Raw genomic sequence first — 64,021 nt, 5'->3', positions numbered from 1 at the left:
GTTCTGAGATCTTTCTTCAATGTACAGGGGGATTCAGCAGCTCTGAGTGAAAAAGGGAACTCATTGTACCACACTGGAGTCAGACCAGGAAACCTCAGTGCTTTTGATTTTGGATCTTTCCTTTATAGGACCAGCGTGCAGTCAGAGCTGGAGGAGTGTCTGATCAGTTCTTGTAGATACCGCGGAGAAGATCCGTTGATGGTTTCGTAGGCCGTAACCAGAGCGTTGAATTTAATCCAGGCAGCTATAGGAGAGAGTCAACGGAGAGAGGCGAGGCAGGTGATACATGGGAACACTTCGAAAGGCCAAACACAACTTGTACCATGGTATTCTACATCAGCTGAATAAATCTGATGGCAGACACCAGAAGGCCAAACAGAAGAGTGTTGCAGGGGCAATGTTACCATGTCTTGGAGCAGGAGTTGGATAGGGTCTGCTGTGAGATAGGGGCGGATCCTGGGCAGACCGGGTCGTGGGTTCGATATGTTGAAATAAAGACCGACTTGAGTGAATCGCTGGGGGGGGGGGGGTGGTCACAGCTGGTTAGAGCTGCTGTTAGGTTCGAATTCCACCTCCTTTTAAGAACCCTTCAGCAAGTTCCTCACCCTGAACCATTACAGTAAAAATGACCCAGCTGTATAATGGTAAATCAGTGTAAAAGTGGCTCAACAGTGGCTTTGTAAGTGGCTTTGGGGAAAAGCATTGAAGAAATAATAAAAATAAACTGTTGCATGAAGGGCTGTGTCACGTGTGTGGAGAAGATGTTTGCTGGACTGTGCACCTGCCAGTTGAACCCAGCACCAGAGCCAGGCAGAAGACGCCAGGTGAAGTTGTGCTGATACAGCTGAGACTGGGATGTGGGGAGTCGGGCTGTGTGGGGTAGGGGGGTGCTGCCCAAAGTGATTCCTGGATGATTTTCCTTTGCGTGTGAAATGTGGCTATAAATAACTTTTATTAGGTTTAGCTGGATTTACTGGAGATATTTGTTGTCAGCACAGCTATCATACATAGAGACAGGAACAGGGGCTCCAGATGAACCTGTGATGACCCTCAGTGAGCGGCAGTGCCATCCAGGCCTTTTATCTGCAGTAGTTCTTCTTCTTCTTCTTATTATTATTATTTATTAATAAGTTGTATTTAGCCTGCATCTTTGCCTAGGACCACCTACAATTCACAGCACCAAACCCCATGCAGTACGGTACAGTATACCTCTTGTGAAACAGCTGGAGGAATGGGGAGAACATGCAAAGTCCACACAGACTGATCCACGTTGGAACCCGCGAGGCTCCGGTGCTACCCGCTGTGCCGCCGCGCCGCATAAGTTCGGCGCCAAAGGCTCCGACGGGCCTTATTGATTTTCAAAGTGATTGGCAAGAGAGCTTGTGACAGTTAAATAAATGTTCACTGTAATCACACAGAAACAGAACTGATAATGAAGAGAGATATTTTATATCACTTATTATTATTATGGGTATTAACAGTCGCATATAACAACATCGGTGACGGTGGTGCAAGTGCACTGTGGCCTGTGGGCGAGCGCAACGTTTAACACACCGGTCTGAAAGTGCCTCCAGTGAGAAAATGTAAACGTTTATTGCAGTTTGTCCATTTCACATCTCTGCTAATTTATGGAAAAATAAAATAAAATAAAATAAAATAAAATAATGGCACAGTGAAGGAAGCCTGAAAGCAGCAGATTAGCGCAGGCAGTCTGACCTATGACTCGAAACATCCTGTTAGAGGCTTTCAGAATGTGTTTGAAAAACATCATAGAGGTTTTTTTATTTAAAAAAAAAAACAACAAACATACATAGCAAGAATGTGTGTTTCGAAAGCAGGTCTGAGTCGCATTTGATTGGTGGAGAAAGGGGTTCGATTCCTGAAGAGGGATTAAGACACTGCAGCGCGAGCGCCGTCGTTTCACACTAAGACATCCGTGTTGGTATCTACCACACCTGAGTGTTCTATTAGCACGGTAAACATACAGGAGTAAAATTAAGAACTGTAGCTCCAGGTCCCAAAACACACACACACACACACACACACACACACCAGGTAATAGTCATCAAGGTTTGCACCTAACAAGCGTGATGGTGAAACAGCTGAGGAATCCAGAGATTTTCCAGCAGTTCCCAAGCCTTCAAAAATGCGTTTGTCATCCTCGCTTCTTATTATTTAATTTCGGAACCTTTCTTTGATAATGTAAGGAACTTGTAGCCTTTGGGGCAGCGCTGCTACTTCTGATCTCTGTCCCTGGTGAGGAGACGATTGAGTCGCTAAAAAAAGTCCCGTAGCAGAGCAGCATACATAGGGAGGATAACTTCCAAAAAGGTATACTGCAATATACAGTGTTATATAGGTATGGTTAGACATGGTAGAGAAGATTGGTGGTGTTCGTAGCTCAGGTTGTTGATTCAGATGTTCAGGAGTTCAACAGACATAACTATGGTGTCACGTATGACAATGACATTAACGCGTTAATTTCTAGAACTTGCCGCAGGGAACGTAGTCCTGGGGCTTTGAGGACACGACGCGTTTTCAGGTTCACCGCGTGTTCCAGCGCATCCTTACAGCACGCGACCCCAAAAAAAGACACGCGCGCGTGACACGCCGAGGTCACGTGTCCCCGTGGCCTGCTGGACTCGGGCATCTTTCACGGCGGCTTCGCGTTACCGCAGTTAAGAAAAGAGAAATCGGCACGTTTGGCGTCGAGTTTCAAGGCAGGTTTTCGGCGTCGCGGGTTAGACGTGAGAGCGTCAGGCACCCGTCCGCCCCTCCTCTTCCTCCGAAGGATACTTATGTTAAGTTACAGAGGTGCTGAAGGATGATCCAAGTGGAAATATGATGTGTTTGACGGGTCACGTCCCAACATAGGGATATGGCGCCGTGGCGCCGAGGCCGTGAGGAGCGAAGCCACCATCACCGAGTTCCTTCCGGACATTTCTTCTTCCGTGTTCAAGTGTCAGCTGAAGTCGTAAAGCGATGTATCTCCGTAAGCAGGCGACGCAGCGATTGAGGTAAACTCCTCCGTCGTCCAATCGTGGGCCGAGCGGCCGCTAACGGCGCGGCTCAGAGCTTCTTCGGCGCGACCGGCGGCGGAAGCGGCCCGTTTCACGTCCCCCCGTTCGGTCTTCGCAAAACTCGGTTTTGTTTCCTTCCATCTCTCTCGCAGAAATCATTCTCACGATAGTCACCCCACGGGACGGGAACCACGAGGAGGCGGAATTTAAAGACTGAAAACGGGTCGAGGGCACAAAAACAGGGGAATACGAAAGTCCCCCCCCCCACCAAAAAAAAAAAAGCAGAGTGTTGAAACAGATCAAAAAGTTTAAAAAAAAAAAAATAGATTACACAAATAATGTTGAATTTGTAAAGTGCAAGTATAAAAATATCTTGTACAGCTAAACTCAGGGTTGTGTCTTGGAACACGGTCAGTGGTCTTGGCAGAAAGTGCAACCGGAGTAGCCCGGGGGGGGGGAGGGGGGGAACGTGCGGTGGAAGGAAAGGCGGCTCAGGAGCGCCTCTGCACGAACACGGCCACATCTTCCACGCCCACGGCGTAGTTTTCTAGAAACGTCCCGCCGTCAAACACCTGACCGTTACTCCTGTCTTGCCACTTTAAACCGCTTCCCGGCAGGTAAATGTCTCTGTGTACGGCGCCCTTCTCCGTCACCGGCGCCACCAGGACCTGGAGGCAAGAGACCGTAGAGTGCTGCGAATAATTAACGCCATTCGTACCATTAATAACTAACTTTACAATTTGAAGTCACTAATATTCACATCATCTGGCCGCTCCACTTGGAAGGACCAATGACTTTTTAATAAGAGCAGTGATTACAAGTTATTCAAGAACAGAAACCAAGTCATGAATTTCCTTTACGACATCTTGATCTCACTTACACCTTTCTCCAAATTACTCATTAGTATTGGTCATAATTGTTTTTAATTGTTCATTTAATCTGAGCTACTTAGTGATTTACCCACTTACAGTATGTAACAGGGTAATTTGCACTCTATCAGTACTGGGTGAGTACTTTAAGTACTACCGCAGTAACAGGGATTTGAACTGGGGACCTTCTCAATGCAAGGAATCAGCCCTAACCACCATACCACCTGCTGGCCCTATATATTAATGATTAATATATCAACGATACATACATGTTTCTCAGAGTTTCATTGGAATCATCATTTGGCTCATTGGCCGTTACTGCGGTACACATGAGGTAACAGCTGGATGGATGGGAGGGGCTTAACTGCCCATGGGCTGGGAAGGACCCCCAGGACAAGATACTGGGGGCAGTCCAGGGCAGGACAGACTGTGAGACATAGGTGTGTGGGGTTCCAGCTGGACCTGAACTCTGGCCTGAAACTGAAATCGCTGTGTTTCCTTAACCCTAAGAGGGCGGGATGAGCTGAAACACGCGACACACTGCTCGGCGAGCGCCTGCCGCAGATAGGTACGTGAAGCGGAAGACGCACCTCTTCACCAATCAGAAACTCGTCCTCGACGGTGAACGTGATCGGGTCTTCGGGACCGATCCACCAGAGCGGCCGGTATATGGGGCTCCGGGTGGCCCGCCACTCCTCGGCATATTTCGCTACGAGCGGGACGATGAACTCCCGATGTAGGGAAAGGTAAGCCCTAGTGAGGTCCACCACCTGGGAGGCAGGAACACAAAGAGATGGGAGACTCATCAGTGAATGCAGCCCTCAGCAATATGCAGGCCCACTGGCTGCCCGATTATTTAAAATTGCATTTTCTTCCCTTTTTGAAATTCCTCCCTGTTGTGCAGTGAAAATGACCAAGGTTTCAACTCCTGGCTATTAGTAAAGCAGTAAAACGCACCCAAACAGAAGTGAAAAAGAACAGGCATGTGGAGTGTTGGATCGCCAACTCTATGGTCAACATTGAAAAGAAGTATTTTTAAAATATTTAGAACTTTTTATAGCGAGACTGACACGCTGTAACTCATAAATCAAGGAACGTCAGTAGTATTAACCTTTATTGAGTAGATAGTAAAGAGGGCTGAGGGCGACTCGAAGCCGACAAACATTGGAGATGCTCATGGGACGAACCTGTCAATCTGCAATTCATTTGGAGGTTGTGGAAACGACGTTTTAAAATCATTTTAAAGTTGTTTGAAGTTGACAAAATCGAAGCAAGATTCTGAAAAAAATGCATTAGAAACAGCATAAAAGGCTCAACAGTGAGTGGGTATCAGTAACCCTTTACTGACTGTGAATCAGCAGAAGAGACTTTGGATTTACAAACACATTGAATTATGGATGGAGTTCCAGTCCCTAATGTGTTCATAAATTGAGGAACCGGTGCGCGGTAGAGGAGGGGTGATGTCATCACTTACCCTTGAAGCTACGATCATCACAGACACACACACACACACACACACACACACACACACACACACACACACACACACACACACACTGACTAAAACCGCTTGTCCCCAGTGGGATCACAGCGAGCCGAAGCCTAACCCGGCAGCACAGGGCACAAGGCTGGACACACACACACACACACACACACACACACATACACACACACACACACACCGAGGATAGGATGCCAGTCCGTCACAAGGCACACCAGGTGGGACTCGATCCCCACACCCAGAAGAGAGCAGGACCCGGCCAAGCCCGCTGCGCCACCGCACCCCCCAGCTATGATCACATTTTAGATTATTAAATTTCTTCAAAATGAAATGACGCCATTTACGTTTCAGTAATAACAACATGCAGCCGAGGCTGAAAAGCGGAGCTCTAATCCCTGCGACGTACGCGGACTTCCGGCTCCGTTGACGTCTGCATCCCAGGCGAATGGGACCAAAACACAGCGCGTGTGCCGAAGTGGCAGCAGCTGCGGGAGGGCCACGGGGGGGCCGCAGGGAGGCCAAGGGGGGGTCGCGAGCCAGGACGGGGTGGGAACGCCAAACATCCGCTCGGGGAATTCAGAGGGACGCAGCGAACCTCATGGGGGGCTGGTCTGGGAGCCACCCACCAAACACACAGACACGTGCACGCGCACACACGCACTCATCGCCTATCATAAAGGGAGCGGGTCACGGCATGTCCTCGGGTTTAGTACTGCAGCGTGCGTCAGGCGTGTGCGCGACCCAGGAAACCCTTCACACGCCCGCCCTCAGCCAGCTGCAAAGGTCACGCTGCCGGTGTTCGGGTGCAGAAAATTGAGGCGCGGGGGTGGGGAGACACACCGTCCCAGGATGTTTTTCGGATTGCCTCGAACCCTCCGTCCACGCCGTTCACCCATGGGACCAAGGCCCCGACGCGCAGGGTGCCGACACGCAGCTGCGTTTCTCTTCCTGCCGCCTGAATCGGACTCCCCTTTCACTCGGCGCGGCACGTGACCTCGGGGGAACCCTGTCTGGCGGTGAACAGCTGCCACGGCCATTGTCCCTCGAACCCTCTCGGCGGTTCAGCGCGCGCACAGCACTCCGAGTGCAGGGCGACTCTGACACGCTGCCTCTAGGTGCAGAAATAGCCCCTCCGCCAGTGGGCATTTCAGTTCTAAGCATACCAGAATCCTCGAAATAGAATGCAGGCCCCCCGACTGGGCACATGACCAGTCCGGCAATTCATGGCAACCGGTAGAGCAGAGAGCGTGTGTGTGTGTGTGTGTGGTGTGTGTGGTGTGTGTGTGTGTGTGTGTGTGTGTGTGTGTGTGTGTGCGCGTGCAGATAAGCCCTGTAAAGTGCACTTCCCTTAGTATTTCTGTAATACCTGCAGGGAACCAGTGACAGGAGTTATGCAGTTTTTTTTTCTTTACCATAAATTAATTTTCCAGACGTGCAGAAGAAAACGGGCTGAATATTCGGAATTGCGGTCTGACACTATTTACATCCACCTCTTGTGTCTTTCTGGAATTTCTCCGGCAGTCTGGAAAGGGTGACTTCCCGAAGTTAACATCCTCTCCAACCTCCCGTTATGGGAAAATACAGTAACCGCATTTATTTAAAAAAATGTTTTTCAGGAAAAAAAATAATTTTTTTTTAAATAAAACCTGAGCTTCGCCTTGACTTGTAATTGCGAAAGCAGGCATGTGGTTACACTTCTGGTTTGTGTTTCTGCTTGGACTCGGTGTGATCGTTGATTTAGCAGTCCCCGAAGAAAGGGTGTTGCACACATGAACTAGCCGTGCCCCGAAAAGCCGAGTCAACGGAGCCGCGCGACGAAAACTGAACGCATTTCGAGATGTTTCCGGAACAGCTCGAAGCCAGAGGTGCTAAAAGTTTGCTTCACGACACGCACACCTGCACCTATAATCGCCTACGTACAGTATAGTCGTAAAGCGTCGATGCATCGAGGACCTTATCGTCTCCCTTTTTGGTCTCCGACGCATTATTGCAGAGCGAACCAGTGTGATGGGCGTGTGTGCGAGCGCATACGACAATAACAGGTTTTTTAAAACATATCATAATTTTCAAAAACTGTTTTAATTTAAAGGTATGGAAGGAAAGCTGAGGTCTTGCATTAAGACTTTTTTTAGAACAGTTGAAAGTTAGAGGGACTAAACATGATCCCAAACACACGTAACTGCACCTATAATCACACACATATATAGATTCAGCTGCATATAACCTATATACAGTCTCGCTTGCTCACTCAGCATCATCAAACACCGGTCCAACCAAGGGTCGTGTTGGTGCAGAGCCCATCCCGGAAAGGAGGGCACGAGGCAGGGTACACCCTGGATGGGATGCTAGTCCATCACAAATACCATCCCTATGGGGATGGTCATTATTCTTGTATGAAATATTAAATTCATGAAATGTTAAATCTTGAACTTATGAACGAATGACTACGATTTACACCCCTGATTCTACTTACCTGCTTGTTTAAGCAAAGTTACTTGGGCTTCACTTATTTTTACACCTGCGCTACTACACCCATGATGTCCTCTGCAGGAACGTACGGAATCGGTCATTACGCACCTATCGTGTCACATGAGAAACACTGATTCTCATTAAATTACCGTTTCGTGGTAAAACTAAGGGACACGGGGGCTTCACATACTTTCAAGCAGCACTGTTTATCTTACATAACCTATTTGTCGTCTATAGTACAGTACCGATACACAATGTGCTTTATGGGCCCTTCTCTTCCGTTTTTTTGGCCTCGGACACATTAATGCGCGGTAGAAAGTCCGGCGATGGAAAAACAAATACCTTTAACCACATTGTGGAGCGTTTCTCTTGCTGCGCCCATCAGAATCCACCAACTGGGGCCTGGAACGGCGAGGAGACGGATCTGTTTGAACCTGTCACGCACGTTCCTTTAAAAATGGAAACCCTAATTCGCCGCAGTGGCGCCTTTCCAGCGCTTTCGCTCAAATTCATTATCATTCCTGCTGGAGCCGCTTTCATTATTGCCGGGATCGACGGTCGTAAATTTAAAACAATCCCTAATGCGGAACACATGGGAGCTTAACCACAGGTGAGGCCTGTCGGGGGCCAAGCCGTTTCTCCCGACCGGCCTGGAAACGTTGCACCCCACAAGATACTCCACTTTGAAACCTGAGCTCCCTTCCAGGAGGTCAAACACCACGCATTTGCTCTCCTAATTTCACCTTCACTTCTTTCTCCGTCTTTTATGTGCTGCCTGTCCTCCCAGCAGGGAACATGATGACCGACTTTCTCAAATCATGGGGAAGTGAGAAAATCCACGCTTTGACTAAGAATAACAGAGGATCTTGACATCCTTTCAAGACAAAGGATCTTTTGACGAAATTTCAACATCTTTATGAAAGCTCCAGGAAGGGAAGCTATGACTCTGAGCGCCAGCGAGTGACGTCCACCAGGACCACGTAGCGTGGTATTGGTATTGAGGCTGCTTTTGCAGACTTACTGCATCCCTTCCTCACACAGCAGGCTTAAATTCCTCCTTGAATGACCCGTAAGGTTTCGTTCACCCAATAACTCCTTGGCCGATGCAGGGTCACGGAGGTTCGGAGTCTATCCAGGAAGCATGGACTGTGAGGCGGCACACACCCTGCAGTGAGACACTTTGAGCATTTGCCTCACAGCTCTTTATCTTGACGGAAATGAAATTCCAAAGAGCACAACGTATGTTTTTCACTGTGCTCTTAGAGGCTCTTACGTAACATTCATAACGCATGTTTGACGCTCGATGATCTTCGTTTGATCGCGATATTAAGACTTTATTTGCAGTTCTGTAAAGGTATTTGTGCTTTAAAAAAAAGTTAAGCTAGGAGTTACATGTTTGCAGTTTTACAAGGATTCAAAGGACTCGGGTTTGAATCCCACCTCCTAGTGTAGTAACCCTCATCAAGATAGCCTTACCCTGCACTGATGCAGTAAAAATTACTCTGCTGTATGAACGAGTAAATAACTTAATACTGTAAGCAGCTGAACAGTTTAGGCCAGAAAAAAGTATCAGGAGTAGCACCAAATCTGCAATTTCAGCTGTATTTTTCATTGACCTTAATCAACAGCCGTGATTGGTTCAGACTGTCACTGTGACTGAAAGCAGAATTATAGCTGGTTTTGTAATAGCAAAAGTGTGATGTGTTAGTAAAGTGAGAGAAGACAGCAGGGCTGGTGAAACCCTTTTGGGTTTGAGACACCAACTGTGTATTTCGGTACAGGATAAAAAACACTGTTGTACTGAATAATAAGGCTGTTGTACGAAGAATGGTGTGCATGCAGCTCCGTTGTGGATTTTTCCTCTACTGCGGCCTGTCATATGACGGCTCACTGTAATTCCACTGCTCCATACAGGTTTCGGCAGCGCAGCGGCTCTTCTGAATGAAGGTGAGCGGACCTCCTGGGCAGCCTGGCGATCTCAGTACTCTTACCTTATCATCACCACACAGCCAAGGTGGACTCTGAAAAGCCATAACAGGGAGGAAGGAGACAATTTCCAGCCAGCGAATGAAAAGCTCTGGATCGGCGACGGACTCGCCCGACAGGGAGCCTCCTACGAGGAAAATAAAAAAACCGCCCTTTAATAAAGCAAAGACAACAAGTTCTGCTGCCTGCCAATGGCAGCTGAGAGAAAAGGGAAACCTGGTAAATTACTGTACTGCACACAAAGTCAGTCTTGCTTCCAGTTAAGGGTCAAAAATATACAGAAGAGCTCACAAAAGACAATTTCCTTATAAAAAAAACTGCTTATTTGAGCCGTTTATTTGCAGCCCCTTGACAACTTTGTGTTTTCTCAGCTTCAAAGCAACGGCCCGTCTGGAGCGTGAGAAATATTTAACGCTTGTCTCTCGTGTTCTGTTGCTGGAATCCTGAATATTCTACATTTCTTTGTGTTTGCCAGTGCCCAGGGCCGTTTAGCCTGCCATCAGGTCAATACACAGACATCCAGAAAATTCCCTGCCGCTACCATGTACGTAAGAAAAGAACTTTTGTCTTTATTTCTCTTTCCAATTCATTGTTGTCAACAGCGCTGGACCATCAACGCGCCTCATTAATTGCACCTGGGCTGTGCTTGTGTGTATTGTTTACCTGACATTTTAAATGTGTTTCCGTTTTACGCAGGAGCTGAACGCTCGTTTTAAGTGACTGTCAGTCACGTATCTGTTCTGGAGAAGTGAAGGTGAAGGGCAGCGTGAAGAAGGAACTCGTGGGAACTGGTACTGGTGAAGACCTGTCTCTTTGGACGGGAAGGTGGCGGAGATGCAGGACACTCAGGTTATTACCTACTGCGTCGGGGATGAAGAAGTTGTATCCAAGGAGACTGTGGTGCAGCACGGACGGAATAATGCCCTTCAGACCCGAGTAACTCCAGTCATCCTGCAGTGGGTTCATCCGGATAAACAGCGGAACATGGCTCGACCTAAGACAAATTTGAAAAAAACACTATATTGATCTCAAGCAGGTAGCCTGGATCCTCAACTTATGAACACGATTGTCAGTTTGTAACTACGATCTGTTCGTACCTCCAAAGTCACATTTACCACTGCGACACAGTGAAAAGTTACATAATGCAGACATCCTTTAATTCATTCACTGTTCTTTCAAAACCCCCAATTATAGATTCTATAATTAATAGAAATATACTCCAAAACACTTGAACCACCCATCAGTTCGTTATCAATGACAGCTTGTCCAGTGCAAGGTCCCAGTGGCATTGAGCCTATCCTGGACACCAACCTACAGGGCACCTGTCCACACACACACACACACACACACACACACACACACACACACACACACACACACACACACACACACACTGAAACTGCTTGTCCCAAGCAGGATCACAGCAAGCCGGAGCCTAACCCCGCAACACAGGGCGCAAGGCTGGAGGGGACACACCCAGGGCGGGACACCAGTCCATCACAAGGCACTCCAAGCGGGACTCGAACCCCAGACACGCCAGAGAGTAGGACCCGGCCAAACCTGCTGCACCACCGCACCCCCTTCCCCATTACTTTTTAATACTTTTATTTTTAATACTTTAAAATTAAACCTAATTTAATACGACTGAACAGGACTTCTATTCAATGCTGGGACAGTTCATCCCGTAATATTGTATACGCAATGTTGCACATTTCATTGATCACCAACACTCAGTAACAGCAGACATGAGCTGTAAACACTGTGCAAGAGAGTTGAATTATGGTGGACCTGCAATCCTTTGGCTTTGCAGGTGGCTTAACTCTGCAACAGACAGAAGCGTCTGGAAAGCGGAACAGCGAAGAAAATGGAACTGGAAGAATAAATAAATAAATGCACGAATGTTTGTATGTCAGAAAGCGCGTAACTCCGACGTTCGTAAGATGAGGAGCCAGTGTATTTCAAGGTCAGCTCTTTGCGGTTCTCTCTCAGTCGGGGTGCAGACGACATTTAGGATGCCGTGTCACCAAGATCCCGTATGTCCCGGGTTGGCAACACGCTCGCCGATCACCACACGTGGGAAATGAGTTTAGGAGTGAAGCGGGCCAGACGGGAACGACGGCGAGGCCAGATGGGTGTTTAAGTCAGGCAGCAATACCAGACAAAGATGATAAATAGTTTCCGGCTGCTGGTCTGCATTCAGTCTTGCAAAATCATCACGCGAGAAAAAGAGAATAACTAGAAAGCCTAGATGGAGAAAAAGAAAAACAGTGTCGCGAAAAAATTGGACGGACACTCGTGCTCCCCCGATTTTCGAGGGACGTATGAAAGGAATCCTGCAGAACCCAGATTTCTCCAAGTGTGTGAGGATGCATTCGCTACTTATAATAATTTCATTCATAACGCTGCGCAGAAGAATTCATCGAATCCGTCAAGGGTCGGAGCGTTTTGGAGGCGGGACTATAGCGTCATTGTGGCCGTGCGTGCAGTTTAAGAACTTGACACGAGCGCAGTGTTTGAGTGATGCCGCCCATTCCGGAGGCACAAGGACACAGGGACAGCCTTGCAGTGTTTTACTCCAGCGCGGGAACACAGGAAACCGGCGAGCGCTTGCACGTACCTCGTACCCGAGGTCACGATGGCGGTGTCGCCTACGCTCGCCGCCACGCCCGCCCAAAGGGGGATGTACCCGTCACTCAACAACGCTTTCCGCGGATGCAGGGCCGGTTCCGCCAAAGGGCTTCCTTCCCCACCCTCCAAGATGACATACTCCATGGCCAGCCGGGCGTGCAGCCCGCCAACGCGGTCCAGGAACCAGCTGACTGCTGCTGGGTTGCTGATGTTGAGCTTCACACACAACTTTCCTTTCCACTGCGTCAACTGGGGAATCTGAGGGAAGGAGACAGCAAATGACGGATTCGGCCGGTCTGGAAATGTAGACGGAATTCGTCTGCAGACGCTTATCATGCGTCGTATTTAATTAGCCCCGACAGAACAATTCCCCAGAGGCATTTGTGCACAAGTGGCGCTACAGTGTCTTCGCAGACTGGAAGCGGAGCTCCCTGGGCTCCTACGAAAGTGGCGTTTGTGTTTTTTAACCTTCACGGTTTAAGCATTTGTTTGAGAATGTAGTGCAAAACATCCGTTTTTTACCACGTCTGAGGGTTTCACAAAAATACACGAAGCACTGGCTGCTCAGGTTACCAGTTTTCAAAGATATAAACATTTTTGTTGGGCTATTTATTTATTTGTAATTGCGCTTCTCTGTTTCCTAAAGCAGCCACATGTAGCAGCGTGAACAGAACCTGTACTTCCCCTCCACACCAACAGGTGGCAGTAAAGAGCTCCAAATCGCAATAGGGGTCTAGACCGTCTCCATTCAACTCAATCCCTCGTTTTTACAGCTCAAGTCTTGTGTTCCTAAGCACGGATGATCGATAACAAGATGATGCATATTGCACGCGTTTCGGGGATGAATCGATGGACAGTTGATGGACAAATGGAAAGGATTTGTAGAGACAATTCTTTTAACTTCTATCTTCTGTCATTTTTAATTCCGGACTGGTGACTCTAAAATGCTCTTTGTGTGCGTGTGTGTGTGTCTGTGTGTGTCTGTGTGTGTGTGTGATTGCCCTGCAAGGGACTGGTGCCCCACTGAGGATGTACCCAGCCTCATACCCTATGTTTCCAGGACAGGCTCTGGACCACTGGGACCTTGCATTGGAGAAGCACTTATTGAAAATGTCTGGATGGATATATGTAGAGTGCACTTCCCCTCTGGCAGTGACAGAGGAGTGAAGGGGAACTGCGGCGGCTAGACAGTGCGCTCACCGGACGACCACGCGGGGCGGCAGGAAGGCTCAGCCAGTACGCCTCGGTGCCCTCCTGCAGAGACGCGTGGAACAGGCGGGAGCTCACGCTCAGGAAGGGCGACAGCGTGACGGAAATGTTCAGAAGCTTTACGAGGGAGAGATCCCTGGTCTGGCGCTTCGCTTTCTTCTTGCCGTAGAGCGATTCGTGGTCCTGCCGTGGAGACAGTCGACACAGACACCGTTATTAGTGGCGCACGCGTGATGGGAACACCCAAGCACCGGGCTGCTTTTTGATCATTAAATGAAATAGCGTGCGGCTCCTGATTGGCTGAACTGGACCGAGGGTCTCGTTTCCGGAACGACTGGCACCAGGAGCTCTCCGGTGCGCCAACCCTTTGAGCGCTGCACCGGGACTGCAGTGACACACAGCCAGTGGCTGACTGGAGCGCCCACTGGGGAACACACACCGTCCCCGACACTGGGTACACACTGTACAGGGAGAGGCCGCACTTAATGCCTTCGCACTTGCTATGCCTGCGCGTGTGTCCAGGGCCCGTCATATTATTCCAAAATAACGCTCAGGCACTGCGTCTAAATAATACCAGCCTTAATAAAAAGCAATAAAACACAAATGATCACATTTCACTGGATGGGTTTGGAACATGAAACCATCCCGATGAAGATCACATTGTGCAATCGCACGTTCGCGTTCAACGGGCCATCAGATAGGCGATAACGCAGCGCACCCCTGCCTTTTTCCCTAATAAAGCCACTAGAAATATTTCAGGAGTTCTGTGTTCAGTTGTAGACTATATATAGCCTCACAAATGTTAAAATAGCCAATGCAAAAGTCTGGAAAGCCTATTTATAGCCAGACATACTTGTTGCCAAGTTATTGTTCCAGCTCACGAGTGTAATATATAAGACTAATATGGAAACCAGAAGAGAACATTATTGGTCACGCTACGAGTTTACGAGGAGCTTTTTCGCTATTGCGCAGTCCTGTCAAATGGAATGTCTTGCGTCTTGTTCAGGGCTCAACGGTGCTTTCAAATGGTACGACGTAAAAGGACGAGCTCATGCAGAATGGTGCCGTTTCAACGTCTGCCTGTACCTCGTAAAGCCGAGAAGAAGAGATCTTCCTGTGAATCCGGCACCCGGTCGAGTGGAAGGAAAACTGATCCGCGGTTTGGACGAACGAGCCGCTCACATTGCAGACCCTGAGGACTCCTCACTTCTCGCCCCAGCTTCGGGGGCCCATCGCCGCAATACGCTCGTATCACGTTCACCTGGAACGGTTGTTCTTGGCCCGATCCCCTTCCATCCCTGCTGGAGTCGAGTGGACTGCTCCGCCTGGAGACATGAGCCTGACCTTTCAGTGTTGGTTATTGTTCAACGTCTCATTACCAGTCTGAGAGGCGCTACCAATATTTGGTTACACCACTTAGATGTGGTCCAGAGAACCAAAAAACAGTCTCACATTGTCAAGGTGTATCTCCTAGCAGCGGGAGAGGTCCCATTTGGAAACAGTTCTCCTTCTTGGATATCCAAAGCCTGCAGTTCTTAGGTATTTCTTTGAAAACATGGGGCTGCTCCGGTTCCTCTTCTACCGTCTACTTCCCTGCTGGTGGTCCTTATTTCGCAACGCTCATTCTTTGAATATTGTTTCTCAAAATCTCACCCTTTGTGCTCCGAGCGTGAAAGTTCGCCATCGGTACATGATCACCATCGGTCTCACGAGACACCCTTTCCAAACGCTCAGAAAACTCAGTCCACATAGGAACTGAACTTTCATATTGATTAAAAGATAATAACAATAAAAAAAGAATTGAATACTGTGGGCTCAGAGCACCCACCCACTTCCTGGGGAGGAGACAAGCACCAGGTGCGGCCAAAGGAGCCCTCCCGTATTTAAGGGCACTTTTGGAAGAGAACGAATGAAGGTAAGAGTTTATTATGTTTATATTAAATAGTTCTTTGAAAATCCACCCTGTGGCACCACATGCGCCATGTCACAGGCGCCTATAAAGCAGCGGAGGGTCCGCATTATCGACCTTCTCCTGACAATAGAAAATAATACGAACAAAAAAATGTTGCGTACGTGTAAAGACAGCAAGAGGTTCACGTTACTGGCGATTTGACGACGAAAATAAGAAAAAAGAATTGCTCATACACAAACGTAAGGAAAGTGCAAGTTGTTGGCTCTTTGACGACTTGATCGGTTTTCACGTGGCCCTTCTGAGAGACGCTGAGTTCCGCGGCGCCTGCCTCCAATCCGCGGGGCCACTGACAGCCCTGATGCCTGGAGAACAGGTGCGGAGCGGCCAGCCTGGTGACGAACACAAGATGAATCTGTTGGGGCTGAGAGGAGCCCGAGGTCCACGCTGAAGGTCGGACTGAAGCAAAGGTGCTGTGTCACCTCAAGGTCCCTACACCGAGGTTTCACTACGGTTACTTTCAGGAGCACAGTTTATGTCTGCTTTTCCCCTCATTTTCATACAGAAGCATTTAGAGCCTGGGTACAGGGGTCCCCAAGATGTAGAAAGACCCCAGTTCAAATCCATGCTCCTTCTGTAGTGTCCTTGATCAAGGTACTTACTCTGAACTAATACAGTAAAAAATTACCCTGCTGTGTACATGTGTGAATTTTTGTAAACTGAACTGGAGAAAAGCAGCAGCTTAATGAATAAATAGAGTCCATCTGCTCACGACTGGACGTAAGGTGATTGGACACTGAAATATCCAGACACTCCAGTGTATGACAAGATTAATTTTTTAAACATAATTCCTGGCATTTTCACACAAAAATTGTTCATTTCAACTTCACAAATTTTCTTTTGTCGGATTGTGCTGTGTTTTTCACATTTTCGCTGACATATAACAAGAATGCTGTCTTGAAAAAACAATTTTTAGAAAATGGTGTGATGTACAGCATGACTGGACTAATGGGGAGAGCAGAGATTCTCTGAAAAATTATTGTACAGAACTCTTTTGTCAGCACTTTTTAGGAGGAAGAAAGTGTTTTAACATTATGTTTTTTAGCAAAACCAGTAACACAAAAACACTGAATCAGTTTTTAATAATTCTGCCAGTTTAAGACATAATGCGTTGGGTAAAGCTGCTAAAACACACCTTAAATAATTTATACTTTTCTTGGTTCTCTGATTTTATACCGAGATTTTTTTTTTGATGGGGGGGTTTATGTTTTCACACATCACACTTGATCTCTTCCTGAACGTTCTGACGTCAGTTGATGTGAGCCGCGGCGTTTCTAGCTAAGCAACGTGACTGCAGTCAGACCGATACGGACCCTGTTAGATGGACGGACAACGATGTGAGATGTCGGCGATGCCGGATCCGGCGCCTACCGTGTCCGCAAGTAAGGATGTGGAATGTTCGTTGAGCGCGATGATGCCCTCCCCCAGGTGGTGTCTCTTCAGGCGATTCCAGAAGGTCCTCAACTCTCTCTCCAGCTTCGCTCCAGAGTCCACGTTCACAGGCAGCTTCCAGAAGGGCAACCTGAGAGGGACAGCAAGTGAGTCCTCATTTCTGGGTACTGCAGCAGGACGGGGGGCAATGCCAAGGCCATCAGAAGTATATAGTAACATAGATACTCAGGTGTTGTTCACATAATTGAACATATATTTATTGTTAGTTTTTATGCTCCCATTCACATGTCTCAACACACTTGTGGTTCTGAGCCCTGATCCAGACAGGTCGGAGTATCTGAAGTCTTCATTATACCTGAGCACTTAAAAACACTCAAGAGAGCTCATCTGAAGATCTCCAGGAGCAGACCTGACCCTTAGTTTGATCATGCTACAGTTTTCTTAATTCAACAATGACTTGATTTTTGAGCACAGGTGAGGTAGACGTGCAAACTCCAGATGGTGTTGAACACTGCTGCTCTAGGTTAGGTTGGGGTTGAGGCTGGGATTTTGGGTTGGGTTTAGGGTTAGGGTTAGGATTTTGGGTTAGGGTTAGGGTTACCCATTACCGCAGTATGTCCAAGTTGGGCAGCACACGTTTGTGGGTTGAGAGCTGTCGCCCCACCTCCTGGTGGACAGACTTGGCATTGTGGCCCACACACACCGTGTACTGCAGCGGTAGCTGCTCCGCGCTCGGAGGGGTCCGCAGGCAGAACTGCCGCCGGCTGTCAAACCCAACGTGAAGGGGCACTTCCGGGTCCACCAACACAGCCACACCTTTGGGGGCAGAGCAGTTTGCGTCAGTATGGAGGGTTTTAACCCTTGGGTTATGTTTGAGATACCTCTCTATTTTTGGCGTTCCCATCCAAAATTAGGTGGATTATTATAATTTTTTAAACGGCAGCTATAAATTATAGGCGATCACTTAATGTTGTGCTACATCTTCAAAGCAACTTCATTCCTGGTCATAATGTCTGCACTTCTTTTTGGAATTATAGTCTGTGGACCTCATTTACCTGAAATGATACCACTTTGTGTGTGTGTGTGTGTGTGTGTGTGTGTGTGTGTGTGTGTGTGTGTGTGTGTGTGTGTGTGTGTGTGTGTGTGTGTGTGTGAACTCCAAAATCTGGCATCTGATACTCTTTGCTCTTTATTATAGTCTGGCATTCATTGATTTTATGTGTTCAGAATCCTGGTGTGACGGATGCCACGAAGCCTTATGGAAATCAAATTAAAAGGAACCATATTTATGACAGAAGTGTTGTAAATGGGTCAAATTTGACTGCGGCGCAACCTGAAGGTTAAACTTTCAAACCACTTTACGAAACCACATGCGTTCATTTGCTCACTTTTGGCTCAAACACTCAGAGTCAGTGCTCAATAGTTGCAACTCTTCCAGAACCCACATGGCAACTTGCTACATATCCTGGTTCCACATCCTGATTGCGTTTAATAAGGACCGATGCTCATCGATGCAGCACATCTTACAGCTTGTGCAGCACACAACGAAGGACATCTGGAGAGAAGGGAAGGAATAGTGGCCCACAGGCTGAGTCAGCGAGGATGTGGCCGTACCGAAGCAGGAAAGTGTCTATAGAGCACCTCGGTGGGTACATAAGGTATACGGCTCTGCGGGACTTCGTATTTATAGACGCTGTCTTAGCAGGCTGCTCGGTTGTGCGCTTCCAAATATAACCCCGCAAACTTGGTCCGAGTCCCTGCGAAAGGTCATTGTTTTAGGGCTAGCCATTAGAGGAGCTGACAGCAGGGTGGAATCGCGACTAATGAATGAGACGTGTCAGCAGACACACAAGTTCAAGTCTTCGGAGGTACTGAGCTCATGCAACTTTGAGCTGGGATCTCGACGACGTCGAATCTTTCCCAGGAACAGGGGCTTCTGCAAAAGGATGCGTCCCTCAAAATCCTCTTGCATTCTTGCTCTGTTTGTTGGAGACCAAAGTGCAGCTGAGTGTGTCCAGAGTTGCCTTGTGCATTGACAGAACACATTTTGACAGGCCACTCGTGTAAGGCATAACAGCTCTTCTAATGACTCAATTATGAAAGACCCAAAGAGGAAGTTCCCTACAATGAGACTATCCCTTAGAGGCGGTCTCTACGTGGGAGCAATCATGGCCTGTAGGCAGCATGTGCTATAGCAGTTAGGGTGCACGACTCAACCCATGGGGTTGTGGATTTAAACCGCACATGGAACTGACATACGGAAAATTGTCGGACCTCAGCAAACCTTCTTCCCCTTAGTTAACATGAAAAGTGATATTACAGGAATTCTCTTAACAATGGATAGGGTTTCGTTTGCCCATTGAGCTGCCAGCATGTGCTCCCATGTGCCTGATGCGGTCTGACCGGATGCCCAGGTTGCGCCGGAGGTAGCGGTCGGTGGGTTAGCGAATGGATCAGTGAGTGGGGTGGTCTCCCGGTGTCCCCTCACTTTCCAGTGTTTGTATTTATGGTCTCCCTGCCCCGAAGTGAAGTGATGAGATTATGTGCGGCAGATAATCGTGTCCGCAGATGTAGCTGCCCTCCCAGGAATTCCTTCCGCCTCTCAGGTTTCTTGGACATGCCAGATTGCCCTTGGCCCCCCGCAGCCTTAGAGCCTCATGTTGTCTATGAAGCTGTCTTGTTTACTGGCAGTTCAGTTGCCTCATGGCCCTCCATCGCTCGCTCCCGTTAAAATAATCGGCACATTTACATCTCTAAGTAAAATGGGCCAAACGGGTAAAAGAATGTAAAGAGCGACTCAGGTATTCCGGGTTACATATCCTGCCCGAAACAACATGTCAGTGGCACATCCTCTGCTGTACGCAAACCTGTGCACCTCCCAAACAAACTTGTCTCTATTCTGTTGGCTTCCGCTACTGTGAGATGTGCATACTTGGACAAAACCACAATCTGAAATGAATAAGCGTAAAACTCGGAGAAAAGCAGGAGGTGTAGGACTGCTGCCTTTGACTCACAGGGACCAAGTTTGACTTCCGTCTCCTGCTCTTGTACTCATGATCCAGGTACCTACTCCGAACTGATATGGCAAAAATGACCCAGCTCTATAAATGGGTATATCAGTGTAAGCTGCTTTTGAGGAAAGAGGCATCTAAATGAACTTAAAAAAATCACTCGGTGTGACTTTTGGGTGTGCCTTCGAGTTCTGGGACTTGCTGAAAAGACATCTGCGACAACGAAGATATCAAACCAGGTACCAGACCACCTGCCCCTTCTAAAACGAACATATAGAGCACTCAAATGGAGCTTATGCCAAAAACCACCCATTTTCTAGGTTCATACGGTCATTCTTATTACTTAATATGGAAAATGGATCAAATAGCCTACAATTTTATACAAAAGAAAATCTCTTCAAGACAAGAATGTCAAAGAGAACTGTTTGGGTTACAAAGATCAAGCGTGAAAACTCGAGTTTGAAAATGTGTCTACCTTATGCTGGTTAAGGAGCCTCGTAGCTCTCATTTTGGTATCAACTGAGGCCTTAAGCGGCGCCGTCAGGGCAACGTTCTGCTCGCTAACAGCCGTCAAAAGCGTGCAGAGAGGTGCATGTAATGTACAGGAATCTGCGTGGGAGTGAATCAATAACTGTCATTTTGTGAAATTTAAGAGTTTTTAGGGCTTGAGTTACAGCCAAGGTGAGCTCCTTCAGAGCTGAACTGAGGGCCTCAACCGCTTATTTTTAGAACTATTCCCTAAATACTACCAGCTTCCCCGAAATATTTTCCACAAGCTCTTTAAAGAAATGATTAATATCCCATGCTGTCCTCTTATCCTTTACAATCGGGCAATAAATGTCCTCGAAACATGCGCAACGCTCAGACTTATCTGGAAATCAGTCACCCACAAAAGCAGAAATCCACCAAGCATTTCCTGTGGAAACTCTGAAAGTGCCCAGTGCAACCAGCCAGCAACACCTGAGATGGGGAGGAAGGTAAGTGTCATCCCGCAAAGACCTGCTGCCCCAGCGACCGCTGCCCTAACCACTTTCTGGGTAGCAGTGACCTCCTACCCACGTTGGGGACGGGGACGGTTTATGGTGGAGGGAAATGGGTGACGATCGCTAACCTCCTGCGGACCAGATGCGACCATCCGTCTTATGCTCCAGATCCATATGTGCATAAGACCACCCCACTGGGTGGACGGCAGCTAATAGAGAGGGTTAAACCTCACCTGGTGCAGAGAGCAGAAATGTGCCTTTCTCTCATTCTCGGGACTCAGAAAATGGGGTGATTTTCGATTTTGGTTCGGCCACTCGGTCTAATTTAGCTACTTCGGAGAGCTGGGATCTGAAGAAGTGATCAGTTTCTGTGATGGAACATATTATACGACCTCTTTCCAGTGGAAAACCGGGGCTTTCAGAAACGTTTCACGCTGGGGACAAGACCGACATGTGATATTTCCACAGAAATGAGACACTTGTATGGAAAGGGATAATTGTAATAGTTACGTGCATTTTTCCTATTTTGGCTTTTTGTAACTCCAGAGTCACGCAGCCCTCAGACAAAAGGCCCTGGCGGACAAGGCGCAGAGACATCTGTTCATTAAAATGAGCTTTTTTGGTCACTGCGGCCTGACGCAGTTGTTATTTCGACAGCTGCGAACTTGGCAGACAACATCAGAAAAGTAACAAAAATATGGGAAAAAAAAATGAAGTAAGAACAAAGAGAAAGATGCGTGTGTTCCTCTGTCCAGCCTCATTTATAATTCACTTCTGTATTTACTGCTGCACATATCATCCAATCAGAAGGATATTAGGATTAATAAAAAGGGAGCAGCCCATCGGTCACTTTTATCGGTTCCATACTTGCACTGACACATGTGATTTTTTTCACTCATGTAGCACACCATTAATTGCAAGGGTTCAAAAGCAGAACGAAATCCACGTCAAAACACGACTTATCGCGATGAGCCGGGAGCGCCGGAGCGTGCCAAGCGCTCGGCCTTGGATCGGCGGGAAGCTCGGCTCTCTGAGATCATCGCCCGGAGATGAGCGTCTAGGGAGCAGTAGGTAAAGGGTAATGGCCTGGCCTTGCAACCTGAAGGGTGTTGGTTCAAGCCTAATTCCCACTGCTGCTGTGATGTCCTTGATGTACTGAGTGACTGCGGTAAAAATACCCACTGGCGTAAAGGGGTCAAGTAGTATGTTCTGGATATCGGCGTCCGCAAATTAACGAAAGACAACTGCACCGGAGAAGTAAAAAAGCCTTTTCTAGAATTTCCAATAATCGATCATGCAAATACATGTTGAACTTTTGCCGTGACTCCAGTGTGTGTGTTAAGAGTTATTACAGCAAAACCTAACTGACCACATGAAGAAAACCAGCTCAGTTACTCTTACTGTTCAATTAATTCAAGAGAAACTGACAGGTGAATCGATGGAAAATGTTCCCAGATCTCATGTAACTGGATCCTGGTAAAGTGCAAAAAAGAAAAAAAACATTAAAGGATGAGCTTAATGAAACACGACACACTTTGCGTGCTGGGCTCGTTGGACGCTAAATGCAATTCCGTTCAGCAAGAGAACAAATGAAACTCAGACGGGAGCGGAGCAAACCGTTCATGACAGCGAACAATAAATCACTGCCTGTCTCTGCATAATAACTGTACGATGTGTCACGTCACACGTGGCGTCACGAGTTAAACAAGTGCTTCATCGCCACGAGGAGCCAACGGCAACCTGGAGGGCTGAAGCAGCCGCGCTCGGAGAAGCTTCATTCCGAGCTCCAGCGGTGATGTGGAGGGTTAACAGGCTCCTGCAATAAAGACTGTCCTTTTCACAAAGTGGACAAGGGATTTATAAAAAAAAAAAAAAAAAACACGCAACCGGTCCAGCTAAACCTGCTGTATTACGACATAAACTGCTAATGCCTGTGTAAACAAGGGTCTGCGGGACCACAATGTGCCTTTGTGTCACTCGATAGGAGTTCTGCCCGTCGCTTTATGTCTTGCCCTCGCATTAATGTCCTTCAGCACAGCTGTCAGAGACCCAGCTCACCAACCGTCCGTGTCCCACGAGCGCCTCGCGCTCGTTCCATGTATCACCCACCATATCGTTTACCTGCCGAGGTGTTCTTTTCTGTGCCATGCGCCTAAAGGGAAACACATCGGACTCGCTGGGAAACTGAATGGAACTGGATACATACCACAAAAATGTAATTAAAAGACACGAAGCCCTAACGATATAATTCCAATCCATCCCGAACAGAAAATCTTGCGATCGAGTCGCGACAAAAGCAGCCGGACTTCGCGCTTCGGACGCAATCGCCCCGCAACTGGACTCGTTTGGGGTTTCACTGCCTTCATCTCGCTACAGAGAGTAAGTTGTGGTCCCTCCTTTCTTTTCTGCGTCCAACTGCAGCAAATGCTCCGGTTTGCCAGCAGGGTACGTTGGCCGGAGCGAGGAGGTAAGGGCGAGCAGATGGGTTGAGAAAAAGGGCGACGACGCGCCCGGGAAGGCCACGGAGACGAGGGAGGACCGTGTGTGGCACTGCTTCCCTCGCAGCTCTCGCTGGGAACCGCTCTCTTCTCCTCCCCGCGTGGCCCTCGGCCGCTTTTTGCTCGAGGCACTCGGGGGAAAAAAAGCCACAAGAATGGATGCCCGGGGGGCTGCGGGCACGCACCGGGTGCGTGTCGCTGTTTCCGAGTGTGTGTTTCAGTGTGTGGCTGGATTTGGAGCTCCGCCGCCCTGCAGCACATGACTGTCATTGCACCGCCAGGGGTCTCGAGTCCGTGGAGTGGTTATGATGCCCCCCTCAATGAATTACGCCGAACACTGGCACCTGTTTGTGTGCCATCTCCTGAACCCCTCCATGAAAAAAGAAAAAAAAAAAAACCCTCTCAAGTTATTGAAATAGCAATGTCCATAATTTGTTTGGTTTCCCGCTCCTTTTATTAGAAGCATAAAAGGAAATGACGGCGGAATTCGAAAGAGCGTCTGCGGCCCGCCGTCGTGCGTCGCCTAATCTCTGCACTAATATGCGGAGGGTGTGTGTAGCGTTCGCTTCTATTTATGTGTCCGGGGGGGGGGGGGGGGGGGGGGGGGGGGGATCCGAGCCAAGCACCGGGGCTTTGCAGACGCGGACAGGCGCGCGGTAAGGCCGCAGAGGCGCAAAGCAGACACCCGCTCGCGGTCACACAGGGATCGGAGCGTTGAGAGAGAGAGAGCGAGAGAGAGAGGGAAGCAGAGAGAGAGCGACGCACCTGAGGAGCCCAGGAAGTAGCGCTCCAGCACGGAGCCGTAGCCCGCCGGCTGCTCCCTCAGGTTGCTCACGGCGAACGGCTGCATGGTGGCGTTGGCCGCGTTTATGGGCCATGTCTGCGTGCGGAACGCCGCGCCCCCGTACCACGACACGTTGGCCATGGAGAAGCAATCCTGCGAAGGGAGGAAGGGCGCACAGCCATGAGGGCTTCCGCAAACACGCATCCTTTCTTTGCACGTGCTGCGCGATTAAGGGCTTTCGTGCAGTTTTTTTCAGAGTTAGAAAGCGGTGCCAGCGCTGCGCCGTTCAACTGAGCTGCAAAGAGAAGACAAGCAACAATTATTTATTGACAGTTATCGACACACTGCTGTTACTCCAGGGAGCTGTTGTCAAACAAGCCTACGAAGTAGATGGAGGGGAAAGGGCACACGCAAACGTTTTTTGATGAGAAGTCCAAAGACGGAAGGCGGAGACTTAAAATGTTCATCAGCTCATTCATGACTAAAAATCGCACACTGTTACGTTCCTCGTAAGGCGCCCTCTTTATCGGGAAATTATATATGCGAATGTTCAGAAATGACTCCACCGATTTCCACGCGGGGTGGATCTTCTCAGCGAAACAGTGCTGGCAAAGTACTTTATATAAGGGAGTTGTAAATTAAAAAAATTATTATTCAGTTCCCAGGGGGGTGCGGTGGCGCAGTGGCGCAGTGGGTTGGACCAGGTCCTACTCTCCAGTGGGTCTGGGGTTCGAGTCCCACTTGGGGTTCCTTGTGATGGACTGGCGTCCCATCCTGGGTGTGTCCCCCTCCGGCCTTACGCCCTGAGTTGCCGGGTAGGCTCCGGTTCCCCGCGACCCCGTATGGGACAAGTGGTTCAGAAAATGTGTGTGTGTGTGTGTGTGTATTCAGTTCCCACATGGATGGGTGTGATACAGGTCATTTATATGAACCATTTCGAATAGTAGATACAGACACCAGCCTTCATTTCAAAGGTATCCATATGTCGCTTATGTAACGTCCCTTTGTGCAAAAAAGTTACTAATTGAAAGTAATCCTACTCTTAGTTTGCTCATGACACTTGTGCATTGGTTCAGATTCTTGTTTTCCTTCCTGCTGATTCCGGCACCGGATCCGAGAGCAAGCGGCCTGCCGAGATTGAACTAATAGGATTTCGGATGTACTTTCGAACCAACAATAAATGTCTTTCAGTTTAGAAAGGAGCACATGACCTGTAATCATATCAGGAATGCGCAAAACTGAAGGATTAATTTTGAAAACATCAGAATTCCTCTTTTTCCACGCCCTGAAGTTTGCGGGCAATAATAGGGCCTTGAAAATTTCCTATGAACGTGTCGCACTTTCACGTCTAAGGAAACCACTACGTGCATGAAAAGCTGTAAATGGGCTTTACGCTGAAGCTCAACGTACAGGAGTTCCCCAGTTAAAAATACAAAATAGCAGCTGAGAAACAGTAAGAACACAGTATTTTTCGCCATTGAGCCAAAACTCTGAAATGTACATGTAGTCGCTGCTACGGTACTTTTTCAGCAAAATAAATCTGTTCATTTGTCTGAGAAAGAGTAGCACTTTGAGCGCCACTAATCTGATAATAATTAAGGCATAATGAGTATTTTATCTACATGGAAAGGAAGAGGAAACAGTTTGCTCTGAAAATTTGTGCAGAATTTTTAAATTGAGATGAGATGAATGCAACAAGATGAGCAGATGACCGAACGGGGTCTTCGCACTGAGCAAAGTGACTAAAATTCTATGCATCATTTCTCCATATATTTTCTCTCTATTACATGACAAATAAAAAAGCTGCAATAAAAAATGTGCCGATTTTTTCTAAATTCTGTAGTGTTTGGGACAGACACGACACGGGGGGTGAAAAGGCAGGACGCGCGCTGGGGAAGTGGACACTCACTGACCTCGAGCTCCAGGTGCTACTTGGTTATTTTGTGCTATTATTTCATTATTATACCACTTTTTCCTGGCGCTGCAGCAGCAGAACTGATATCGCAGCAGCGAAACGCGACAAAAGTGGCACTGGCCTGGGAACAAATGACGCGCATCCTCCTCGATTCTTTGACATGTAGACACTTTTTTTAGGCTACATTGATTGATTTAGAAACACCAACGGGGGTCCCCGTCTGCGGCTGTTTTAGCGGGCTGTCGTGCGGAATTGATCGTATGGGAGGTGGGTGGGTGAAGGTTAGGAGGCGACTGTCGGAGGTGGGTTCAGGACGGGGACAGCGTCGCGCTCGCTCTCCTACCTGCAGCTCCACCTGGCAGCGCAGGGGGGTCCAGCTCACGCGGTAGCACTCGCTCTCCTCGGCAGCCTCCTCCACGGAGATCTTGAGCTCGGCCACAGCGTCCCACGTGTAGCAGAACTCGGTCCTGTTGGACCAGCAGAGGTTGCGCACGAAAGGCGCGTCCACGTCGGGGGCGCCCAGGTCGCCCACGTCGATCTCCACGAAGCTCTTGTCCTCGCTCAGGGTGTGGATGAGCAGCGCGTGGCTCCGTCTCTCCCAGATGACGCCGCTGAAGGTCCCCTTGAGGATCCAGTTCTTGTTGGGCTGATCCACCACCTGCCAGTAAATGATCCCGATGGTCATGACGAAGAAGACGGCCACGCCGAGGCACGCGATCGCGCCCTTCCACGTCTCGTTCATCTCCTTCAGTCCCGTGTCCCATGTCACTTCTGGGATGGGGCTGGGGTTCCTGGCGCGCGCGCGGGGCATCGCCGTTCAGGTGAGCCCCCGCCGCCGCCGCCGCCGCCCAAAAAATTAAAAGAAAATAAAAAACAAGGAGAGTGATTTTTAAAAAAATGAGAGGGGGGGGGGGGAATTAATTATTGATAATATAAAAGAAAAACAAGAAAAAACAATCAGATGAAAGCAAAAGACGGGAGGAAGGAAGAAGAGCCGCCGCGAGTGTGACAGACAAGGTTCACCGTGTCGCATCGCGTCGCGTCGCGTCGCGTCAAGAGAGACTCGACTCGAGTCGGTGTGTATCGGTCGGAGTGTGTGTGCAGAGCCCTGACTCGTGCGCGCTCAGAGCAGAGGCTCCCGGCGCTGGAAGCTGCGCGGACACACGCGGACACACGCGGACACACACACACAGTGCGCGCGCACACACACCGACTTACCACATGTTGGCATCGAACTTCAACTTGCGACGCACTTCTAGCGGCATTGATCGCGCAGCGCGCGCCCTTCCCTTCGCCGATGGACACGAGCGGCTCCTCGGCTCGGCGCGTACTTGCCTGCCCTGCACTTTCTGCCCCCGGTGTGACGTAAGCCGGGGCGCTTCGGAAAGCCGAGAGGAGGGAGCGACGAGCGCGCGGAGCTCTCCAAATGTCAGCGCGCGCCTCCCGCCGCGCGCGCTTCTCTCCGCTCCCTTCGCTCATCGTACCCCGTGCTTTCTCTCGCACTCTTACCATACTGTTACCACACTATTACTGCACTGTTACCATAAAGTTACCACAGTTACCATACTGTTATTGCACTGTTACCACACGGTTACCGTTCTAACACCACACTGTTACCCATGCTCTTACCATACTGTTGCAGTACTCCTGCCACAGTGTTCCGATACTGTTACCCATATTGCTACCACAGTGTTACCCATACTGTTACCATGCTGTTACTCATGCTGATGGACTATACAGACAGGCTCTTACTTCTCGCACAGATATCTTATAACACAATATATTATTCATGGAATTCCTTTCCCTTTTGCTAGAATTCCCCTTTTTTTCCATTTATTCCATTTTTCTTGGCCATCGGCTTTCGCCACGAAGAACATTTAGCGAGAAGAAAAGAAGCTCCTCGGATAACGGCGGTGGAGTTCTCATAGCCTCTGAACCGTGGACCGGTGTGCCTGTCTAAATATTGGGAAGCCAGAACTACCCAAATCAGGGCAAAGAGCGTCGAAGACGGAAAACGGTGCTGACAAAGTGCACCCTTATACCGTGGAAAGCGAGGTAAAGAAAGAGCGCTTGCGGTCGTGTGCTGGACCACCTGAACAGGATCACCTGGAGTGGGGCGCCCGGTTTGAGGAGGACCGTGCGGGGAAGGTGTCAGGGCACGGATCACTAGCCGTTGACAGTGGCGATGTTGTTTACAGCCCCTCGCAAGGTCACGGGTTCAGGACTGAGGCCGCATGTTGTCTGTGAGCGGTCGTCGCATGTGGACCGCGCTGGAGGGGGTGTCCGACGGTGGGCACACGTGTCAGGGACAGGGGAGGCCTCCTAGAAACAATTAATTTGGTTATTTGGTCATCACAGAGCAAACTCATAATTAAACTCCCAAGCCTTGAAAAAAAAAGACTTCTCACTTTGTCAGGCTGAACCTGAGCCAAGAAAATGAAAAAACACAATGTATTCAGCAATATCTGTGTAGGACGTAGGGTAATAGTTACTCATGCACCGATATTATTCAATTCAAGAGTTTATTGTCATGCATACAGTAAACAGTTTGTTACACCATGCAATGAAATTCTTACTCTGTGAATCCGCTCAGCAGCTTATGACATAAATTATAAGGATGTAAGGAAAGAAAAACACAAGGAAAACACAAGGCGTAAATCACAAATTTACAAAAATTACTATTAGTGCAAAGTCACAAATTACAAAAATTAATGTCTGCAATTACTATTATTATGATGTTTTTTTGCTGATGCCAGTTCCGTTATTCATTTTAGAAATATCTGTAATATAACCAGCATCTGTTATATTTTTTTGGTGTGATTTTTCATTCATTCATTCAGCTGCTGCTTTTCTCCAAAGTAACTGTTTACACCCTTAAGTTACCTGTGATCATTTTCCCATTTGTAGAGCTCAGTTCCCCCCCCCCAGATCATTCTACAGTAAGTACCTTGCTGAATAGTACTTGGTGGGATGCAAACTAGTAACCTTCAGACCCCAAGGCACCCATTCTAACCACTACGCCACCTCCTGTCCCGCTCTGAACGTTCACTTTATTTTCAATCTCTATTATTTTATCTTAAGAATAAAAACTGTTGCCGTTTGCTTTTGCCACATTGACCATGTGCGCGGGTTCGATTACAAGGTTATACGCACAGATGTAGGAGTGTTGGTCAGAGCTGGTGAGAAATAGGTGCGCCACCAGGTGGCTGTGCAGAGCCGTTGCGTGTGGGACAGCGTAGTTCACCTTTTCCATGTGCCTGAGCGCTGAAGAACAATTATTTCCCAAAGCAAACAAGTTCGTCTTTCTCTCTCATATAGAACCTTCCGGATGGGGGTTTCTTCAGGGCTGGAAAATGCACATATTCCTCAGCCCTCCAGGAGGACTTAATCAGGGCCCTGATGGAGACCCTGGGACCATCAGTGTTTCCTTTAGGTGCTGGTGTCAGGTTCGATAGGCCACCAGCGTAGACGGAATTCCTAAACTCCAGGTGAAAGGGTTGAATCCCCCTCCTCACACTGGCGCGTTGGAGGGGAAGTTGGCAGAAAAGATGGAGACCCCCATCTGACGAGAGTGCGGCTAACAGAGCAGGGGGTGTAATGGTTAACGGTGTACTCTTTCAACTGGAATGACCTGGGTTCAAATCCCATCTCCTACTCAATTACCCTTGATCAAGGTACTTACCCTCAAGTACTAGAGTGAAAACTACCCAGCTGTATAAATGAGTAAATCAGTGTACCAAGGTTGAATTAAGTTGCTTCAAAGAAAAGCATCAGCTAGAGCTGTAAACAGGGGGCAGCTGGTAGTGTAGTGGTTAGCGCTGGTACCTTTGCACCCAAAGGTTGCTGGTTTGAATCCCACCTTTGTTAAGGTACTTGCCCTGTATTACTCTTATGATATTACTGACCTCTATAAACAGGTGAGTAAAAGTATAAGGGGCTTTGGGAAGAAGTGGCAGCTGGTGATAAATATGAATGTGTACAACCAAGAAGTTCACTTTGGTAAAGCAGAAAATCCCAGGATGCATTTCGGTTGTGGAAACAGCATTTACAAATCTGTGCCCTTTTGTGGATGCGGATGTGTTCACGGTGTGTCGCTCTTTCTGTTTTTATGTTGCGGTGAGAGAGTGATGCTGCTCTTGCTATTAAAATAAAATAAAATAATTAAAAAGAGATTTGTTTGGAGTGGGCAGAGGGGCAACATGCTTTGCTCTGCGTTGTGTGTTGGTATTCGTGGTGCTTAGCCATGCAGAAAGAGAGTGGAGGTTAAAACACCCGAAGGCCCCGTTGGCTGGGGGTCCGCGCGCCAACCCCCACCCCCCACCCCTGTGTGACATACCCCTGGCAGGGGGAGAGTCACAGGATAAGGCTGTGGGAATTGACCCCCTCAAAGCTCCTGCCTAATAACACTGCTACTAAGCAGCAGCTCAGGGGCTCAGCTGACTGGTCCCAGCTCCTCGGGTGTCACCTTTGGCTGCGACTGTGTGTGTGTGTGTGTGTGTGTGTGTGGTTCCACCAACAGTCAGCTTCAACGGCAACGCTGACCTGACCGGCTGGGCCTCTCACCTTTTGACCTCTGATCCACCCGTTGAAGCTGATTGGTGAAGAAGCCGCGCTTAAATGCGTCAATGTGTTCCTTACGCACACACAAACAGTCTATGAAAATATTCCAGAACATTCCTGGGCAGCAGAATCCGAGATGATAGACAGAAAACGTGAGGCGCGACCGTCCCCGAATTCAAACCCCGGAACCAGCGTTCTCCGGAAAGTGAGAAAACCCCCGCATTGTTACTGAAGACCCTGCCATCTCCCGTATCGTAAACTTTACCCTCCAGATAAAGTCTCGAAAAAGAACGGAAAAGTGAGATGGTCAGTGGAACATCTGCGGCAGATTGTCCTCAATGGAAAACCACGTCCTTGACAGCTGCCAAAAGAGAGAGATAATTGCCCATAATATATGTGTCTCTTGTGTGGCCTTGACACATCATGGACCGCTGGACCCGTCGCCACGGCAACAGTAACGTTCCTGGGAAAGGACAGGAACACTCGGGCCGAGGGACAACGTGACAGCTTATGACATTCGGGCCGGATTTAGCATCTTTCGCACGTGACGCGGAAGCCCGACGTTTCGGACACCCGACCGCGGTCCGGCGACCCGTTGCGTTGGTTGTCCTCCTCCGATGAAAACGAAAGAAAAGGAGCGGCACGGCCGTCGCTCACATGACGGAGTTCGTGTGTTGCGTGAACGTACCCATTAGGTGTCACATTACGTAAGAGGCAGTACAGAGGACCGTTTTTTTCCGGATTTCTAATGGAGTAAAAAAGAAGTGGTCCCCAGGTGAGACTCCTGACTTCCCTTTCAAAGCTGCATTTTTCTTTTCGCCTTCTTTCTTCTGGTGCCCTTGGACACTCTTTTGTAGATGGACAGGTGAGCTGTGCGTTCGAGGTAGCGCCACCTGGATGCCGACCGGAGTCCGATGAGCCCTGAAAAGGGCCAAAACACTCTCTGTCTGTCCTCGGTTCGTTTAAATCACACGTCAAGTCCGTCAAACGGAGGAATGCGGCAGAAGCGTCGCAGAGCGTTCGGAAAGTGCTGCACTGGGGACTCTGCGTGTTGATTCATGTTTTTCTGTCAGGGCTCGTGACTGTGGTAAAATAATGGTAAAATAATCTCATACTCCCTCATGTAACGGGAGAGCAGGTGGCCCAGTGGTCCCAGATGGTGCCTTTGGAAAAGAGGGACCCGGGTGCGAATCCCACCTGCAGCTATTGTACCCTTGATCCATGTACTTACTCTGAGCAACACAGTACAAGTTACCCTGGTATATATGGTAAATCAGTGTAAGCAGTAGCCTCCCATTGCTAGTAGCTTTGGAGAAAAGTGTCAGATAAGCCTGCAGAAAACAGCAAGAAATGAGGTGCAAAAGAAAATGAGGTAAAATGCACACAAGTTAAATGTTTGCTTGTCAGGAACGCAGGTTGCTGTGATGATGTTGCGATGTTCAGCTCTAAGGGTCGCCCTGCCGGTCGGCTGTGGGGTCGAGAGCCCGAAGGACGCACTGAAACCCACCGGTGGAATCTATAAATGGCAAAGTTGGACAAGGGTGTGAGAGCAGAGCTTCTGGCGCGAGGTTTCTGGGGCTCGGGTTTCGGTGGAGAACAGGGCAGCAGGCCGTGGGGGGGCCCACGTTCAAAGGTCCAGGGGCTACGTGGCCACGGCCCCCCCAGGGTCTCCAACAGCGGGAGACAGGGGTCACTGCCACTGTGGCCCAGACTCCAACACTGGTCAACAGCTGGTCCAACCACGTTCAGCAGCCACCCCCGCAAGGCAGTCACTCTCCACTGGGGGGTGCTGGTGAATATGCTCCTTCACCGTGGAAGGAAATAATTTGTTCTAGTTAGATTTCACCCCCCTCCCCCTCCCTTGTGCACCCTTTCCCCCGCAGTCCTACATTACGGCGACGCGCTCCAACTCGGCCATCCGAGCCCCTGAGAAGAGCCGAGTCAGTGAGCGGTGTCCCTTTCGGGAGGCCCGCCGTCACTCATCCATCTTTACGTTCCCCAATCCCCGGCTGCGGCCAAGCGAGGCGCGACCTCCGTGCGCACACGTGTTCTGCGCCTGCGAGGAGCCGAAAGCGTCCTGGATCATCAGGCGCGAAAAGCTGCGTCGAGAAAGGTCGCGTTGCGTTACCCGCAGGACAGCCGCACTGCAACACCTCAGAGCCCACGAGCTGCTCCAGCGCCTCGTCGCCCAAACGCTCCAGTCTGCAGTTCTCAGACATGCCGACGTCTTCCAGTTTGCTTTTTAAGTGCGTTTTCTTCGCCCATCTGCTTTCAGATCATCGCTTTCCTGTCCGCCGGGGAGCAAACGCCACCCGCATTTACCTGCCGAGCCGACAGGTGGCGCTAAAGCAGCCAAACAGAAGTGGCGCGTGGGGCCGCCTCAGTTCCACTCGCTTCCACAGTGTTCACGGCGCCCGTCCCCTGTTCCTGAGCGTTTGCCATCAACGGCGAGATGAGGAAGGTCGGCAACGTTTGTGGGACGAATCAGTAAGCAAATATAAGCAAATATGAGCGTTGAAGAAAGAATTGGAGTGTATTATCTTTAAAAAAAAAAAAAAAGCATGTGGTTAAACATATTTTTATTTTTGGTCATTTTAAATTCTTGTTTATTTTAATGTAGCTCAAATGTACTTTAAATATTAACATAAAAGTCTGACAGATACAGTTCATTATTTATTATACAGAATCTACCCTGCAAAAAAAATCAAAGGGCATCTGTGTTACTAAGTGTTTCTTAACTGTGTCTTAGGAGCTTTGAAAAAGTCTCATTTTGAACAGACTGCCTGACGTAATTTTCTTTATAAGCTGAGGAATATTAAATATATAATACAGTGAACGCACTGGAGTTTCTCACCTTCTGGGGTCACAATAATGACATTTTACAAATTCATAAACAGAAAAACTGAAAAAAGAAGCATCGCAAACGTGGTCCACTTCACATCCTCCACATTCTGCACATAAACATTTGTCCAAATGTGTTTTATTACAGTATTTGCACTGTATAATACTGTCCTTTACTCTCCTGGTCTTTTGCTCTCTGAGTTGTAGTTCCTCCTCGCGACCACAAGGGGGCGGGATCACCCATGGCAGGGAAAGAATGGTGGTGAGAAATGGGAGGGTAAAAATGGTGTGAAATGTGCAGTAAAAGCAGCAGACACGTTTTGGAGAAGAGCCGCAGCGCCCTCACTGATACCGTAACACGAAAAGCTGTTTTTAAGAGGACGGCCTTGGGGCTCCGCTGGAAAAATGTTGGCCTTGGCCGAGTCCCGCTGGCCGACGAGCCGCGGCTCTCTGTGTCGCCGCGTGTCGACGAGCCTCTTCCGGCACATTCTGTGGGCAGCAGCGCGACTGCCAAGAATGATACTCATGTAAAACACTTTTATAAGTGCGACAGTCCACTGAACCCCATCAGCGTCCAGTTTAGGCCCCGCAACGCAGGATGTGAATCTGCGCTTTCAAACACGTGTTTTTGGTAACGAAGCGAACTATGAGTGAGGGGATCAGAGCAAAAATATGTTTTTATTTATTTTTTTTTTTTAAATGAAAACGGTCTAAACCCTCTGCTTTATATGTGTGCTCTAAGTGAACCCAAAGTTGATGTTACACATCCACTTTTACAATAATAAACTTTTTTTTTCATGCCTTTTACGTTTGGTTTTCCTAAGTGTTCGCTGAAAGGTCCGTGGGACGGGTCCACGTTAAATGATCTGATAAATGTCGCCTCTCTCTCTCTCTCTAAACCTGGCAAATGCTGAAAAGAACAACAACAAAAAGTGCACTGTAAATCTGCCCTTGGGTGACATAAACTGATTTAAGGAATTAAGGAATTAAGCTTAAAACATCTTTATGTCACAGGTGCACAATATTATATTTACTCTTCTTTAACTATTTAAAATTCTTCCAGGCATTTACATTGATAAAAACTAATGTAAAAGCATACATTTCTGTGTTGCATTACTCAAAGGACAAAATAACTGTTTTTCTAGGCCTTTTGTATTTGTCGTTATTATAGTCGGCCGTATTTCAGTTGTGCGCTCGGACAGCACTTGCGCTGTTCTTTAAGTAGGAGCCAAATTATATTTGTCACAACCTCTCGTTCGTTTTTAACTGAGCGTCTATGAAAAAGTGAGCGATCACACTCGTACCTGGAGCTTTCGTGGCTATCATTGCGTTGTATTTATTTCTTACCTTGAAATCACAGCTAGTGCATGAACTCCTTTATGTATTGACTCCTTCTGACACAGAACCTACACCTTCTTGAGAAATGTGTGCAGGGCCAGCAGGTGGCACGGTTTTTACAGCTGTTGTCTTTGCGTTTGCAGGACCCGGGTCTGGATCCCACCTTCAGCTGTAGTGCCCTTGATCAAGGTACTTACTCTCAGCTGAAACAGTAAAAATTACCCTGCTGTTCAAATGGGTAAATCGCAGTATGATGATTTGGAGAAAGGTGTCACACAAATTAATAAGTGCACCCTGAATGTAATGTACATAAATGACGCTGGAGTTCCCCCTTTTGCCACTAGGGGGCGCGCTACACGGGACACGAAACAAATTCCAAAAGCGACCACAAGGTGGCAGTCAAAGACAGCGCGTTCTGAGGGACAGTTTACCTGTAATGTCACATTGCACGTGTTGTGAACAGTAATGATATTGTTCACATGCCACGCGGGGGGCCTTGAGCAAGGTAATTAACCTCAGTTACCTCAGATAAATAAACAAATGAAAATGATTATAAAGAAAAAAACCATTTTGGATCATCACACAGACACACACACACACAGATGTAAAGTGTGACGCAGGAGCCCCGCGGCGAAGGCTGTGGTGGGGCGCCTGCGCTTCCAGTGTGTCCACACACTCTACACTGGGTTGCTTTCACGTTGTACCGAGTACCCTGGTCTCCCATAGCAACCGCTGCCTCCGTGTGACATCATCCAAATGACAGAGAACAAAAGCACCTTTAAACGTCACAATTTAACTTGTAAGTAACAGTAAGTAACAGTCTGTTATTTTACTTCTTTCTTATTCTCTTTACATTTTTTCTTTGTTTTCTCTCTTATTTCACCCTCTTCTTGGCTTGAAGTCGAGGGCTTGAATGAGAGCCAGTCGCCAAAGTCGTCTCATGAGAGCCCCCCCCCCCCCCCCACCTCCCTCTCTCCCTCCTGATGGGACGACTCATAATCCCCCCTCCTCGACACCACATGTGCCACTCACAGTCGATAAAGCACATCTTCACACAGCACGTGTTTACACTGTGAGATATTTCACTGGTGAGGGTACGAAGGTACAACAGCAGGTCCCCTCCTGGCCTTCCAAACTTCTCGTTCACGAGTTCTGGCTCTCAAAAACCACAGCGTCCCCCGGCTGAGCGACGGAGGCCAACGTTTGCCGCTCCTCCATCCTTCTCGAGAGCAGCAGGCGCCCGAGGCCCCCGGTGGGGCGCTGCTATCGTACCTTTAATCGCGGTACTTTGCCTGAGCTGCCGCGGTAAGGTGCTGCTGTACACCTGCCGAACAGGTGTTTCTCTGCGATTCTTAGTTCATATTTCCAAGTTTTCAGAGGCGACTCGACGCAGGAGGTCAGAGCTGCGCAATCGTATGAAATCCCGCGCCCTTCATGTATGTTCCCCAGCCACGTGTCATACAGAATGGACCCGAGTGCCCCGTCCTGAGGCGTCACCGCGGTACTCTTCCCATCTTCCCGGCGGCGCCGCTGCTCTTGCGCTCGGATTCTTCCCGTGCGGCCAAACAGGCCGGATGAGCGAAGTCGCTGCGCTTCGTGCGTGGAGAGCGATGTCTTGTGCGTCCCGGGGCTCGGTGCTCGTTTTACACTCGACCGATCAAATGATGCGCTTAGCGTCTTAGTGGCGGCGAGTCGCTGCTTTTCCATTTCACTTCAGCACTCGTCCTCCTGCAAGGTCTCCACAGGTGAAGCGCTTCATGTCTGGGGAGGCAGGGTGACACAGCGAGTAGCGCTGCTGTCTCACAGTGCTTGGATGGTGCAATAGGATGTGGGTTCGACCTCCTCTCACTCTATGTGAAGTTTGCATGTTCTCCCCGTGTCTGCGTGGGTTTCCTCCAGGTGCTCTGGTTTCCTCCCACAGTCCAGAGACATAGTGTTTAGGTTCCCCCATAGTGTGTGAGTGACAGAGAGAGTGTGTTCTACTGATGTATGGATGAGTGACCCATTGTAAGTAGTGTATCTAGCAGTGTAAGTCACCACGGTGAATAAGGTGTAAGGGCTGGTAACACCACACAGAGTTCATTGGAAGCTGCTTTGGAGAAAAGTGTCTGTTAAATAAATGTAAATGTGTCCAGGGAGGGGCTCTGGAACAATCACGGGTGCTCCCCCCCCCCCCCCCCCAGATTGGCAGCAGGCTTTTGAGACCCACCTCCTCAACATCTCTGTAGTAACATTTCAGAAAAAACAAGGTGCAGTAAGATATTTTACTTCACTTTCTGTGCACCTCAAGCGACTCGATTTCTCGTTGTCGCACCGCCGCCGCGTCCACGAAGCGCCTGTTTATTTAACCCCAGAATGCTGAGCTTTATGCGCTGTTCCCTCCAGCACCTAAAAGTGAGAGTATTTTACAGAGGATACATTAGTAATGCGACTAAAGATTTCAACAAATACAACTGAATGAAACAGGGAGCAGAGCGACACTGAGCTCGTCTGTCGTCGACAGAATTACACCAACATGTGCCCCTTTACTCACTGCTACTGTCTATTATTTTATGGTCATAACCAAGAATTAAGATGTTCTTCCAGAGCTGCAGCCGTCATCCCATAAATATGGGCCTTTGCTTCCAGCGGCGAAAGTGACCGGCCTCGCGGCCGGAGGATTCGAGGGAATCCTGATGGGCGACTCACTCGGACGCAACTGGGTACAATAAGTCGGCTCTAAGCCCGTCGACGGCGAACGTAACGCCACGCACGACTTGCACCTGCGAGGGCATATGTGGAAAGCCAACAGGTCTCCTGTTACCGGCTTCCCCCGCTTCCACGTTTAACGACAGGCGTCTATGAGTGCGAGGCGCGAAATGGGAAGAATATTACGATATTATTTGGAAAAGCAGCCCAGAGAGCAGCCAAATGAGCCCCGGCAGGTGAAACGGAACACAACAAGCCCGGGCAGTCCACCTCGGGGGGGGCCGTCGCATCTGGAGCGGCACAAGGAGAGGGAACGAGGGTATTTAAAGGCAAGAAAGCGCCATTTCGTTACTCTCCGAATCAGTCGGGATTGTTTTATCGACACGAAGAGCGTTTCGCGCAGCCGCTCCAGCTCCGGCGGGTAAACGGCTCGAGACCCTTATTTGCGAAGCGCTCGAGGCCCATTGTTTCTGGCCAGGAGCAGGAATGTCGCCTCAATTAACATTCTTGTGCGCGTCTTTCGTCGCCCGGGGCGATGCGAATACCTTTGGCCTCTTGACTCCCAACAGCCTGTTTGGGGAAGAGCCGGTGCGGCCCCTCCGCCCCCGGGTCGGACGACCACCCCTCCGGGACCCCCTTTGTCATTCAAAGAGACCCGTGGCCCCCAGCCCACCCCACCCACTGCCCGGGACACCTTCTCGCACACGAAATACCCCCCCCCAACCCCCCAACCCCACCCCTTGGCTGCTTCTCCTCAGCACTCTGTAGATGTGACACCTTAATGAGGAGGCACTTGAACACCACCCTCCAGCCTGCACGCTCTCCAGGCCAATTTCTCGCGTGACAAGTTCGCCTTCCGCTCTCCTTCCTTGGCTTTCAAAGGCACAGCGCTGACACACTTCCATAGCTGGGCGCTTCAGTAACAACAAGTTGTGCCGCTCTTTCTTTTGGCGGCGGCGGCGGCGGCGGCGGCTGCCCTCCTCTCTGGGAACGAGCCCGATGCTGCGGGTCCGAGGGCTCGTCTGCTAAAGCGAGGAGGGGAGGAAGTGTGAGCGAAAGAAAGCGCGGAGAAAGTCCAGGACATCAGCAGCAGGAAAAGGCATATGGAGGGAGACGCGCGCAGGGGGCGTGCGTCAGGGGGCGGCGAGGGGCGGGTTGCGCTATAAAACACTTCACACCCACAACTTTTGCCTGTCGCCTGAGCTTTGGGACAGCCGCACACACAACCTCTCCGGACCCAGGCAACTTGGGAAAGCTCTCGTTGTTTTTTACGCGCAACTCGGTCACCAAATACAGCCGACATTCATGGAGGAGCAGCGGACGCACGGCGGCCACTCGACGTGTCACACCTGCAGGAGGACGGAAAACTGGGGAATGAAGGTAAAAACGCGGAGGGGGGGAGGGGGGGCTTCGTCGTTTTACTGCACATCTGCGTGCGGAGGTGTCCCGCCCGGGGCCACTTCGCGACGTGCGCGCACTTGGTTCTTTCTGGAAGAAGAGCGCTGCGGCTTGTCTCGTGTCCGGTGCCCAGCTCAGCTGTGCCTTCCTAGCCGTCGAGAAGTGCTGCTGCCTGGGCTCGGGAGTGGGAAACAGCTGAGCAGGCAGGAGTTGCACTCCTCCGACCGAAACGCTGCGCATCTTGGCCGGATTTTTTCGGAAACGTTCATTTGCACGCCGGGCTCAGCGCGCGTTTTGGGCTTTTTGGGCAAACGCGCACCTTTGGCAGTTCGGGCACCGAACTCGTCTCGGGGCAAAACCTGGGACAAACTCCGGGACGAGCGCGGGGACTCGGGGGCGCGCGCGTCCGGCACCAGGGGGCGACGCAGCTGCACTTTAAGTTTATCGCGCGCACGCGGCGAAAGAGGGTGGTGGGGGAGTACGGGGGGGGGGGCTCGTAGATACGTCGAGCGTTTCATCCCACGCAGTTTCATGTCGAGCTGGCGCTGTGCGTCTCGCAGCGTGGACGCGTCGTGCGCGAGAGGGGCACGCGGAGAGCGGCGAGGCGATGCGTCGAACGCGCGCCGCTGGAGGTGCGCGAAGTGGACGGATATGTCACGTTGAGCGTCGAAACACGCCGTGACGGCGCGCCTTCGTCGCGGATCTGCCCGGATCTCGCTGCTGTCAGACCCGACGCGTGGGGTCCGCGTGGTGCGGCTCTCGCGGTGCGTCCATTCATCGGCATTGATTGCTGCGTCTTTACGCAACGGGATCACTGTGCGCTCTAGTGCTCCTCAACTGCGGGGGGTGTGCCTTCCTTGCCTAACCAGCGCTGTGTTGTGCCCCCAGGTGAGAAAGGAGACCACCTGGAGCCCGGTGCTGCGGGTGGCCGTGACTCTGGGGCTCGCGGCGATGTGCGTCGCCCAGGGCGCTTCGGCAGAGACGCTGTGCGGAGGGGAGCTGGTGGACGCGCTGCAGTTCGTCTGCGAAGACAGAGGGTTTTACTTCAGTACGTACACTCATTCCCTCACACCACTCCAAATGTTTTTTTTTTTTTTTTTTTAATTCATTCCCTCGCAGCACTGAAGCCACCTCTTTGCTTTTTCCTCAGTTCAGTCATCAGTATCTCCTGTCACTCAAGACTCCTTTCACATTTCATTCCTCCCCTGTGCTGCTCTTTGCAAACACTTTCTATCAGTTAAACTTTACAAGTACAATAAATCATTATTGGTGAACACCCCCTCCCCCTCCCTTTCCCTCCCCTCCCGTTGCCTCTCCTCCCCTCTCTTCTCCACTGTTTGTGGGTCATGTAGTGGGGGCTGGGGGGCGGGAGATTCAGAGTACTGCTGGGAGCTGGAATGCGGGTATTCAAGTACACACTTGCAAATGACCGGCTTAGCGTCTGAGGGCTCCGGCTCGGCAGCGGTGCTACCCGGCGCTCGTTCTCCCCCTGAGCCTTCGGCGCGTGTGAAAGAGACACACAAAGTGGGCCCACAATGGCCCACTTGTTTACTCGCACATTCGGGGGAAGCAATGGAGCCCGAGCAGCGCTCACTTTACTGCTTCAAAAATGTCCCCGAACTAGGGGGAGGCGTAATTCCTGACGGCGTCCGTGCCGATTCGCATTCGGTTCACGTGGCCGCAGCGCTCGTAATATTTCCGAAAGTTACTGTGCAACAATGCAGAGAACGAATTCCTGAATATCGCAGGGGCTGCGGGTTTGATAAACTGGTCGATGTGTCTCCAGCTGTCTCTGATCCTTCCAAGTGAAGGGGAGGGGGGGGGGGGCGTTGAGCTTTCTCCATGTGTGAACCCAACCCCCCTGTACAAGCAAAAGTCCAGCAAAATAACTTTTTAAATATTTGTCGTCTCTCTCCCACTGGAACTGACAAACAGATGGAGCCTTTGTACTCGGCAGGCTCTGCGGGCCTCGCTACCCAAAGAGATCATTATCCAATTTGGACCGACATAGATGGCCTTTCTGTTCCGTTTTTCTGTCTTTTTACCCCTTGCTGTCCTCCCTGCGATCAAACATGTGCCCCCCCACCCCGTGAGATGTCCCCCGTTGCCGTGTGTGTTTCTCGCACTTTACCAAATGTGTCGAATGCTCAACCCTTTCCGTGCGTCAGCCCTCCCCCATCCTTCACCCCCCCTTCACGTCTCATTGCGTCTCTTTATCTTTTGCTGAGTCGACAAGAGGTAATGTCAAAGGATAGTCTCTATTTATACTTTTACCGGGCAAAAAGAGCTGGGGGTTTGGGCCGTGCCTTCAGAGCACACGTGCTCCTTCAGATTGCTCTCCGCGCACTTCACGCACTTCTGTTTAGCGCTGCGGTGGGTCACCGATCACCGCACTATCGCGCTGTCCACATTCGGCCGGTGACTGATACGGGTCCCTAGGAATGTCGGAGGGAGGACGCTCGCGTTGCTCCGACTTGGGCTCGTTATTTCAAAAGAGGACTTTGTCGAAAGTGACGGGATGCACACGAAGTTGAGAAACCGCCGCGAAAAACCTGTCCTGTTTGTCTTTCTTGCCGCCCTCTCAGGTAGGCCGACGAGCAGGTCCAACAGCCGGCGCTCTCAGAAGGGAATAGTGGAGGAGTGTTGCTTCCAGAGCTGCGACCTGCAGCTTCTCGAGCAGTACTGCGCCAAACCGGCCAAGTCGGAGCGAGACGTCTCGGCGACCTCTTACCAGGCCGTTCCCGTGTTACCGACATTCAACAAGGTACGTGGTGGGGCGCGCTGTTGCTCGGGGTCCGTGCGCTCCTCTCACCTGGGCCCGTGTACCATGTTTTACACAGAGCCCTCGTAGATCTCACTTTGTAAGTGACGATGCTCCAAATAAGTTGCCCTCTCTTTGCGGAACAATTGGTGTTGGCTGGACGGTATACCTGCCCCCCCCCACACACTAGAATGCTGACGTGGGGGGGGAATGACAGCCACACGTTCGCTAGAATGAGGGGTGAGCTATAGGTGCGAGATAGAAAAGTGAAAGGGACCCGGAGCATCTGGACCGAGAGCCACTTTAGACGCCTAATTTGGAGTGAAATGTGACAGGCAGCACTTATCCGGCACAGCGGCCGAGACGAGGACACACTCGACACCCACGTTCTTTCACAAACTCGCGCCCGTGGTCGACACGCCAACTGGCTGCGTTAAAAATGTCCTTTAAGTGATGTCATTATTGTGTGCGGAGCTGCAAAACAAGCGGGGAGTCGCGTTCCATTAAAGCGAGAGCAGCGTGCGCTCCTGCGGGGATTAGCGTGGAGCGCTGGCAACCCGGCCCCCCGGACGCCGCCGCCTCCGAGAGGCGCGCTCCGCGAGGAAAGGCGGCGAGGCAGGGACGCCGACGGGCAGGCGCTCGCGAGAAACGCTGGCGCGGCGGCCGGCGATCGGGAAAGGGCAGAGCCGCAGAGCAAGCGCCGGTTCCTCGCTTCTGCCTCAAGTGACCTTTCGGGTCTCGGCCTACGACTTAAAGGGTTTGTTTGCCAAGAATAGTGGTTTGGGCTGGAATGTGTTTACTGTGTGGGTGGGAGAGCGCAGCGACAGCGATCGGCCCGAGAACAATGACTGGTCCTGCATCCACGGACCGCTGGGGAATTGAGCCTGAACTTTTCCCTCAAAGGCCCTTGAAGTGGGAGGCGCGCGGAGCACGCTTCAACACGACCGCAGCGAAAGCGGCCGGCACTGTGGCGCGACGCAGAAAGAGAGTCGGCGTTTCGGGGCGGGAGCGCGGCCAGCTGCGCCGCCGGTTGGACCGCGCTCGGCGGCCGCGGGGGGCGGGAGGGGGAGGGGGGCGCTCGCGCTCTGCTCGAGCCGACGGAGACGAGTGTGACATGTGCTCTTCGTTCTGTGTCCCGCGTCGCAGGACGGCTCCAGGAAGCACGTGGCCGTCAAGTACTCCAAATACGAAATGTGGCAGCGGAAGGCCGCGCAGAGGCTGCGACGGGGCGTTCCCGCCATCCTGCGAGCCAGGAACTTCCGGAAGCAGGCCGAGAAAATCCAGGCCCTGGAGCAGGCCGTCTTCCACAGGCCCCTGATCACCCTGCCCAGCAAGCTCCCGCCGTCCCTACCGCCCGCAGAAAACTACAAATGAATCGAGGATTGTTTGCACAGACAAGAGTTGGAGGAAAAAAAGCATCAACTAGGGGATTATAGCTTTGTTTCTGACGTCAGTACTGTGGCAGTCCTCTAAAACCCTCCCTTCCCATCTCTCTCTCACACACACACACACACACACACACACACACACACACACACACACACAGAAGACACAAATTATAAAGCGAGTTAACAGTTAGAGCGAATGCAAATTCAGGTGGATCCTAAAAGCGAGACGAAAACGGGAAAGAGAAGGACGAAACAAGTCGGGGTCGGCAGAGCGACGAGAGGACAGTGCTGAATGACAGCGAGCGCGACAGACTCCATTCCACGCCACTTTCCTGATCAACGGCATCTCTTTTTTAGTTCATTTTCTCATTAGTTTGCACCTGTAACTATAAAGAGGAATATCCACACTGTAAGGATTTAAAAAAAAAAAAAAAAAAAAGAATAAAATTAGATTCCTCTTCCAGCACCTTTTAATCACAAACAAAAAAAAAGCAGCAGAGTCTGCAAATTGCACATTGCCACGGATTACGTCAAAGTTCTTGTTTTTAAGTAAAGGAAAAAAAAAAAAGGCACTATTTTTTTACGAACAATGAAAGTGTAGCTCAAAAAATGTCATGGTGCTAGTTTTGGGAATGGACTCAACGAAGAGGAGGTGGCAAACGCACGTTTTTTTTTTTCTTTTTTTTTTTCTTTTTTCTTTTCTTTGAATAATAATTAAACTTTCCGTTTTATGGAAAATGAGACTTTTGAGAAAAAAAAAGAAAAAAAAAAGAAAAAAATTGCTTGCTTCGGGCAGCGTGCGGAACTGGGATGTCACTGTGTGCGGAAGGGCGGCCCGTGGGCTACGGCGCAGCGACGGCGGCGCGGAGGAGCACGAGGCCGTCGCCGTGGCGCTCGGCGGGGAACTCTGGGGAGGAAAAAAGGGACGACGTTGTACCCCTGAAACATGGGCTCATTTCCTGTCTGGCTCTGTGGAAACGTTCACTTGTCCCCGAGGAGTGGAAACATGACGGACGGAGAGCGAGAACGACGCTCCTTGTCATTTTTTTTCCTCCTCTAAAAGATATTTTAAGGAAAAAAGAAAATCCTGTCAGCATCTGGTACCATGACATTCCTGTTTGCAAGATAGACTTTTTTTTGGTTATTTTTTATTGTCATTGTTTTATTGTAATATTATTTTACGTTTCTAAAGAAAGGCACAAATTTCAAGTCAAAGGGAAAAAACAGCAATAATGTCAACTAACCTTTTATTTTCTATTGTGTATCAGTAGTATTCACGTGCTTTTGCTTGAAAACAAATACTTGAATATGTATAATTAGTTTCCAGGGACATCATGTTATTTTCTCTTAGTCAGAGCTGTATCTTGCATATTGAGCCGGCAAGCTTTTTTTTTAAAAAAAAAAAAAAAATACAAATAATGGCACTGTATAAAGGCATTATTTATTTTGTTATAAAATATATATGAAAATTGGTCCAAATAATATACTTAGCACTGATGCACAACTGGCAGAATTGTTTTATATGTTCTCCTTATCTCTTTTGACTTGTCGTGCTTTTTGTAGCTGCTTTGTACCAAAAATATTTCATTCTCTCCCTTGTTTTTTCCCGCCAACTTAATGCCGTCAGCGTTTCAGAAAGCTGCAGTGGCCTGGATCACTTAGCCGCGTGACGTCACAGAAGTAGGCACATGTTCCGCATGGCGGGGGAGGGGGGGGCTTTCGAATGGAAAGAGAAGGAGCAGAAGATGACACATGGCTGGCTGTGCTGAAAGGGTATCTGGTGATTGTATTGGACCCACTACATTGTAAGCCACTTTAGTATTAATGTCAGCGGAGTGTGTGCCCCTTCTATGCAAGCGTGCACAGATGTGTGTGAAGGAAGAGAGGGAGTGTGCGTGAGCGCGCGGCCCTCGGTTCAGACGCTCTCGCGGTCGTGCCAGGTAATGCGACACGGGAGTCGGGGCCGGAGGAAGAAGCCTTCGGGTTCCGTCGACGGCTCGCCTCGTCGCGGGCCCTGCGCTGTGTGACGGGTGCGAGGGGGCGGAGTTAAACCTCCGTCGAGCTCGCGCGAAGGCGCCGCCCTGGGGACCGCCGCCGATGGATCACCCGCTTCCATCGTGCAGTCGATGAAGGGCTACCGCGCACGGTTAAATACTCAGGAAAACTCGGTGAGCGCGAGAGCTGCGAGGCGAGAACGACGGCAGCCGCCCCTCGAGCATGATCGCAGGCAGAGCTTTCCTGGAGAGAACCTGCTGCTCCCGTATCGGCAGATGCGACCACGGGACTCGCGCCAGACACATCGCCCATTTTTTTCGGTCTTTCCCCGTTTCCACATGCCACGTGAAATGGACCTTGCTCAGCTTCTCGGGACAACCTGGGACAGAGGCGAAACGAGCCATTCAGCCAATATCCTCTCCACCCCCTGTGTCCCTGCGAGGGGGTGGGGTGGGTGGCGAAAAGGGGGAAGGGGGCAGAGGTCAAGTTCCCCGACCGTCCCCGTCCCCTTCCCCGTCCCCGTCCCCCAACACCCTATCTGTGTGCATGCGTGTGAGCAAGATTGTGAGCGAGCGAGAGTGTGTGCTTGTGTGTGTGTGTGTGTGTGTGCGCGTGCGCGCGCGCGCGTATGTGCTCGTGACAACGTTTACTTGTAGAGCATGGGCTGCTGCGGCTGCGTGGCACCTGCGATATGGGGTCCGGTCGCGTCGAACGAGTCCTCGTGTCTGCACACACACACTGGACTGTTCTATGTGTTTGTCTGAATGTCGGTTTTCAGTTGTGACACAAAACAGTGCAATTACTATTATTACTATTATACTATATTATTTTATTTTATTTGGTGTTTCCAGATATTTTTTCCAATGACTTCACATATGGCTTATCAAATGGATTTATATTTTCATTTTTTTCCTCCTGCTAGGACTGCATATGTTATTACATTGTTCATAGAATGGCATCGAAGAAAAACCACTCGTGGTTGGTGAATATGAAGGGATCCCTATCAATGGCAGTGATTCATGTCCGTAGCCCACTAGCCCACAATAGAACGTCTGAAATGCACAACTCATGTACTTTCATTTGTAATATCAATAAATACAGTTTATCAAATGTTCCCAGGCTTGTCTTTGTCATTTGTTGGTCTTCACCTCTTTCCAGCATTTCCGACATTAGGTTCGGGCACTGAGATCCTCGCGCCGATTTACCCATTTGTACTATCTAGGATAAGTGCTACAAGGGTACTAGAGCAAGAGTGGAGATTCAAACCCATGTCCTTAGAATGCAAGGCAACAGTCCTAACCGCTGCACTGCTCAGTGCCCACACTGGAAGTGTGTTTCAGTCATACAATGTGCTTAATTCCCAGTTGCGCTCCCAGTTTTCCAGTTACGGCTCCCTGCACTTCAGTCCAATAAGTGAGTCAATACACAAGGCTGGGGACAAAAAAGTTAAAAAGTGGCCAAACATCAGTTAAAAGTGATGTGCGAACGGACAATTATAAAGTCATTTAGATCCAATGGACACCTCTGGCTCACCTCTACAGATTCAGCATGGTCTTCTGTAGCCAAACCTGGGTCTACTTTCCCTCCTCCAGGGCACATATAGCAAATAGCATCGGTGTGGAAGGCAAAATCCACCAGCCCGCCTGTGGTTGGCTGCACCTGAGGTCAAGAGGAATGAAACCGCCGGCTGGAATATACATTCGCACGTGTCATGAGTAGAAAAGGCGCTCTTCACATTGCAGGTATTCATCAGCAGCATGGTCAAGCGGAAATGTGCCACAACAGTCTGGGGCGATCTGTCAGAAGGATAAGAAGTGTGAAAAAAGGGCACTCGCAGATGCTTTTCCCGTCCAAGGAGTTTGTCTTTGAGAGCTCAGTATTAAGGCAGTGTTGACTGTGCAGAGTGTTCAACATTTACAAACAACCCGGTGCAGAACAGCAGTGCTTCCTTTACTCGAGTAGTGAATCCTGCTCTTCCTCCGCATGTGCCATGTCTTTGTGTCATTTCATGTGTTAGAAGGGAGGATCGTTGCCCGGCTCTGTCCCCGGTTGTCACGTACGTTGCCGGTCGTGTTTTTCATGCCGAAACCTCCTCTTACGAATTCCCAAACGTGCACCCCGGAGTCGGCATCTGCGGAGAGTGATGAAGACCATAGACAGAGAAGCATTCCAAGAAGATGCGATCCACCGCTCAGCCTTCCAGGAGACTGCCCTTGCAGTGACCCGCTCTATCTGCCCCGATGCCGAGCACGAGAGCACGACGGCCACTTTCATTTTTGCAGGCACCAGACATGTGGACATCATTTATACCAGGCAGACACATGCAGACCACATTCCCTTCACACAGATTTTGACATATGGTTCTGAACATCTGAGAGGGCATGACCAAATCATACAGGGAAAATAAACAAAACGAAGTGCAGCTTTGATATCTCTCAAGAAAGTATTTGAAAATGTGAGCAGGAGATGTTTTTCAGTTACGCAAAGAGCCAAAGATTTTGGGTAGTTTGCAGCCATTGATGCGGCGACTCAGAGATTCTCTGCCTCCGATTGGCTGCGGCTGTTAAATCAACGTGGTCAGTGTGGTGAAAAAGAGGGAGAGATGCACAAACAGGCAAACTTGCTTGTACAGGTTCCTCTTCGTTCCCGATTACCCTGGCAAGTCTCAGTGGCAGATGGTGATTAGACTTTCTTTCTGCCCTGAAGCAGTTCACGGAAACCCTCACTGAGGTGGGAGATGAAGAAGGACAACAGGCTCGCTGCCGAAGCCTGTGTTGCTACAAGTAGCACAGCCAAAGGCAAGGAGTGGCAATTAGGCCTTCGAAGACAAACACACATCTCCCCGCTTGAACAGTTTTCAACATCAGGTCACTTAACGGCAACGCATAGCTTTTAGGGGCGGGGCTTCTGAGCTGTCACTCAGCACACCAGCTTATCTCCCTTTACCTGGAAGAGCAGTCATCTCTGCTGGAACCGACTGGCGCAGGAGCGGTGCCCGACAAGATAGCCGGAGGGCTTCTAGCAAACCTGCAGCGGTGCTTTCAAAAAGAGGAGCATATTTTCGGAAGGGCCCAAAGTTTTGACATCTGGGTGAAATCCTCACAGACACTTGGCAACCTGGCTTAGTGTCTTCTAGTCAACTGAAAAAAATTCTTTCATTCCAGGGATGCAAACCGACTCAAAGGAGACCCACGCACCGTGACACTGAGATGGATAGTACTAGCAAACGGACTCAACGTTTAAGCAGAGCCACTACCTTGACAATATGGAAAGTGCTGCAAATGCTTGCAAATGCTGGCCACGTATTAACAATACTCCATACTTTGCAGGGGACATTAGTTCAAGTCCCATGGTAAGTACATCCTAAACTTTGTGCATTATATTTCGTGTTAGAGGATCGTCGCTGCATTTCGTTGTGATCACGGAAAGTTTATTTGTTGATTCTCATGGTGTAGTTGTACAGTTAGATAGTAGCAATCGCTTGTGTCTTGGTGCAGTTGCCAGTTTAATTAATGAATTTATTTAGTTATTTAAGCGAATTTTCGGTTTGTTAGGGTGCGTGTAAAGGTAAAAATACAGTGTTCTGCTTAGTGGAGCGGGCGTGTCTCCGTCGACTCCATTAAAATGGTGCCTGTTTGTTTTGGTTTCCATTGTCGGAGTAGTTTCGATTTCGATTAGGACTCGGCTGATGTGAATTAGCCTGGTTGAAATAGCAGCTGGCGACCCATAGCGGCAGCCTCTTGGTGCGAAGATTCGGGGTGCAAAGACAAGTGAACCTACCTGCGGGAGTCCACCGAGGGAGGCCGCTACGTGAAGTCCGCCACCCTCATCGTGTTCAGCTAGGGATCATGCGTCAAACATGTCGAACATCAAAGTTGTCCACGGCAACCGAACTGCACGATGGCACCGCCACCGGAGTCTCGGACGCTCCTGCCGCTACAGGAACCTGGCTTATCCTCGTCTATCAAACCCTCCATCCTGCTTCAGTTTCTCCATGGGACTGTGGAACTGCCAGTCTGCGGTGAGAAAGGTTGACTTCGTACCTGCCTACGCTTCCCATCTCTCACTGGACCTCCTGGTCCTAACTGAAACCTGAATGACCCCAAACGACTCAGCCACACCCGCAGCTCTCTCCATTAACTACTCTTTCTCCTACATCCCTCTTCTCTCCCCGGTGGGAATATTCTGTTCACCCTCTCCACCTGCATGATCTGTCCTCCTTTCAATGGCCTGTTGTCTCTATCACTGGCCCAATCACTCTTGTTGTGTTTGTTCTGTACCCCCCCGGTCCTCCCGGCCGCTTCCTGGATGACCTCGACATCCTGTTGAGCTCTCTCCCAGGGGGCAGCACTCCGCTGATTCTCCTGGGTGACTTCAGTCTGCCTGTTGAGGACATTGATGCAACTGGTCTTTTGCCGCTCCTACAGTCCTTTGACCTCTTCCTGTTCCAGTCCCCTGCTACTCACAAAGCTCACAATTGCCTTGACCTTGTCTTCTCCTGTAACTGTCACTGTCCTGTCCTCTCTGTTACCCCACTCCATCTATTCAATCATTTCTTTGTCTCCTTCCAACCATGTCTCACCAATAATCCCTCTCCTTCTTCTGCACCCATTGTTATCTTCCACCGTAACTTAAAATCTCTCTCGCCTTCCTGCCTTGTCTCTGCCATGCTGTCTGCTCTCCCTTCTGCTGCACAATTCTCAGATCTATCAACAGATAATGCTACTAACATTTTCCTCTCTGCCCTTCTTCCTCTCTTTACTCTCTCTGTCCACTGTCTTCTAGACCAGCACACCCCAGTACCACCCCATGGCTGTCTGATACATTACATACTGACAGGACCAAACTCTGGGCTGCAGTGCGCGAGTGCATAAATCTAAGACTCGCATGGACCTGGATGTCTACAAACAACTCTTAGCTACTTTTCACTCTGCTGTCTCCTCAACTGAAAGAACCTTCTTCCACAACAAAATACAGTCTGCAACTAAAAACCACACAGACTCTTCGCCATCTTCTCATCCCTACAGTGTCCTCCGTCGCCCCCTCCTCCTTCTCCTCTCACTGCTAATGACTTTGCTTTGTTTTTCAGAGACAAAGCCAACGCGATCACGGACAAGTTCTTGGCATTACCTTGCCCTGTTCGCCCTGGACTTCCCTGCGAAGACGTGCTCTCCGAATTCAAGACACTCTCAGAATCTGAAGTCTCTGACCTCCTGATATCACACCGACCCACCGCGTGCTCGCTAGATCTGATCCCATCCTCACTCCTACAGACCATCTCCCCGCAACTCTCCACCTTCATTGTTAACAGCATCAGCTCCTTGCTCTCCTCTGGCTGCTTCCCATCTGCCTTCAAAACTGCTCTCATTTCACCTCTGGTACAGAAACCCACTCTGGATCCTAACTCGGTCCAAAACTATAGGCCAGTCTCCCTCCTCTCCCTTCTGTCTAAAACTCTAGAATAAGCGGCCTACGATCAACTTTCTGAATTCTTTACCTGGAACCATCTCCTCGACGGATATCAGTCTGGATTTAAAGTTAGTCACTCCAAGGAGACAGTGCTTCTGGCAGTGTCTGATGCTCTCCAGTCGGCCAGAGAGGCCTCCCTCTCCTTGGTCCTAATCCTCCTTGACCTGTCTACAGTGTTTGACACTGTCAATCACCAGATTCTACTCTCCTCTCTTAGTCAGTTTGGGATCAAAGGAACAGCACTAAGATGGTTTGAGACCTTCTTATCTGACAGATCCTATCAAGTGGTCTGGCGGGTCTCCTGTTCTTCTCCTCTGCCTCTCTCAACCGGTGTCCCGCAGGGCTTGGTATTGGGTCCTCTGCTCTTCCCAATCTACACCTCTTCCCTCAGCCCGGTCATTACCTCCCATGGATTCAAATACCACTACTACGCTGATGATATCCAGCTCTTCCTCTCCTTTCCACCTGGAGCATCAGACACTTCCGTGCACATTGCTGCCTACCTGTCAGACATCTCTGCATGGATGTCTGATCACCACCTACAACTCAACCTCTCCAAAACAGAGATCGTACACCCCCCAGCTGGCCTGTCTTCCGGTCACGATTTCTCGATCAAACCTCCCCGGCTAAGAGTCTGGGAGTGATGATTGACTCAAGGCTATCTTTCTCTCAGCACATCGAAGCCACAACCTGGACCTGTAGATACATCCTGCATAACATCCGCAGGATCTGTCCTTACCTCACAACAGACTCTGCACAACTACTTGTCCAGGCTATGGTGACATCCCGTCTGGACTACTGCAACTCTCTCGTCTGGCCTTCCCGCTACTGCCATCAAACCTCTACAGCCGATACAGAACGCTGCTGCCCGAGTTGTGTTTGACCTGCCGAAGGATTCCCATGTATCTCTCCTACTTGTTTCTCTGCACTGACTTCCCGTAGCTGCCCAGATCAAATTTCAGACCCTGGTTATTGTCTACAAATGCATCAATAGAACTGCTCCCAGCTATTTACAAGACTTGATCAACCGCTACACCCCAATCAGACCGCTTCACTCATCTACTTCTGCTCGCTTGGTGGTCCCATGCACAAAAGGTAAAGCACGGAGGCTCTCGGTTCTGGCTCCGTTGTGGTGGAGTGACCTCCCCCTCTAACTCAGAACTGCTGAAACTCTGTCCACATTTAAGAGGGATCTGAAAACTCACCTCTTCCGGACCCACTTCACCCAAGATCTCTCAAGCTCATGTATGGTGTAAATGTTCATGCACCATGACTTAATGATTATGCCCAGATAAGCCTTTACACAGCCACTACTCCTGCATTGTACGTAATTGTTTGTGTACCTTAAAAAAAAAAAAAATTGTAGGAAGGTGATCAGGAATCGTCTATTCTCAGTTTTATGCACCTACTCATTCGATGAACATTGGTGCATAAAGTGGTAAGAAAAAAACTAAGTATACTTAAGAATCACAAGTGAGCAGCCATGTCTCCCCTTCTCCTAATGTAATGCACAAATTGTATTTTCTCTGAGATATATGTCGCTTTGGAGAAAAGCATCTGCTAAATGAATAAACGTAAATGTAAGATACTGAATATTACCGCATTTTTCAAGAGGATATATGAATGCATGCATATGCAGGACCACTGATGTGTTCCTGTGTGCCTTTTTCCGGTCTTCATTTGGCATGTGCTTTAATGGGTAGGCTGTCCTCCCTTGGCTGCATGACCAATAAAGAAACAGTGCACGTCTGCATCGCTGCGGTCCACGTGTCCAGGTCTACATCGCTGCGGTCCACACGTTCAGCAAGTCCTGCCGCAACCTTTGTCCAGTTTTCACTCGCTGTTTCATTTTTTCGCTGTCCACATTTTAAAAGGGTCTTAAAACTCATCTCTTCCGGACTCACTTCGCTCATGATCTCTTTAGTTCATGTAAGGTATAATTGTTCATGATCATGCTCGGATCAATCCTCTATGGTTCCATTCCTGCCATGTATCATAAATGTTTAGATGTATCTCAAAAAAATCCCAAAAAACTACTAGGAAGGTGATGAGGAATCGGCAATAGTCTGGTAAAGTTTTATGCAGCTACTTTTGTGATGAAAGTCGGTGCATATGGTGAAGGAAATTAACTAACCACTTAAGAGTCACACATCTGCAGCTATGTCTCTTTCTCCTAAGGTAATACACAAATTGTATTCTCCATGAGATGCAAACCACTTTAGAGAAAAGCGTCTGCTAAATGAATAAATGTAAATGTAAATGTAAACCTTCTTAGGCATGAAAACCAAGAGTAGGAAGAAGTATTAGTGTTGTTTGAGCTGGGTCAGGGGTATTGCATGTGGCAAACCCAGACCAGGTTAGCTGCTGATCTTCTGGACATCGAGCAGTGTGAGCAACAAATTGACCAAAAGTGGCTATGGTTGGTCATGAAGGTTTGTAGGCCATCTCCAGGAGCAGCTTGACCAAAATTCATTTGAAGGAAAAAACTGGTGGTTCATCAGTCTGGACAGCGATTGAAATACATTAGAAAAAATGAAAGCCATTTGATCATTCAGACTGACAAATTCACAGTGCTCTGAGCTGCCGGATATTTTTGCAGAACTAACACCAAGAGATGTCACATATGGTGAAGAATGGGACTGGTGGAAAATGCAGGCATGATTGAGCTAATTTATAGCCTTATTGCTCTTGAAGCAAAATCAACCAGCTTATGAAAGCTAATGTTACAAAGCAAGCAGACATCATAGACAAATGGGGTCTAATCCAAAAGATAACCTAATGATGAAGTTAAATTGAAGTATTCAATGATCCAAGTAACATCTTGACTAACATCTGAGAGAACTGACTGGTAATTACCATGTTACCCCTTTTCTCAGGTTAAAGAAAATGAGTTAATTAATATTCATTAAAATATGGACCATACATGTTTGTGGTGCTTCTGTTTGGGCTCCATGGAGCTCCTACCTGATTTGTTAACAATACTGAGGCTCCAGTGTGGCCACTGTGGCAGTCTATTGGACAATGTCTTCATGAAACATGAGAATAGGTATCACACTAATCTGGCTCAAAATTTGCACCTGTGTTTTCTAAATATGTTTCTGTTTTTACCATTTGAAAAATGCTCAGTAGGCCAGTGTAATCTAGAGATGAAGGTGCTGAATGTGAGTCTAAAAAGAGTGCTGTTTTCCATGGGTCTGCTAATGATCCTAGAGCATGATAACCGACAAATGACATCTGGGCTGCATCCCATGACAAAGCATTTTCCATGAAGGAACACCTGGTTTTCAACACAAGCTGTTAGTTATAACAGATAGAATGGACATATTCTCAGTGCCTATGCTATGTGTTCAAAAAATGTAAGCACTCAAGAATTCATATGAAATAAACTGATGGTGAAATTAATTCCTGTCAATTGTATCTTAAAAGAATTTTTATTAAGGCCTCAGGTGTGCTAGAGCACAAATGCTGGTTTCAGTGCTAGTTTGAACAGCTTCTATTAGTCGAAAGAGTCTTGTACAAAAAAGGGAGGGAGCTGATTAAGAGAAAAACCTTCTTGTGCATCTGTCACTGACAGATGGGGTGTAGGATATAGCGTAGTACTTAGTGTTTCTGAGCTCACAAGTCAGAGGTTCAAATCCCACTCCCTACTGTGATACCCCTGCTCAAAGTACTTACTCTAAACTACCCAGTTACTCCAAGTTATTTTGGAGAAAAGCATCAGCTACATGAATACATGTTCACTACCAAGTACATGCAGAGCTGAGGGGTTTGATCATGAAAATTTCAACACCACATGGGGTGCCCTCCTAGGGCTGAAGATGCTGCTCTGTGTGGTGTTGAAACACTTCTGATCAAACCATTCAGCCCTGTGTTCACTTAATCGTCTGTCTAACCTTCTGCAGCTACTTATGTTCTGCCTTATTTCTAGATGTAAATGTGTTTTTATGGGATGTCTTTGTCTAAATACGCAATAGGCTCATATATGTTTACTGTAAACATAAAGTGTGAACTCAGAGTGTTCCCCATGGCCTTTTTTCAGACACCAGTGAAACATGTCTTTTCCAGCTTCTGGTCGAAGCTCAGACAGAATACTGGGACGTAAATTTAATGTTAAAAACAACCACATCTGCAGCAACACTGAAGCCTGGCAGCAATCTCACAGTCCCGCTATTAGTGATCAGAGATAATCATAAGCACCAATTATTAATAAATGTAAATGCTTGGCCTATTATTAGTATTAGACATATCAAAAGGATATTGGGAAGCTTGCTAGTTTTTGCCATCATGTATCCACTGCAGTGGTCCTTTGAACTGCACTTGGGATTTAGATGGGGATTTTTGTTGGGATTTAGTCCGGCTTAGTTGTTTGATTTCCGAGGGGATGAGCAGTTAAAACACAGCCCATCCTAAATGCACAAGAATGTCTGATACACTGAAGTATTCCTGCGTCACTGCTGTTTGAAAACTTAGCGACTCTTCCAGAACAGCCAAAGCACGTTGGATACAGAAATTCTCAACACATTCAGTCTGCATATCTGTAGACCTCTGTACTCCAGGATTTCCGTTTTTTCATCTCGACGACATTCACGCCGACCAAAACCTACAGCTGTAATTGCATTTGTTTACTTCAGACGTGGTTTTATCCAAGAGCCACTAGAGTTTATAATTTTATGATGGATTAAAATTTCTACCAGAATGGATAAAGTCCTTTGCTCAACAATACAGACCATGTGGGACTTGAACTTGCAATGTTCTGGTCAGAAGTCCACTTCCAAAACCATTCCAAGTTTCTGGCCCTATGAAAATACATTCACCAGTTCAGCTCTTTCTAGTTGTAGGTCCAAAACCAAGCAAATGTCATGGACCAAAGACTTACAAGAAGAGATGTAATGTAGAGGACACTTTGTTCTTTTGATACTCAAACCCTGGAAGCCGATTTGCAGCATCCAATAAATGGGCAGAAAAATGCAATGTGCCGTTCTAATTTCCTTTTCAAAATCCTTTCCTTTACACGCACAATTTTACCCCAACCCGCGAGCTGGAGGAAAAAAACAAGATATTTAAACTAACATTCTCTGCTATTGTTTACAAGTCAGAAACCATGGTTACATAATTAGGAAAGCTTCCTTGCAGCTCCTGGTTGATTAGGAACTGACAATTAGATCGCTTTTTGGAGCGGTGAAGAAATACAATCTCAGCTTTATTTTGTGCCTCTACTAACAAACGCGACACAGGCGGTGATGTGGAGTGAAACTGATTTCATTATGAAATCGGGCTGTTTAAAAGACGAATGTGTTCGCTCGTACTTTAAATGAAAAGATAGCAAAAGACATGCCGATATGTGAACTCAAGAACATTTTGTCCCGCCCAGAACCAATTCATACGGCTGCACTCCCACGATATTTAACCACATCGCAGCTTACAAGTGTGCATCTCTTTCTCGTGCCGTTTCCAGCCTAGTTTTGGTGTTACTGCCCACTAGCTGAACTACTTTTGGTCTGAGCTGCTTGACCGAAGGAATCACCTTTGTGTCCACCAGGGTATCCTTCCACACGTCATTGACATTTCCTGGTAATGCATCATGTCATGCAATGCAGCCCGAGAGCAATGTAAAACGAAGTATACAGTACAGTCACCTACATTCCTTGTCCGCTGTGCTCATTTGTGCTCACAGGGACATAGAGGGCATAGTGGTTTGATGACCTCGCTGTATAAATAGGGTAAATTATTGGAAGCAGCTCAGTGTAAAATCCTAACATTGTATCAGATACACAAACAGACAAGAACAGGAGATTTCTGGATGTATTCGTACTGTCAGCATGGGAGGCTGAGTTTTCGTAAATTGCAGGACAGCTGTAGTGAGTCGAGTGGAATTAACAAAGATGATTAATGGATGAAAAGGTGCGACTTGCAGAAATCAGCAACAAGTCCCACAGACGATCTGTGCTTGTGATTTTGCATATTGTCAGGAAGGGTGCGACCAAGCGTGCAATGTGCCACCTGGCATGCATTCGAGAACATAAAGGCACGACGTCCCGGCGAGGGGTTCAGAACGTAACGGCAGCGAGCGCGACGGGTTCAAACGGGCCGACGAGGAGCTCGGCACTCTGGAGTTGACTGCAGCTGCGAAATGAAATCCAGAAATGCAGAGAGCAAGGTTCGCCCTCCCGTTTGACCCTTTTTAACCATCTGTTTCTGCTTTGCAGGATTTCAAAGACTAAACAACAGAGGCCCGTTCCAATAACAAGCTGGGAGTACAGATGACTCAATGAATAGTGCACCTATGAGAGCAAGAGGGAAACTCACCAAGTGACACTGGATGAGTGACTCACTGCGATTACTGCATGAATATTCAACGTCTGGCTCCGAGGCCCTCTGAGCTCACCTTGCATCTCACACACACAAACATCTGAATTATCAAGTACAATTTGAGCTGAAGTGATGACCTCAAGTGTGCTTAAAATAATGTCTTTTTTTTTTTTTAAAGACCGGTCGCTAAAGCTGACGTTTTCAGGCGAAGTGACCAAGGTTTCTTCATTCAATAAAACAAGAGAAAGCCGCTCTTCGTCTCCGGGCCAAACAGACACCTCCTGTCATTACGTGAAGAGCGCTTGCCGTACGCAAGGAACGGTTTAAATATTTTCAGTTTTTATCGGATGACAAGCTTCCAATTTAAGCTAATTTTACGTTCAGTTGAGACTCTTATGCCTATAGTGACAGTCTTTTTAATTCTGAGAAAAGTCTTTTTACACTTATTTGTTACTCCATTACTTGGCTCACGGGTATCCAAAGCATCCTGCAGTCTTCAATACAGTTTGGTACTATAGTAAATTGGGGTAAGTTACTTGATCAAGATCACTACAGCAGATAATAAAAAACTTTCAAACAGGAAATATTAAATTCAACAGAAATTCAAGTACATTAATTCATTTGAAGAATGCTTTTCTCCAAAGCCACTTACAATGTTATAATTACTTACCCATTTATACAGCTGGGTGATTTTACTGGAGCAATTCAGGGTAAGGGTACTTCAGCCAGAGGTAGAGATTGAACTGGTGCTCTTTAGAGCCAAAGGCAATGGTGCAAACCATTACACTACCAGCCATCCCGATACTTCAGATAATAAAAACAGAACAAATACATACTAAACAAAAATTAGCCTCTCCAAAATCTGTTAATATTTTCCTTTTTTTGTTGCTATAGTTACCTCAAGGAGAGTAGTTTACGTTCCACGATCATTTTGCTGGCCATTTAGCCAGGATACAATTATAAATCAATTACAAAATGAGCCCTTTATGTGGAAACATGAGAGTTCTCTTAATTATAGGGTAAGAAACGGTAATCTTTTACTGTTCTCGACAGTCACTAAAGCTCTTCAGTCTGGTTCTCCTTTTACTGTTGTGAAACATCCATCCAACTACACCTGGTAATTGTTTCACTGAATTTTCATACAATACATACGCATTGTTATGACGGAAGGTAACTCTGAGATCATGTGTTGGACACTTTGAAAAGAACGTACTGGATGCAAGACTTTGAAAGAAAGTACTGAAAGTCATTGAAATAGTTCACTGCTGACACCGCTTTCAGTGGGTACCATCTGCTTTACATTTCTGAAAAAAGAGCCTTGTTATTTCCATTGGCAGGTTTTGAACATGTTTCATTAATTCATCATAGCATAAAAAACAGAACTGTAGTAAATCACAGCTCCTTACGGTTACTGGGTCTGGAAGGGGAAAAAAAGAAGGCATGAGGCCATTGAAGGACACTGACACAAACACACTGGGATTTTTGATGTTCCACTTGAATCTTGTACACTAAAAACCCAACAAATCACAGTTAATGTGGCGATGGAGAGATGGGTTTGATGAAGCCCTTGGTCAGCTACACTGCTCCTGCTAGTGCCGTCAGTCCCACACCTCTGCACCTGTTCTTCACAGTTCTCTGCATTGTACTGAAGATGGCCGGCACATTAGACATCTTGACTTTCACCTCTCAACCCTCCCAGACAGGGGTTGTCTCTGCAGCTTCTCATAGAGAACATCGCCTACAGTTGACTAGTCTCTCCAAAACAAATATCTATATGGACCCAAACACACTCCCAACATCATTCTAGCAGGTCCTCAACCATGCAGAGTCAACATTCGAATACACGCAGAGACACAGACCTAAGCGCAAATACCCTTCCAGACACTCCGGAAAAATTGTCCTCCCATGCATGCAACTGCAGAGACACACCTGAGCAAAAAAAAAAAAGTCCAGACGCACACTGGTTCAAGCACGCAGTCCAAAGGCAGGAAGCTGGAAAACATCTTTTGTACTGGCTATTTTTCAAACCATCATTAGCTGCGGTTTGAACAAAACCAGATAACAAGCTATCGTATAACCAGTGGCGTAGCAGTACGTACCAGTGTAACAAAAATTACCATAAATATGAACTGCGTATGGCTTGGCATTTCTTAGGCAGCACTGACATTCATTAAAAAAATTTGAAATGAAATGCCGGAATTTAAAAAGATATAGCTTTACACACTATGCTAATACAAAGTCTTAGCCCTGCTAAATTCTTATACTTAATGGCCCAGTGGAAGAATGAGGCCTGAAAAGGTAAATAAAGAGGAGAATCATTTAAACATGTGTGTGAGACAGATGCGAAGCGGGCAAGAGAGAAAATCTGCACTCAACTAAGCTCTGGCATTTGCGCTTGCCTTCGGAAGCCAGTTTCTTGCACAAGACCTCACGCAAGGGCCATGACTACTCTCAGGGGTTTCTGTGTAATGCCATTTTCGCATGGTTTCATTTCCTGTTGTTTCCGAAGGGCAAATGTCAAACTTTGGCTCACCTACCGAGTCCCACAAGTGACGAGTGACAGCCGGTCTGCAGTAGGAACAGGCGCAGGTATCTTGGCCGCAGACTAGTGGTGATACAACGAGGTATGTCTAGAATGTCAAGCAGGCCCTCCTCTGGTGATACAGGAATGGAAATTTTAACAAGACAGCAAATCGGGAATGCTGAGACAATGAACCTGCAGTCATGCATAGCTGCACGTCGCTGATGATGGCATTCAACACTTGCTCTTTTTTGATCCCTGTGATCACATGTTCCCGCGTGTGGCTTGGCGTAACGGAGATTCCGCTCGCGCCGACTGTTCTTCCTCAGGGAGCTCCGTTTTAGAAACGCCGCGTGTTTGAACGCGAGATCAACGCAACGACGACTGTGTGATCCACCTCACAGCACTGTGAAAATTACCGTGGAATCTTGTTTACTCCAAAGATCTGAGAATAATGAGTAATGACTGCAGCCAATCAGTCCTTCCTCTTTCATTCCCTATTAGTTACATATGCAGCAGGCATTTGTTATAGGTTAGATGTTTGGCACAGGTCTGCGAGAGGTTTCTTTGGAAATAATGCATGTTAAACAGGAGAAATGCGTCACTTTTGCATGCAAACAACTTACTATGTGTGAACAACAACAATAAATCTTTCACCACTCCCTTCCTGCCACATTTCATTTGACGCAGAGTTCACAGACATCACTACATTCGAGTGGCACTCGAGCTTCTCCTTGCTAAGGTTAATACCTTCAACCCATAGTGAACATCACAGTCACACTGCTTTGTGGCCGCTGCTGAAGACAGTACAGGCTATAAATCAGCACCATCTGCTTTGCAATTGGCCAAGGACGGCCCGCTTAGGAGATGGCGGTGCATTGTGGGATACATAGTTGTTCTCTCGTCTCTAAGCCGTAAACGGTGTTTCATTGCTCTTAGCTCATCTCCCAGATGTTCAGCAGGGCTCGGATCTGGCAAACAGGACCACCAGGTCACAACTTTCACATCCCCGTGTGAAGCAATTGCTGCACAAGCAAGATGTAGTGAATAAGTGTTATGCAACCGCCGCTGGATGAGTCTGAAGGGAGGGCAGAAAGAGGAAAATTTGTCAGTGCCGCATCATGCGGTATGACTTCTCTTTCCATCAGATGGAGATTTGTGATGACCAGAGACTTCTGCTGAGACTTACAGGGTTGGATCTGCGGTACTCAAATACTTCATCATTGAAGATGACTGGCCTTTGCTGCTGGCACCTTCACCTGAGCTGTTGCCTAGAGAGACTGGTCGGCCTTATTTTGTTGACAACAGCATGACAGCCAAATCCTCACAGCTGACCTCCTGGAGCCATTGCCAGTTGTTGACAAGACCTATCACAGGCAAAGGAGCTGGAAGAACAGAGACTCGCATGGAAAATGATATGTCTGTTTTGCCTATGACCTTTTGACCCGTAGTAATGTGAACTGTGGCTGGACTGCGGCTTTCCATTCATTTCCTGTTTCTGGTGTTTGTGCAAGTGGTTACGACGACACCTGGGAATGTAAGATAGCGCCCCAGTTTCCACCAGCTGATATGAAGATGGTGCTGGGAAACTTTACTTCCATTTTACTTAAGTTAGCCTGTTTTCTTGATCATCGCCAGACTCAACATCTACGAGACCAAGACCAAGTCACCCAAACACCCCGTCATTTGTGCCAAATCACCTTTGAGACTAATGAGGGAATACAGAGCTTATTACCCTCTCAAAGTCACTCAAGCACATCTCATTCAGTCACACATAATCAATTGATGAAAACCACACCAAGTATTTAATTGAAATCCAAATAAATTTCTTTCGATCCTAGAAACAATTTGATTTCATTCAAATACATTCTTGAGTCAACGTATAAGCCCTTCCAAGTTGTGCTGAACATGAAGTAGTTTGTGACTTATCTGGTTTTATGACTTTACACGGTACTTTTCCATTCTGTACTTTATTGCTATGTGGACAGAGCAGATAGAAAGTTGCCACAGTGAAGCCCAAATTAAAAATGGATATGAAATACAAATGCGCATTTTTACATTGCATTTTTACAAGTCTGACAATCAGGGAAAGAAAGGAAAGAATTTGAACAAAATGACCTCCAAGATAACGTCTTATGCACCTGTTTGTTTTAACATGGAATTTAGATAAATACAAAGAATTCTCTGCCAAAATCTGGCAACCCCGAATGTATAAATGAGGAATATCTGTTCCAGATAATCACCTGTGTCAGCATAGTCACACAAAGGGAAAGAAGAGAGATCATTAGCAGAACCAAAGCACCATATAAATCATACCAAACTCAGTGCAAATACTTGTGGTGAAATTGCTGGAAAAGGACATTTATTATCGTGCCATTTGGACTCTCAGCTGCACCGGAACACTGTTGCTCCAGCCAAACAGGGGAAAACTGTCCAGGCTGGGTCCCTGTCTGTCTGCCTGCCACCACTCCCCAGTCAGCCGCCCTCACTCAAGCACTGTCATTTTCACGTCAATGCTCCAGGAATGCGGAGGAGAGCTTTCCGCGAGGAGGGAGATCTCCACAGACGGCCGAGCCTAACGGCAGTTTACTGCACAGGTTGTCTTTTGCTGCTGCTTCGGTACGGACGCCGGGGCCTGCGGTCGACGATGGCAGCCCTGCCAGGGGTCCACTCCAGGGAGACCGCAGTTATTAGCACGGCCAAAACGCTTTGTGTGTTTGACAGGGAGCCCACTAACGAGGGCATTCCTGCCTGGCGTTCTTCAGCCGAACCACCAGAACAACAAGCAATTACCTCGGGGCAGCAGCCATTGCAATTATATCCTAAGCCCTCTTGGAAATTTGTGGAAGCACAGCACTTTGGCTAAAGACAGCATTAGCGCCCACAAGGCAGTAAAGCAATATTTTTTGCTAATTTAAGTGCTTTGTTTGTTTGTTTGTTTACTGCAGTGAACCCTCCTTCCCCCCGCCCCTTCTGTCTTTACGAATGACTCATTTTTTTTCGTGGCTTCACGAGCCACACAAAGTGTCACGAACACGAAGCGTGTACCAATGCATATTCCAAGGTGGTGGAAACATGTTGACTCATTTCCACCCCTGCGGTCCACATATCCACACGAGGACTATTCAGTGCAATTCCTGGCGTGCTCATGTTGTTCACATCACAGCCTGAATAATGAGCTCCTCAAAAATGATGCAAACATCATCAGCATCTTTTGCTGTGTCCGGGACTTTGTTACAGTTTGTTTGAGGCCGGAGTCAAGAGCTTCCACTTTCACCACTTAACATTGGCATGCAGAGCTAGACTCCTTCTGTCCCGTTGGCGCATAGTCAAGAGTCAAGGTCTAGTATGCATGCTCTCATGGTAGGCAGTAGTCTTTGGTCATCCACATCAACACCAGACAGCTATGGTTTTCTCTGTGGGGTGTCCGGCCAAGATCTCGAGTGATGACTAATGGAACAAGATGTCTAGGAGAATTTTGTAACACTTGTTTTGTAGCCTTTAAGAAAGTAGTATAATGGAACAGATCTGCAAGTTTTTCAGACTTCTCGATAAATGAGTCAGGTTTTCTGACATTCTTGAAAGATACCGAGACTTTACATGAGAACATTTTTCCCAGCCAGTGAAAATGATCACACCTGGTTGGACCTGTAATGCAGCACTACAGGCCACAGAGAGGTGGCTTTAAGCAGAGAGAAACTTCTGCAAAAGGGTACAGCTGGGATGCCAGCAAGTTGTAGGGAGGTGTAAGTGCAAAAGAGTAGACAGGATTCAGACACGGAATTCACGTAGACACCGACTGGATGTAGACAGGATGAGCCGATATGGTTCACTTTGCAAAGTAAAGCCCCTTGAAAACATACAGCGTTCGGGCATCAAAGAAGAGCCATAATAACTTCTGCAGATCTCATACCTCAGAAACATTAACACTGAAACCTAACTCTGTTTTATAAAGCAACATAATCAAAAAATCAAATTAAATTAAAAGCCTTTAACTCCCCAGAATTTCCAGTTTTGCCTTTTTAGAAACAAAAAAAATACAGCAATATTTTTTACTAAAAAGACCAAAGAAAGTAAAGCCAAAGGAAGAAGAGGAAAAAACAACAAGGCGTAGCACGTCTTGACAGTCACGCAGAAGACTGCAGGAGTGTAAAGAGGACACACTGTTGACGCACGTTGGGCTACGTGTCATCTCTCCCTTGGGATCACATGTGAAGGTCACTGGCCTACAAGGAGGCCAGTTCTTTTAATCGCAGAACCAGATATAATCACACCCTCTCTCGCGGTGCCATCAAGATGTCTGGTCCTTTGAGCCTGAGGATAATCTATCTAAACCTGGGCTTCCTGCCATCCAGGGCTGGGCAGCGTGCTGGGTGCGGCTTTTCCCCCAGGAAGAGCAGGAGAAACCAGTTGCAAAGTAATCTTTGCGTGTCCCTGGCACTTTCACTGCGCAGTGACGCCAGTCGTGGTCATCATGATGCACTGGCGTGGCTCTGGTTTTGTGCTTACCAGCATCCCT

At 48.4% G+C, this 64,021-nt stretch overlaps 2 protein-coding genes across 2 annotated transcripts; one reads left to right on the top strand and one right to left on the bottom strand.

The window, feature by feature from the left end:
- Positions 1 to 3,302: 3,302 nt before the first annotated feature.
- LOC108942130 (SITS-binding protein) lies at positions 3,303 to 27,574 on the bottom strand. Its single transcript, XM_018765264.2, has 11 exons — positions 27,453 to 27,574; positions 26,578 to 27,025; positions 24,301 to 24,472; positions 17,652 to 17,859; positions 17,023 to 17,173; positions 13,674 to 13,865; positions 12,463 to 12,731; positions 10,703 to 10,839; positions 9,851 to 9,972; positions 4,480 to 4,659; positions 3,303 to 3,688 (listed from the first exon to the last, which is right to left on the bottom strand). The coding sequence occupies exons 1-11, from the start codon at positions 27,497 to 27,499 to the stop codon at positions 3,512 to 3,514; spliced, it is 2,103 nt and encodes a 700-aa protein (XP_018620780.2). The 5' UTR covers positions 27,500 to 27,574; the 3' UTR covers positions 3,303 to 3,511.
- Positions 27,575 to 38,714: 11,140 nt separating this feature from the next.
- igf2b (insulin-like growth factor 2b) lies at positions 38,715 to 44,715 on the top strand. The gene is made up of 4 exons (XM_018765818.2): positions 38,715 to 39,041; positions 39,948 to 40,107; positions 41,645 to 41,823; positions 42,967 to 44,715. Exons 1-4 carry the CDS (start codon positions 38,967 to 38,969, stop codon positions 43,192 to 43,194), a joined length of 642 nt encoding a protein of 213 aa, XP_018621334.1. The 5' UTR covers positions 38,715 to 38,966; the 3' UTR covers positions 43,195 to 44,715.
- The last annotated feature ends 19,306 nt before the right edge of the window (positions 44,716 to 64,021 follow it).

This window comes from Scleropages formosus, chromosome 5, assembly GCF_900964775.1.
Source record: "Scleropages formosus chromosome 5, fSclFor1.1, whole genome shotgun sequence".
NCBI lineage: Eukaryota > Metazoa > Chordata > Actinopteri > Osteoglossiformes > Osteoglossidae > Scleropages > Scleropages formosus.
The sequence above is the reverse complement of the archived record's forward strand: the minus strand, read 5'-3'. Positions and strand labels throughout refer to the sequence as shown.

What these genes read in the sequence shown, in the direction of transcription:
- LOC108942130 (XM_018765264.2), bottom strand. Translation starts at nt 27,499, where the DNA reads ATGCCGCTAGAAGTGCGTCGCAAGTTGAAGTTCGATGCCAACATGTG. An exon ending in CTACTTCCTGGGCTCCTCAG is followed by an intron (nt 17,860 to 24,300) that starts GTGCGTCGCTCT and finishes CTGCCCCCAAAG; the next exon opens with GTGTGGCTGTGTTGGTGGAC. An exon ending in CATCCTTACTTGCGGACACG is followed by an intron (nt 13,866 to 17,022) that starts GTAGGCGCCGGA and finishes TCTCCACGGCAG; the next exon opens with GACCACGAATCGCTCTACGG.
- igf2b (XM_018765818.2), top strand. Translation starts at nt 38,967, where the DNA reads ATGGAGGAGCAGCGGACGCACGGCGGCCACTCGACGTGTCACACCTGC. An exon ending in AGACAGAGGGTTTTACTTCA is followed by an intron (nt 40,108 to 41,644) that starts GTACGTACACTC and finishes CCGCCCTCTCAG; the next exon opens with GTAGGCCGACGAGCAGGTCC. An exon ending in TGTTACCGACATTCAACAAG is followed by an intron (nt 41,824 to 42,966) that starts GTACGTGGTGGG and finishes CCCGCGTCGCAG; the next exon opens with GACGGCTCCAGGAAGCACGT.